This window comes from Nipponia nippon, unplaced genomic scaffold (genome assembly GCF_047370975.1).
Source record: "Nipponia nippon isolate SJK-2023a ecotype South Korea unplaced genomic scaffold, ASM4737097v1 scaffold_2, whole genome shotgun sequence".
In the NCBI taxonomy this organism is placed as follows: Eukaryota; Metazoa; Chordata; class Aves; order Pelecaniformes; family Threskiornithidae; genus Nipponia; species Nipponia nippon.
The window spans coordinates 22945828-23017916 of NW_028262336.1; the positions used below are offsets into that span (position 1 = coordinate 22945828).

At 41.2% G+C, this 72089-nt stretch overlaps 1 long non-coding RNA gene across 3 annotated transcripts; it reads right to left on the minus strand.

Moving 5' to 3' along the window:
* Window positions 1-416: 416 nt before the first annotated feature.
* Window positions 417-45860, minus strand: LOC148055690 (uncharacterized). 3 transcript variants are annotated; one of them, XR_015704843.1, is made up of 8 exons: window positions 45725-45860; window positions 13843-13882; window positions 13350-13463; window positions 12590-12704; window positions 12197-12466; window positions 2356-2479; window positions 2121-2159; window positions 417-1344 (listed from the first exon to the last, which is right to left on the minus strand). It is a non-coding gene; the product is annotated as an uncharacterized LOC148055690 (long non-coding RNA). The 3 variants fall into 3 exon arrangements; XR_015704844.1 differs by lacking the exon at window positions 2121-2159; XR_015704845.1 differs by lacking the exons at window positions 12197-12466; window positions 12590-12704.
* Between the last annotated feature and the right edge of the window lie 26229 nt (window positions 45861-72089).

Genomic DNA, 72089 nt, shown 5'->3' on the forward strand with positions numbered 1-72089 from the left:
TTTCCAAAGGGTATGTTCTTATTTTGCCTGACAAGTAAACAGTTCATCTGCCTACAAGGAAGCAAGTTTGCTTGTGAACACAGGAAATAAAAGCATGGTGACAGTATACATTCAGCATAAAAAAATAGCACAAAGTTTTGAAATATGAATAAATATATCAAAATAGTATATAGGTCTAAGTTCAATTCATGTAAATAAACAGAAATGAAGTAGTTATCGTTTAAGTTGCATTACGGAACATACCCTACACACGCAGGCACACACCTTAAAAGCTCTGAGGAATAAACTTGCTCCTTCTTTTTGATCTTCACACTGCCCACCAGCACAGCTGCTAACATACTGAAATGCACTGGTTTGCCTTCCCTCTCCCATCTCCAACAGCTATGAAAGCACAGTATACACCCAGCTGTGTCAAACTCTCATTCGGAAACAAAAGCTTTAATAGGAACTTTGTACATGTATATATCAAAAAGTCAGCACATCTCATTGTCACATACACCGCGCATTAGAAAGCTTGTTCTGTCCAAGGATTGCTGAGATACTTGGCAAGACAGAAGGCCAGTCTCTCTGTCTCCCTGATGGCGTCTGCATTGCTGCAGATTTGTCATGTAATTCATTGAGTTGAACTTAGCACATAAATTTTCAGTTATGACTAAAAAGTTAGAAAATTCTCCACAGATGAAAACTACATGTCCATACTGATAGTCAAGCAGGGAGCACTTTGGGGAACAAGAGCAGGAACAAAGGATCAATCCCAGAGTGCAAGAATGACTTACAGAAAGGAAGAATAAGCTAAAAGAAACACTGGCAAGAAATAAATTCTGTTTAACTCTTGAAAATCCTTCTACGTCCATTCATTTTCCAATCAAAATAACATTCAATATTTAGATCACTCCCACCTTAGGTTGCAGTTTGAGATTTTTTTTTTGAGAATTGAGATCCCAGTAAGCCAAAAGCTTCTACGACAGTCTGAACTCTAAAACCAGCATCTCCACAATAAACCACAGAGCTCCATCCTTAACTATGGCAAACCAGAGCCCAGATCCAGACAACAGACGAGATCATGCAGACCCTTCCTCTTAACACAGAGGCAATACAAATCTTTGTTTTCATAGGAAATCTCATGTCAGACAGAAAGACCAAAAGGAACAAGGTCCTTTCATAATAAAGATTTGAACCTTTCACCAATGTTATGCCATAATTAACCGATTGTAAGCAAATTTGATGATTTTACTCAGTTGGGTTTTTTTTTTAAACAGCAGGCATTTCCATTTTACATAGAGCATTTTACACAGAGCAGGCCGTGCTATAGGACCTGAGATTCTTGCCAGTGAAATAGTTGACCTGCATGGAAGGAAAAAAAACTCGCTGTTTGCACAACTCTTTTGAAGAAGTTTATCAAAGTCCTTACGTAGCAAATGTATGTATACCTACAAAAATAACTCCATTTTACTTCACTCTTTTCTCCTAATTTTGTAGCAACATGTGTCCACGACTTAAAGTGAAGGTGTACTAGTTTCATTATTATCAATTTATAAGGTAGTGAGCTACCCAGAGATCTTTTCTGCTCTTAATATTTACCCAGTATACATTTGTTTTATTTGAAATATGATTTTTAAAATTAAGTAATTATAGTACTAAAAGCCTTAGTGCACAGTTTTACTGGATAAATGTGGCATCAAATAATAGATGTCAATTTGCTTTACAGAACATCATAAGTATCTGCACAAGCACCTTCTTATCGATATAACACAGTCTGCATTAGGAAGCAGCAAGAGGTGGTGGAGGATTTGCCTTAACGATGCCAGCAGAATAAAGCAGTAAAACTTCAGCTGCAGACAAACCCTTTGTTCTACCACTCCAGTGTGGGCAAGACTGAATGCAGAAGACATGCAGAAAAGAAAAATTCTCAAGTGGAGAGCAAAACCAAAAAAAAAAATCAGAAACAAATAAAAAACCCCAGCCCATGGGCAGCTGTGTCAATCCTATTTTGCACTATTCTTGTTTGTTTTCTTCCAGTATTTCTGCCAAAGGAAATTCCTCTGTATTTTCTTAAGACATCTGACTTTGAAAGAGAAGAGGGAAGCTAGATTGAAGGAGGGCTTTTCTGATGGCCTTACCTGAAGGGATGAGAAAACAGGGTCTGTGGAGCATGTAAACTGAGAAGAAAACAATGCACAGGCATAGATTCTTAGTGGAAAGAGATTAGTTTCAAGATTAAAAAAAACCCTGCAAGTCATATCTGCATGCACACACCCTTTTCCTGGGATTTTTGTTCAAAGAGGGGCAGATAGCACCAGTACTTCTCTCTTCTAAGGGCCTCAGCCCCTTGAACAAACTCTGACTTTTACTTACCTGTTAGGTCTCTCAATACTAGGATCCCAGTAGATCTGCAGCTAACCAGTACTGGCACAGTCCTGCTCCAGGGTCTGGTGCTTGGTACAGGTAGGCAGCAGGTGGGATGACTGAGAACTATCTGCTGAGAAAGTAAATAAGTAATTTTAAACAAAAGCAGATACACCCAGACAAAAAAAAAAAACCAAACACAAACCAAAAACAAAACCAAAAAACCCCCTCCAAACAAACAAAAACCCAATTGAGCTGCAAGTAATTTTCCTGTTTGTTCTTGTATTTCTAACTGAAGCCAGGTGACATGGGCACAGAAGACTGTCATGAAAATGGGGGGAGGGGAAGGCAACACAGGGAGAGATAACAACATTCACCCATCTACTTCAGTGGAGCCAACAACCAGAATGGTTGCTACCTTGCAAACCTGGTCCAAGTTCCTGCTTTGCTCGATTTGGACTACATACCTGAACTTCAGCCTACCACCTTAGCCCATGCAGCTGTACTAACTACAGGGCTATAGGGACTCTTCTCCTTCCTCCCATTATACCTTCTCCTACAAATACATTATTAATAAAACGTGGTCAGTGCCAAGAGAAAAGAATGAAAGAAACCCACTCCACAGTAGGTAATAGCCTGACAGGGCCATATTTCGCATGAGGCAAGCCAAAGCTCAGATCTGTAGCTACCACCTAGCAGAGCTATACCATCTGAAGGACTTCTATCAGTGCAGTAAGCAATGTATGTGTGTTACACCTGTTAATTTCATCATCTTCTCCTCACCTTTTCTATGTTTTCAGTAGCCTACAGCACCAGGGAGAGTAGTAGCACTAGTCAGAGTTTCTTATGAAACAAAGATCTCAAGGCCAGGTATAACCAGTCTAGCAGAGATGCCAGAGACGTGACAAACAGACTCAGGCGGAACTTCAGCAGTGGGAGCAACAGAAATTGTTACTCACAGTTGCTGCTATGTCAGGGATTTGTATCAGTGCAGAACAAATTAACTAATTATGGATATACACTACTAGTCTCAGTGACTTGATCTGTTCAGTACAGTGGTTGCATGGACACAGCAGAGTAACAGAAAAAAACCTGAATACTCCCAAGTTTCCACAGTCTAGGACAGGAACGGAACATCAGTGGTGCAGTTCCTGTTATTTCTCCTCCCCACATCCTCCCAGGAAGAGCTCAGCCATTATAACACATTAATTTGGATCTTTTGACCTTGGTTGCTTTTTTTTTTTTTTTTTTTTTGAGCACTAAGTAGCTCACATGCCTATCTGAAACCTTACAACCCCTGGTCTGAAGTGTTCACTGTAGCTTCGTGGGCTCCTGTTTGGTCTCTGTTACCTTCTCAAGTATATTACTCGGAAGTGGAAGGTTAGAACTGGGGTAATAACCAAAGGATAAGACTGACTCATCAGAGGAAGGCTCCTCTGGTGTTTGATGGACTCATGAATGTTTGCAGGAAGGGAAAAATCAAGCATATCTAAACACACAAATATTTTGGTCCAGAACTCATGTTTTTGGCTTCCTTGTGTCCTGGTTTTAATTGTGGCTCTCAATGATTAAATTTACTGAACCCAGAGAAACCAAAGCTGTGATACAAACAGGGCAGACCTCTGCTGTCAGAGAAAGTTTTCTGAACATCCATGCTCCTTTCAGTGAAGTGAGATGACAGCAGTCTGCTCAGACCTGTGGCATGCTGTGGGCACTGAGTACTCACGACTTGGTTTACCACCCATGGTTTACCATCCTTTCCTTGAAAAAGGATGTGGCAGCAGATAGGAAACTTTTCTCCGTCTGTAATACAGCTACAGCATTGCCTGAAATATAAATTCCTCCGAGGGTGTTTGTACCAGCCTTTGCTCTCAGCCATCAGTCTCTCTTCTCATTCAGGGTCTGTGCTTGGGTAGAGCAGCCTTTGATATGAACACAGCTAATCAAAAAAGTCGCACAGGTGGGGTTTGCAGCCCTTCTGAATAAGAAAGTTGGGGTTAGATTGGTAAACAGCCTTTGAGGGAAGAGAAAAAGGAGGGTTTGAAAGCAGGATATCCAGACGTATTAAGTTCTCTTCACCCCCGTGGCATGGAACACGGTTATCGTGACACAAAGAAAACACATGGACTAGCTTTTTTCTTTTTTTTTCCTTAAAAAAAAAAAGTGCTCAGTTTCATCTCTTTGTATATAGAGATTTAGTTCTTTTACTTCATTTTTCCTCATTCAAATAAATCTCAGGAGGAAAGAGAACGCAAACAGGAGCTATTTCCTGCATGCATCATTTTACTAGTCTGTGTCTTCAGTGGGGTTTGGTTAGGTCGCTCTATTATACAGCACATTATTTTTAAACAGTTCAGTGACTCTTTCCAAAATTTCCCTTCTTTAATGAAATCTGACACATCAGAAAAGAGAACGGGAAGTTTTTGTTGTTTGTACTTATAATCTTAAACCAACTATTGCTTATCCCGAACGCGTCAGATAGCACGGCAGACAGAGCCAGCAAGCCTTCAGACACTGAACTCTGAACTTCGGCCAGACCTTGCCCCGGTCAGCTCTGCAACAGGAAAGCAGGCAGACTTTGAACCCGGGGCTCTGGGGTTGCTGCAGGGTTGCCAGCAGAGAAACAGCTGCACTTTGCAACACGAACTTTGTACTTGGACACATGCACATTTAATCTCTCTAACAGAGCCTTTGTTCCATTACTTATTAACATCTCCTCCTTCAGTAAAGTTCTTTGTTAATAAAGCTTTAAAGCATGGTGTGGGTTTTTTTCTACCTCCCCCTCCCCCCAAAAAATAAAACACACCATCCAACTTGATAGGATTACCGTAATTATCAAAAAGTACTAAAAAAAAAAGTTAGACTTTATGCACCTTCTGAATACTGTGGACATTTGTTGTGCGCTCTCTTATAAGAGACTCAGTTGTAATAGCCAGAGCTAATTATGGAAATCAGGCAATATTCTGGGACCTGCCTTTGCAGAGATTGCTTCTTGAGATGATACCCACAGTAATTCAGCCTGCAGCAACAGTCAACCTTATTTAACAAATCAGATAAAAAAATAAAATGGTAGGAAAGGGTCAGCCCACTCACACTGAAAAGCTGTACTTCAAGAAAGTGTCATGGGATGTTTTAAAGTTGTACACCTTCTTGCCATTGCCTTTACTTTGGAGCAGTGTCAGTGCTTGGCTTCTGTGTATTTCACCATAACATATGCTAACATGCACAGCACAGCAAATTTGTAGAGAAGATAGTCATGGCCTAGATCCATTTGTGTACCATCCATTTTTTAGCCCTCGCTGAAATAAAACTTTGATCAGGAACAGAAACCTACCTAAACAAGGACCAAATGAAAACCTGAAGAGTGGGACCAAATAAGATGCTTAAATTATTTCTGTACCAGCAGTAAAAGCTGAAGACGTACATATGCATTTACTGTAACAAAACCTAGTAACAGAAAGGTACTGGAAAATCCATATTGTATCTGTGTTGTCATAACAATATGGAGTGGCAAAGAAGATTAAGATAGTAAAGGTTTCCTGAACAATTCTTCAAATACAACTAGAATAAAACAAATACTTGAAGTATATTATCTTTGTCTTCAGATACTGCAAGTATTAGTCACAGCCTGTTTGAAAGAAATTATCCACAGAGGGATCACAGTTACACTCTTCCTATTTTCCATCACCACCATCTTTTCAACATGAATTTCTTCCCATGCCTCTATAGTCAGTTTTTTTTCCTTTTTCCCTTTTTTTTTTTTTCCCCTCTTCCATATGATGGGGAAGAACCTCCCACCCCACCCAGCTTTCCTTCCTTTTTGTGAACAGAGTGATAAAAAAAGGAAATTTTCAACTACTCTAGAAAGACGGGAGAGAAAAGAATAAACCAAGTCAAGAGATTTCAGACTGCTGCCTTGCAGGAAGCTGGGCTGGCAGGACTCAGAAGCAATCGGGTGAGGTTGGTCAGCTCCTGAGCTGCCTTGTGAAAAGCCCATGACTTTTCTTAGATCTATTTGCTTATGCACCACCTTCAGTGCAATGCTTTGAAAGCATCATCATTCATCTAATCCTAGAGTTTGATTTGCATTCTTTGCAGAGAATTTGACAGAATTACTTTTCTTGTGTTACTACTATTCTGGGTAACAGTACTGCTAGCCCTCCAATGACTGCAAAGCAGCTGGCACAACTACATGAATATTACACCTTATTCTTTTCCTTTCTATATCCAGAAAGCCATGATTTCTCCTCCTTGAGGTGCCCCCCCATGCTAAGATATGCATTATGCATGCCTTATCACCTCACCCCTGGAACACGGCCCTCCCGTCACACGGGTCTACCATGATGATCATAAGATTTAGCTGTTGCTAAGAATAGACATGATCATTTGGAATAGATCCTACTTTATTTCTGGGTACAGTTTCTGAATGGTGTTAGACAATAAAACCTTTAAGTTGGATTCTGGATAACTCCTGCCTGCTCGTTTCATCAGTTCATCGAGGGCATCAGACCTCTCTCCATGAGGGCAGGCACGAAGATCTGTACCATTTGCTGAGTTAAGGACAGCCACAGATGTGAATGAAGCCAAGCAAACCATAACACCTCTGTGAACAAAGCAGGCAACCCTCTGGGAAACTACAATGTCTTTAATTAAAATAAATAAATAAAAATAAATAAACTTGGAAAGAGTGCAGAGAAGAGCAACAGGAATGATTTAGGTCTGGAGAAAAGAAAGACTCCTTCCAATGAGACATTGAACTAAATGTGTTTTGCTTCAAAGAGAAGATTATAATCTTTAAGGGACTAGACAAGAAGAAGATATTTGAGAAGACTCTAAATTAGTGGCCAGACACACAACAGAATCCAATATTTGCAAGTTCAATCTGGAGATAAAAAGCACATTTTAAGTATAATTAGCTACTGAGTTGAATTGTCAAAAGATGCAGTAAATTCTCCATCACTAAGAAACTATTTTAATTATTGTATGCATAGCTTACACTAGAGCCCAGAAGTCTCAGTCAACATAGGCCCAATAATCTTTTATCTAGCTTCTAGCACAAGCCACCCCCTCTGTCTGAAAATTGTTCCTGTTGCTAATTCCAAATTAGATGCTTTTTTTCCTGAGTAATCCGAGGTGGGAGAATCATGACAAGTGGATGACTAGTGCATACAGCACAAGGTCACATAGACATTATTTATATAACACTAGCATTCCTCAGTCCAGTGCTTCCAGAAAAAAAAAAAAAAAAAAAAAAAGATATTCCTTAACATCTAATTCAGGTTAGAAAACAACAACAACAACAAAAAAACCCAACCAAACAAAAAGGAGTATCCCTTTATATATAAACTTAAAAATATACAATATTGTGTATAGTATTGTAATGTGCTTTTGTCAGATCCAGAATCCACCACAGAGAGGGAAGGTTTCAGACTAGCATCATCGAGCACTCTGCCAGTTTACTCCCAGAACAACTCAGTATTGTTCTATATCCTAAAAGAAAAATACAGCTAGCAGAAAATTATTTCTCTTTTTGGTCCTCTAGGAGTTTACATGGATAGCTCCCATTAACACTGATCAGAGTTAAGGGCAAAAATCCCCCATGGACAGCCATGTTGTCTGGGGATATGTCCATAATTAATATGTTCTAAGATTCTAATTCTGAAACAAAGTAATCAGGCTTAAGATGAGTTATATTAAGACCAATAAACCTCTGACTACATATTTGCCTATATATACACTGTATCCAATGTCAGACTGATGTATAGTTTACAAGACGTCTGATAAAACAAGCTATATCTTAGCTGTATTTGGAAGCATGAAATACGAATATACAAGAAGAAAAAAACACAGTGGGGTTTGTTTTCCTTTTGTTTCTTACTCTTCTTTATAGCACATCGTTATTATAAATGTTAATGCTCATCATTGTTCTTTTTCACATCGTTTTGCCCGGGCTCAGCAAAGCTAACATAATCCTAACACTTCTGATGTTACAAATTAAAATTACCATGCAGCACCATGGGAATATTTGTAATATGAAAGATGTGGAACGGGGACTTTGTGACAAGTACATGGAGGAGAGAAGAAGCAGCTAGATGGCTTGAACATGAGTGGTTTTGCAAGTAAGAGATGTTGTAATGGGACAAGGAATACAAAATAAAACGATGCCAACAGAATTTGGTTTCGGTATTATTTAAGATTTCTGTCACTGAAAGAGACATTTTCAAGTCTGTGGCTGCTGATGCTCCAGCACAATTGGTGCCCAAGTCATACATAATGTATTATACAACACAGTATATTAACTCAGCTTCAAAGTGTTAATATGTCATGAAACTTAATTCAGATATCACAGATTATGCAAAGGAGATAGAGAAGTGGAAACATGCTCTTTGTTTCTCAAAGGTGTCAGCCAGTCTTTGCTTTGTGTCCCCCGATCCAGGAGGACATAGCGGCAGCTCTCTCTAAACCTCTTTCCCAAGGTGAGGGCTGGGTGGCTCTTCATCCCAGTATTTTTGGCAAAGAGATCTGGTACTGAGCGCAAAACAATGCATTCAAAAAAAAGCAGAAGCCTTTGAATACAAGACAATAGCCCAGGTTTTGCAATGCCACAGCTGCAGATATATTTTATACTGCAGATGTGAAAATTGTATAATATAAACACAGAAGAATTTATCATTTTATCTACAATAAACCAAAGTCCTAGCTTTAATGCTGTATGGGTAAAGAATCCAGCTGTACTCTCTGAATGTCCCTGAATAGGTGGCAGCAGTACAGACAAAGTGTTTTCCTGATTGACAGCTGGGAATAAAGATAGCAAGGCTTCGGCCCCATTAGCTCAGTTGGGAATGAAGTTGCATGGAGACTCATCTAGTGCCTCTGTCAGCTGGGAACAGAGCCCGTGACAAGCCACAGTACTTAAAATGGAGGTAGAGACCTTCACCCATTTCAACACGCAGTTTTTGTGAGTCTCTCACTAACTGCTCTCTCCCTGAGACCTTCCAGACTTCATACAAGCTGCTACTAAAGGAGACCATAAACAACCTCTACCAAAATTGCATTGGAAGCAGCAGAGAAAAAGCATCCCCAGGAATATTTTTGCCTGTGATACGAAGTTTTCCAAATCCCCTTTGGAAGCACTTCAGCTGAGGGAAGAGGAGTGTGGTCCACTGTCTAAGACTAAAAGTGAAGTTTAGTTCCTGACACCACCGTATCATTCTTGCATGACCTTGGGCCCTGATGCCTTTTAAACGAGGTTTGAAGAGATAAGTCTAATTGTCTCTGTGTGTCACTTCATCTGTAGAAAAGGCAAAATAGAGGACAATTTTCTACCTATAGAGATAATATAGGTAGATAATATTAAGCATTGAAATATTAAGATATTATGGAGACATATTAAATACTTAGAATGCCCACTAACATCCATTTTCTTTTTGTGTGTTCAACTTCAGGTAAAACAGCCAAGGCTTTTAAAGAATGTAATTAGAAAATATTGTTATGCAAAATACTTAATGATTTTATCCAAAAATTCTATAGGCTTCCCATGATGTGAAGCAAGAATTCAAAATGTAAACCAAAGATGGTTAGATAAGCGCTTTGTTATTTGTGAAGAAAAATCCACCTATTTTTAATTAAAACACAACTCTGTCCCAGAAACCACACACACACACACACACAGAGAAAAACCCAAACCCACCCTAACTCTTGAAACCTGGAGGAATCTACTTTCAGTTCATGAACTGTGGGGGCTTAAGCCCTTGTGATTATCTAGGCTATGTTTTTCTTTTTATTGTTTGTACTAAACTGAGAGGGAAAAGGGATGCTTTCATTATTCGGACTTAATAAACACGCTCACAAGAACAGACTCAATTTAGACTAGCTAGGCAATCCAGTACATTTGGAGACAAAGAAAAATATACTAGGACAACAGATGAAGTCCAGGATTCCCTGGAAGGAAAACCAGCTAACAGCACCGATCACAGCCCTGTACGCTAGCTGAGGCAGGACATGTCCCTCCTCAGTGACCAGTTTGGGGAGGGTGGGAAGAAACAAAACAAAGCAAAAAGATGCTGTCTGCAGGAGACAGCTTGCAGGGGGGAGCCATGTGCAGGAGAGAGTCCCCACAAATAGTAGAGAAATCTTGCTATTATTTAAGAATACTGAGAAATAACGAGGAGTTTTATTCCATATCCTTTCATAACCTACTAAAAACGTTCCTTCTGTAAGATCAGCATCCAATGCTACCCATCACCTGAAAAAGCGTTTCCTTGAACACACACTCAAGAAAACACCATTCATGGTGGCTGACAGACAATTTGGGAGCCTGTTAAACCATCCTGTTACAAATACACACCACCGACGTAGACTTAAACATTTTTTAAAACGATAAAGCAGTAAAACACATCACCAGATCATACTTCACTGTCAGCTTCTCCCTCAGCTACTTCAGGGGGCACCCAGCTCCAGCCTGCACTCACCAACTTACTTCTTTCCCATTCCTTGGTGGCAGGAGCTCCAGGTTCTCCTCACCTCCCCTTGGCCAAGGTAGAGCGTCCTGATCTCTCTTAGGTGCTCCTAACGAGGGCTTGCTTCCTACTTTCTCCTGTAATGGTGATCTCATTCCAGAGCTTCTGCCAAATATGGCTGTGAAGGCTTAGTTTTCCCATCCCCTGTTTTCTGCAATTAAACTTAGGATATAATAGAAGATGTAGGCTATATAATTAAGGCTTAGGTTGTAATAGAAGGGACGCTCTTTTGTTTAAATTCTCTGCCCTACTGTGGCTGCTTTAAATTTGTATTTCTATCATTCTCTAATTAGTATCTCTTCTGTCTTTAGGCTGGCTTTTCCTGTTTATAAGGCCATCGTAAAACATCATAAACCATTTAACCTAGAAAAAGTGATCATACCAACAGTTTGCAAAAGCTACAATTATCAGTTTGCTCTCAATATTACATAGAGAGTAAAGATGACAATAATTCTAACAGAAAATGGGTATGAGAAAAGGGTTACTTGGATGATTTTAAACTCTTCTTCCTACACAGACAGCACAACTTCTGGGGACCTCCTCACAGTAAATAAAAATATGTCTGTGAGGCTAATTAGTTCAGGTGTGGCAGCAGGCTGATGAGTCTGGAAGGTGGTTCACCTGGAGTCAGTTCAGGTATTCACCCACTACCAAACAATATGAACATATTTTCCCCATCTCTCATGCTCTTAACCTTGTTTCAGCAAGCATCCTAGGATGCAGGAAAAGCAAAAGCACAGGAGCCAAGACAGCAGGCTCACCAGGACCAAGAGCAACCCATTAAAAATACAGAAAAGGCAGAGAGTGTTATCATGAGGAACACATAGGAGTAATTTCCCTCGAATTCCTCCAGCCCATCCATTTTCTCACATCCCTTCCCTGGTTCCTCTGTGACAAATCTTCAGGTTGTACAGTCTCTGTTCTGGTTTGCCCTATCAAGTACGTGGATTACAGCTGTCTGTCAACATGTTGCTGGGTGCTTGCACACCAAACACAAACCTAGGGAGAACCTAAGTCTGTTTCCCCAACATCAGAAACAGCGAAAGGAAGCAAAGTCCCAAAACAAGTCAACCATCAACTTTACAGCAGGGGACCACAGAACACTAATTCCTTCTTCACCTTTTGTTTCAGTCCAATAACACCATCATACTCAGTACACTCTTCAAAGAAGTAAAAAGAATTACTGTCAAACACACACAAACTCTCTTTTTCCATCTAAAAAGCACACATTTTCAAATTCTGTCTTCTTCTGCAACAAAGAAATTGTGTGAAGCTAACTACATGCTAAAATGGCCTTTCAATTCAAAATAACCCAAACATAGAATACATACCTTCAACTTTATGATAAGCCAGTCAGCTATGCATTAGGCACTGCTCAACAAAACCAGTCACAGCAGAGCTCTGACAGGCATTCAAAATAGATTACACAACAAATCAAAAAATCATCATCAACTTCTGCATCGTGGTATGACTCTCAGTTCTTTGAGGCTGGTCCATGCAGTGATGAATCTATTATGTATCTTTGATCCTGCACACCAGCCTCTGCCAGCAAATCCACTTTGAGGGTATTCCTAACGTTCCAAGTCTTGAGAAGCTTTAGTCTGTATTAATTAATTAAAAAAAAAAAAAAAAAGAAAGAAAAGAAAAAAGATATGTATGTGCCTTAGGGCAATATTCAGCCTGATCCCACTGACAGCTTTCCTCATGGCTTTGAAATCCATTACCTTCTGCAAGAATAGCAGCTTTATGGCAGCCTTCAAAAGAAGCTTCTACCTTCAACACAGGAACTGCAGTTGCTTCAGCGGCAGATCAAGGTCTCCGTGTGGTACAGAACAGCAACTACCCAGTGAATATAACAAATATGCCGGCAAGCATGTATGAAAAAGAGTATATGTAAAGACAGAAAGCTCTGATAACAGCTAGTCAAAACTCATCCCAGAAACTCTTTTCTGAGCAACAGTTCCTGGGAGAGGGGAGGGGAGAATTAAAACAAGTCTGGCTACACATCTTGCAGTTGCCGAAGTCTGAAGACATTTATACCAAACACAGTAATTTAGTCACAGAGGCTGAGTTCTTCACTTTGTTTGTACAATGGTTGCATGCAGGAGGAAAGGAAAATTCCTGCAAAGAATTCCTTCTCCTGGGTCAACTGGACCTAAAAGGATTTAAGAGAAATTGGATGCCTGCTCTAAAGAAAGACATTAGTGCAAAAGCGCTATCAAAACGTAGACTTAGGAGAGCTTTGACCCTGTTTACGGATGCTAGACCAGAACACTGGATATGGACTCCTTTGTAAACCTTCTGCTAGAAAAAGAATCACCCCTTTAGCTAGGCATAGACATCTAAACACCACACAGTCAACAAAACAGATGCCAAAATCATGCCAAACATTTCCCAGAACTCTTCATTATTCAGAGGAGGAGACGATTTAGATCAGGTCAAACCTAAGCATGTCCTCTATTTATTCAGTATGAATACACTTACCTTTTAGACTTTCTGAGTTACAGTACTGGCTGTGGGGTTTACACCTCACAGTATGTAAATGTGCGGTTAGGATGGGTGGATCGCTGTGGCAGCCTTCTCCCTCTGCCCATCATCCTTTCCAAAACAAAGAAAATGGCTGTAAGGTCAGTTCTGAAAGTTGGTTGGTAATTACACAGACTAATTATTAGTCTTTCATCTTAATAATTAGCATTTCAAAAGTATTTTATTAATCAGTTTTGTTACAGGTAGGGACCTCTGTAAGCTTTGGATTTTTTTTTAAATGCTTTTGTAATCTTTTTCATTATTAAATCACTGTTGAGGTTTCCAGAGCTGCTGTTATAGAGGTTGTAATAGCTTGACACCCCCCACCCCTCTTTCAATTCCAATTCGCTATCTAGGTGAATCACTATCTAAAATTATCAGTATACTCTCCAGATATCACTATCTAGAGTAATCAGTCTCCTAATGCTTAGCAGATACAGTAATAACATACCTCATTTTTAACTTTCATGATAGGGTCCCACTGGGATAGCCTAGAAGAAAGATTGATTTATTATTAATACTATAAATAATTAAAATGAATGAAATATACCAAAAGTGGAAAACGTGAACCAAAGGAAGAACTCGTGCACAAAACTTAATGCAAACTATTGGCTCTGTGTAAATATATTACCAGACATATACGTTCTGTATGCTTTTACGTCCCTGCAAAGCATGCATAAAAGCTTACTAAATCAAAATGATATAATTCCCCACTCATTTTCCACACATGGAAGTATCTACAGAAGGTGCAAGGCAGGGGAGAGAGTGGTCAGTCAGTCGTGTTTTAATTTATAGCTATTTTTGCCTAAGCCCTGAAAGGCCTGCCAATTATGAATAGTACCAGCTGGGCTGCCAGGAGAGCAGGCTAAGAAGGACACACAGAGGAAGAAAATAAATAAATAAATAAATAACTATAATAATAATAATAATAATAATAATAATAGTAGTAAATGTAAAAACAAAGAGTGGGAGAAAATTTTCGAGTGGGGGAGACCTGATGGGGATCCCAGCTCTGCTGTTAAAATTCCTCACTACAGATTTATCTTCCCCAACCCCCCAAATAAAAAGATGATGATGATGACCATCATTATCTGGGCATAGGCTTATAGCACAGCAGGACTACATCTTAGACTTCTTGGGGCATAATCCAGGTACCTAATAAGTATAAAAATTGGGACTTTTCTGTGCTTAAATAAGCAGCAAAAATAAGAATTGCATATGATGATAAGGACAAGAAGCTTTTGAAAGGTCGTCTTTTTATTTTCAAATAAGTAATAACAACTCACTAGTTTCTTTTCTATTTAACATAATCACTTTACATTAGTTTTATATAAAATGTCAAAAAAATAAAGATTTTCAGTAACATAGCAGCCCTACTGCTTTTAAGAAGCTCTTTCCCCAGCCCATGTCACAGAGAGAATATAGAAAATAATTATTCTAAACAAAACCTGATGAATGCCTATCAACAGAGTCATGTCTTGAGCAGCTATTGAGGGAACAAAGAATAAACACTGGCATTAAAAGACAAAGATTTTGTTCCATTGCTGTTAGGATGTCAGTGCTGGATCCACACTGGTGTATATATAGAAATGTTGCATTTGGCAAAGCAGTAACTTTGGAAACTGATCTGCTTTTCATGACTACTCTTATCTGTGAAAAAATTAAGAGATTTAGCCCATGCTTTATTGTAATCTGCTTATATGTGGGTGCAGATCAGTTTAAAAAGGAGAAGTATATTTATATACATGCATTTCACAGTGTATCAACATCATACTGATAAACTCTACAATATCCTCCTCGCCTCTCATTTTCATAGCCTTGTAGGAGAGGCAAGGCAGACAAGCCAGTATGAAAAGCCAGCAGGCCATAACTCCTCTACTACAGACAAGCGACAATTAATCACATTCACCAGCTAGGCAGGTAGCTCTTGTCCTTTAACACTGAAGAAAATATAAAGCTCCTCTTTCTGAGCACTGATTGTCCAAGTGATATTGGAGCTCTCAGAAGCAGCTGCTGAGCCATGGAGATACTTAAAAACAAGGGAAACCGAAACCTAAATATGCCAGTCTTCTGCTATTTTATTAATCCTTATTTTTCAAGAGACCATCAAAAGCACAACCAACAGCTAGAGTAGAACATTTATCACCATTTTTCCCTGCAAGACCGTAAGTTGTTCCTCCTGTGCCAGGGGTTCAAGGTCCCTGGGGCTCATTCAGGCTCTGACCACAGCACCCCTGCTCAAAGGAGAGCCAGCCCCACTCACAGCTGTGGGAGTGCAGCGCCGAGGACCGAGAGACACCCCCTCCCTTGGAACAAGAAGGAAGATGATAAGCCATAACACTTTCAAATACATCTGCTCTGGGACTAAGAAGAAAGGGAGTATTGCTTTTTTAGGTTTTGCTCTCAAGCAACTAACCTTTCTGTTTTAGCCTTCTCCGTATGCGTGTAACTCATTGATTCATTCTGACAATTACATAATGCTTTTGAAGTGCAAAGAGAGACCAAAAAGCACATCCAAAATCTGGGACACCCATAACTCATCTGTCCCTTATGGTTTCCTAGCATAGGTTTTATTTCCAACTGAGTCAGTCATGTTTCAGTGAGTTTAAAGGAGTTATTTTTGTAACCCTTCCAAAAACCCTTCGACTAAGACATGATGATGTACTGACCCCTTGGAGGGGGAAGGGATTACAGATATAATTTCATGAGACCACACAGAAATGTTAAGATTATCTGCGGAATCTCTCCTTCAGTCACTCAGCAGAACTCAAGCACTCAGAAATCCACCTTTTTGAAAAAAGATATGGCTCTTATTTTAACTGCTGAAGATTATTTAACCCAGGACTGCTAAATAAAAAAACCTCTATGTTGCAACTTGATCCCCAAGTTGAGGGAGCCCCTCATTGGCTTTGCTAACTCAACTGAAATCCCCCTGAAAGAAGAAAACTGCAACAAGGATGCATGAAATGAGAAGTCCTGTTTGTTAGAGAAGTACACTCATCTCACTTGCACACAGGCTCCAACCTCCTGTTGACCCAAAAGCTGACGAAATGAACATTTCAAGCATGTAGGCTGAAAGTGTAGGCAGAAATGGGTGATGATCAGGGCATGTCAATAATGTCACACAGCTGGAATGCTGCCCAGTCCATGGCGAACAGCTGTTCTCCCAATGACTAATCACACAGGAGGTAGAACATAAAATTCTCCATTTTCAGAGACAAGGATGCTGCTTCTCCTGATGCCACCTTTTGCAATTAGTTTCTCCTTTTCCTTCCAGTTTTATGTTGGGACAGTCCAGCCACAATGTGTAAAGCAACAACACGTTTCATACAGGTAAGCATGAACTTCAAGCATGCCAGCATTTTGTCTTCAACAAATCGTCTAACAGCAGTGCTCCACTCCAGATGTGGAAGGATTCAGTGATCAGTGAATTAACTTCTGAAATTCTTCGAAAACAAAAATGATTTATAAGAGTAAAATATCCTTCCTACTACTGTTCAGTTAGACAGAATATAAAATTGTTGTTGGGTTCCAAAAAATCCAACTCCAAAGTTTGGTGCTTAGTCTATTGAAATCATCACTTCAGTAAAGGAATCACAAAAGCCTAGAGCCAAAGAGGCCTCAAGCTGATAGATGCATTAGAAACCAAGCCATGAGGTACATCAGTTTGGATGTACCTCGCCTGTGCAGCCACAAATACTGGGAGGAAATAAAAAATTTCAGAACAAAATGCAGGAAATGCTTTTTATAAAAAACTGAGTTAGTCCATCTAAATGCAATATTATTTCCCAGATGCTGAAAGATAATAGCAGGCAGGATAACATCCATAAAGCAAAACAGAACATAGCTTTCACCATCTCAAAAGTGTTTGAAAACCCAGCCCATGCCAGGACAAAATGGCTGGTATTTGCCTCTAACCATTCCAGTCATCCTGTTTTTGAGGATCGCAGTGATAAACAATTCCCTGAAGTATACTGTAATTCTGCAGCAATGATGAGCCCAATATCAATTCCTGTGTTAAGGGCAAGTTCAAAGACTTCAGTATTTTCTTGATAAGCTTCTCAGAGAGGTCATTAACTAGGACTGTTAGTTATCCTCTTCACTCAAATTTTCTGGTTTTTTTGGGGGGTTGTTTTTTGTTCTCATCAAGATCCCCATTTTAGGGAACCTTCCCCAGCTGCCCAGGTACACATCTAGCAATAAGCTGATATGCCCATACTTTAGCCTGTGCAGCTAAAGCATGTTTGTGGTTAAGGATATTAGCACACATGAGACCAGGAAGTGTTTTTAACTGACTGAAGCATCAAGCTCTTACAGGACTGAAGAGAAGACAGAAATACAGTGGAAAACATTAGCCAGGCTTAGGTCTAGTGAGAAAATTATTCCAGGAGATGCTTTAGGTAGCTCCTGGTGATACTCATCTCCAGTACTCAAGCATTAGGAGTAAACAAAACCAGCCAGATGACAGACACAGACTATTCATCATGGCAAGTCTCAGAGAGTACCTGGGGTGTCTCTGAAGCATTGTTGGCTCTTCCCTGGGCCCATGGAGCAGAGGGAAAAGCATGATCCAGAGGTGCCATGAGTCAGAACGACCACGAGAAACAGCTACCTGAATGGCTGCTCTAAATAGGAAAGAAGAAAATTCAAAACAGAAAATTCTGGTTTCCAGTTTTGTAGCAGGAATAATTCAAGTAGGAAGAAACTGACAAAGCCAGCAGGAGAGCACTGAAGACATATGAAGAAAAAGGAGAAAGCCCAGCCCCTCCAGCCACAGCTGCCAGGCAGCTCCTCCTCCCCATCAGCAGAGGAGGCAGGGGGGCCGTGGCAGCAGGAGAAGCGGTGACCGCTCTGCAGGACCTCACCACCACATACCCATGCCTCCTGCCAGCCCCTGTGCCTCACAGGTAGAAATTTCAACTTGATGACTCCTGTCAGGATACACACAGAGCTCTGGTCCTGGAGGAAAGACCTAGTATAAATATCTTTCTTTTTGCTCTTCAACAGCTGCTTTTAGACTGCGTGCTCTTGTCCCAAGTCTAACTTCCGAGTAACCATACAGAGCAAATATAGATCTCACATATAGATGCTATTTTTCATCTCAGAAGATCCCAACTTGAGTAACGTCATCAAGTGGCTTAGGTTTTGGCATGAAAGCTTTACCCTCCTAGCACTCGTGCACAGACGAATAGGTACCCACTTGCAGTAGAGGGGATATGTGCTTCCCAGGGCTGATTGTGAGCATTGCCCTGCCAACGGCAGCAGGTACTCAGATAACACATGCCATTTCAAGAATCACATTTTCCAGCCACAAGGAAGTGAAGTACAAGGGAAAGCCATGGTAACCTTATCTTCTGGTAAGTGTCGTCGTCTTCTCCATGCATAGGCTTTTTGGGGTTTTTTAACTGATTTTTGCAGTGCCAACTCCACTTTAAAAAACTTGCTCAAGTGTATGCTTAAACCAAAATGACAGATAAAGAGCTATTTGAAACAACCTGTAGCTACTCCAGGCAATCTGTTTAGCTTAGCTGATCATTAAGTATTCTAAAAGTTTAGGTTATATGTAGATAGTAATTGTTGATACAAAAAATAATGCTGTCAGTCTCTCTGATTTATTCAAATATCCCCAATTCCTGGGAACCTCAGATTTTCCCTCCCAGGAAAAAAAAATGAAAACAAAGCAGGAAAAGGAGAGGAAGGAAAAACCGTCCAGAATACACGCTTCTTTATAGACTTCCCAACGGATGCTCCTCAGAGAGGGGCTGACAAAGCCTGAATACTGGAACAGCCAAGCATTTCTATTTATGTGTTTGTTTATAATCATAGATGCACACTTCCCCACCAGTGATTAGAAAATATGGTTCCAAAGGAACAAGACTTCTGCCCAGGAAGGCAGCATTTTGACCACATTTTAAGCTGTGGAATATTTTTAAATTCACAAAATTCCAACTGTGTGCATATTTTGACGTTTCAAAATGAAATAATACATTTCCCATTTCTAGAGTGATATTAACAACAATGAAAGTTTAACAATTTGAAAAAAATGTATAGTCAAAATTGAAACACAGCAACTCAAATTCCCTGAATTTTACTGGTGGGTGGAAGAGAAAGATTGAGAGGGGACACACTGTTGATTTTTATTCCCCCCCCCCCCCCCCCAAGCCTTTCAGCTAATGCTATCAAAGAACCATTTTTTGAAATCTCCAAGACTCTTACACTATAGGAAAGAAAAAAAGAGCACAACCAAATCAATCACCATCCAGCTGATACTATTGCAGAATAAAATCCATTCAGAGATCTCCTGGAAGTAGAACAACACTTCTGAGTTGCAGCAAATCAAATCTGGCGATAATAGGGCTGCTCTCGCTTCTTCCCTCCATGACAAACGGAGGCACAGGTTATCTACTCCAGCATACAATTGAAGGAGCTTGAATTTAGCAAGTCAGTTTTTATTATCAGTCCACCTTCCTAAGGAAGCCAGTTTATACAACTGCCTGTACAGGTGTTTCTATCCATTTGTCTATCTTGCAAAATAACTTCCAGTTTCCCAGGGCAATTTCAATGAGGTTTTGACAGAATGGTAGTGGTTATAAAAATACTGTGTCTGATCGAGTTTTGTACATGTATAGAGGGTAGGGCAGAAGAAAGATAACGCTTCTGCTGAGGAAAACTTGCCATGTTAATTTATTAGACACAAGAAAATCCACATATTAAGCACAAACCTACAGGAAATCAGACTTCATAACTTTTACTCCGTATGGCACTCCTTTTTTTCCTACACTTGTGAGACACCGAAACAGCACAAAACCCTAGGCAAACAGAAAAATGCATTTTGCAATGTATCAGCATTCTCTTTTTTATATATAAAATAGCAACTGTAAAATATAAAAGTAACCAGGCTGATACAATAATTTAACAAAACTGCAATGAAAACACACATGCCTGATGAAATTAGAGAAGGGTCCAACAACAAAATCTCTACGTGGATTTTATGGCCTCCAGTGACTCCATGTATGTTTTTATACAGGGATTTGGCTTAGAACAATCTTTGGTATACGTATAGGATATCACAGGTAATTATTATGGAATGTACATCAAAATGATGACAATAGTCACATCTCTGGCAGGTGTCACTTGTCATTTACCAACATGTTTACTTAAGCCAGTCCAAATTTTTATTCTGAGTGAAGATTTCAGTGAGTAAAATAGAAACCATGGTTTTTATCAGGTCTTTAGCCTCCAAGTTAGTGCTATTCTATTAGGTCTCTGAATACATTGTAAGTAGGGAAAAACAAGCAGAAGCAAATGCATTTTTACTTTGCATTTCAACAAAAGAATCCAATTTCTCAGCAAGATTGTGAATATTGTGCTACAAATTATTATAGAAAGTCGGATTTCATTTTATTTCCTCTGCAGGTTACTGGGTAAAGAAAAAATATTTGATTTTTGTACTCTATCAATAACTGTATTTTGTCTGCTGAAAAAACACCAAGCTATTTTAGCTAAAGGCAAGGTTATCTAACCATCCTTGATTTGGGGCAATCAGCCATCACAAAACAATTCCTGGGAGTAAATGCTATAGTTAGAGACATGCAAACAAATACTAGAATTATAAATGATAGTACCACACATGAAAGAAAAAGAAATCTAAGGGATTACTACATGAAGCAAATCTGTATTATGCCTCCTGCTGAGTCGTTATATTTTCCATGTACTCTGCTTTGAGGGGTTGATGTTTGTTTGTATGTTTTTGTTGTGTTTTGTTTTTTGTTTTTTTTTTGTTTTTTCTTAAGCAAAACCACATGTTTCAACAGAGTAAATCAGGTAAGCCCATGTTTTTATTTTCATTTTTGGAAGTGACATACACTTCTGTGTCTACCTCTCTTCCAGTATACCAGTGTAATGTCTCTCAACACAGAGCTCACAAAGACTTAATAGTATTAAAAAACCCCAACCAGCAAAACCCAGTGCCACACACAGTTTAAGCTATTGCCCAATGGTTTAAATTCAGCTAGAAGAAAAAAAAAAAAAAAAATCACATAAAGTCAAGTATAACTTTCCTTTTTATTTGTGACAAGGTTGCCTTTATGCAAACAGTCAGTCAAAGCCTTGGGCGATGGGAAGGGGCATTAATCTGCCACAGGCAATGAAGCTACACTGATCTGCACTAGTATTTGGTTTGGCTAAATATTTGGAAGAGAAAATTATTGCTTCGAAACAGGAGGTCTCTTTGCTGAAAGGAAGGGGCCCTGTTGAAATGTTACTAGCTGAGCAGCATGTCAGTTCTAAGTTTTATGCATGAATCAGCCTCAGGGAAAATTCACAAATATACCCTTAATGAAATATTTTTTCACTATTCCGCCACTCTAAAAACATAAAGAGAGGAATTAATTACATAGGGACAGACCTTGAACCCTCAGAGCTACCATTAGCTGCTAGGGATGTCCTGTGTATCAAAGATTACTCCCCAATACATAAAATAGCATTAATATCATTAAAGCTGGGAGTCATTTCAGCTACTGCTAAAAGTTTAAAAAAAATAAAATATTACTTGAGAAATGTAAATGGATTTGCTTTTCCAAAGACTGGTGTGAATCTACGTATAATCAATCAGCTCAGTTGCTACAACTGCACTGTCAGAAGCATAAGAGTAGATTTACTATAGAAAGGCACCAAGAAAAAGAGATGACAATGACATGCAGACACATCAGAAACTCTTTTCACCACATAAGGTCTCCATCAATTAAAACTGCAATTCATGAACAACATCGATAACAAAGTAACACTCCTGAAAATTCAGCAGTAAAGTGGAACACAAAGTGGATGCTGTAAAATGAAAGGCAGCAGAGTAAAAAATCCCTTTGCAGCCAGGCATGGCAGCCTCATAAAAGCTACAGAGTACCAGCGACTACACTGCTGTAATTTACTTGTCCCTCCCTTTCTTTTTATACTATCCCAGCAAAAGTGATGCTGTAAGTTGTAGAACAGACAGAGCAGAGCCACACAGTGTTTGAAGTGCAGTAGCGGTTTCTGTGCTAAGGTGATCCTGCTTTGCCTGATTTAACGTTGCAGGGCCTCATAGATGGGACCAATTTCAGAGGAGTATGTATATAAAAATAAAGGTATCATAGATGAGATCAGACCATCTCTCAGTGTACCCAAACTTGCTTCCATCCACCCAGAGTATCAGGAACTATAACCTAAATTGGTGTAAGCTACGTATCAGGCATATATGTGAGAAATGTATGTTTCCGGGTATGGGATAATCTATTTTATGATATGTTCTTATGTTCTCCAGTTTCTTCTTCCCACATCTGTTCTTTTTGGCTCTATGTGTACAACAGCTGCATATTTGGGGGGACTGATTTCAAACAAAGAAAAAGTATTCCTTGCTTTTCTAATAAATCACTCTTCAGATAGTATATAACTCCAGAAATTCAGAGAATCAGGCCAAAATATCAGCTATTTTTTCATAACAAAAAAACCCCAGCATTATTTCCCTAGTGATACTGCCCCTCTACCTAGCAAACCAAATAGATAAGTGCCCCATAGAAATCCATTTGTTTATATCTACTTCTGTCCCAAAAATTAGCATCCAGCCTTTTATACATACAACTCATACACATTTATCATGCCCTGTCATTATGCCTTTCTGGACTGGAAAGAAGCTGAACAAACAAACAATGGGTATTATGGTCTTTAAACAAAAGGAATGGAAATACGTTGTGGTCCATAGAGAAGATGGTGGGATCCAGGTTCCTTCCTTGAAGAAAGATAAAGATATTGACCCCAGAGCAATTTCAGCCAGCGTGAGGCTATTGCATCTCAAAAGGCAATTCTCAAGCACGGATAGTGAACATGGCAGGAGCACGTCACCATCAACACAGAAGAGCTGACAGAGCACCAGCTCCTCTGAATCCCAAGCCTGCGTATTCCTCAGTTGCTAAACCCTGAAGTCTTCATTCAAGCCATGTTATTGCTCAGCTTAAAAGGAGTTACCATTAAGGAGATATGTAGCAAGATTTTAATGATCAAGTGTAATAGGCAAGCACTACATCTGCCGTATCATTAATAATTCTGTAATAGAAACCCAATACTGTACACGTTTGCATTTTCTTGCTTAACCTTTTCATATTTATACAGAAAAGAAGTGACGATACTGAGAAAGTGTTACAGAAGTTTCTCCTGTCCATTATATGCACGAGACAGTTAAGAAATGAGCCAAGAATGTGAAATTAAAACCAATAAACCCTGTGCCAAATGTTATGGATTCCATAAGTTTAACACCCTTTTCATAATCTTTCATAAAAATCACAGTGCAGCTTCACACCCAATTCATTAATTGCCCCTCTTTAGTTAAGCATCAGGCAGCCTGCAGGCCTTTTGTTTGTTTGTTTTTAATTCAAAGGCTGACTAGGACATCTAAGGTGTTTCCATAACAGCCCTCTGCACTATCTAATTTTTCCAGTCTATACAGTTCGACTTTTTTTTTTTTTTGAGGGGATGAATAGTGTTCTTTGAGTTTACGTGTAATAAAATTGGGTGAGTGCTCATTAGACAAGTGCAGCAGAGCATTTGTTTTTAAAAGACACTACCGACCAGACTATTTTCTGCATAAAGTGACTCTTGCATATGGTAACAGTATAGCACCAGTACAGTATAGCTGTACATGTCTGACATGCAGATTTTCAAACTGCATGCATTAATTAGAAAGCCATGTACAATGAGCATCAGGTGAAACCTCACAATCTGCCTGAAGAATGCCATTTTAGGTAGCCCCTGTAAGCGTATGCTCAGCCTAGTGCTTTTCTAATCTTGCTGTAACTTAGAGGAGACCACACTTTACCACAGAACCTCGTGATGCAGCATCCGTGGTCTCCAACTCTGACTTCCTGAGATGCTAAAAACTGTTTGCAATCAGGTCTGCTGGCTCCGTTAAAAAACAAACAAACACCCAAACAAAACCAAACCTTCTGGTTCCATCAAAACAGACCCGTAGAAGGTCTTAACTAGTGCCAAATACCAACGGCCTTTCCACTGCACAAATCCTCAAAGGCAACACAAAAGTAACTCAATCACATTAAAAAAAAAAAAAAAAAAAAGAAAAAGAAAGAAGCCAAACCCAAAACTTTCTTGGCAATGGCACTGCAGATGGGCTAGAGAGAGCTCTGTGTGCTCTGTCATTTGCCTAACCCTCATTCCCACTTGCCAGCCTATGGCTTTGCCTTTCAGTATGCCTAGTGCAACATTTTGCAGCTGCTCAAAGAGAAATTTCCCCTCCCAAGTAGTGCACAACAGTAGCTGGGAAATTCTGGGAACCAGCAGCTGGGGAGATCAGTGTTGGCGGGCTGAGCTGAAGTGCTGAAGCATCTCTCATCCCAACTGCGCAGAGCCAGATTCCAGAGTTGTTAATCAAGCACAACTCAATGGGAGCTTTGCCCAGTTAAGTAACAGAGAGTTTGGCTCATTCTAGCAAAGGATTATACCACAACAGCAGAAGCCTTTCGGTATGCTGAGGTTAGCACCCTCTTTTACTCTGCTGGTAAACTCCCTTCTCCTACCTTCACCTCTCCTAGTCCCTCTGAATCCGAGGCTTTAAAGGCAAACTGTGAAGTGATGCTGAGAAAAGCAGGGAGGGAAGAAATTACTTATTGAAGAAATGAAAATATTAACAAAAAAAAATTATTAATTTATCTGAGTGAGTGGGTGAGGTGTTCAGAAAGCATCCCAAGGAGGATGCAGAGGCCATAATGAGAAAATAGCCTAGTCAGGGAAGCGTATACTGCAGAAAGAAGTGTTAGCCATCCCATGCTTTCTCTAATCCCACATTACCCTCTTGGATCCTTGATTACTGAAAAGATTACTTTCTCTGAAGATCCTGAAGATCTGATCCTGTAAGACAAGACAGAGTGAGGTAGTAGAATTGGATCAGGCTGAGTGAGAAAGCAAGTCACTAGTCATCACAGAAGTAAAATTTTTCTTGAGATTTCTAGCACTAGTCACTGAGGAGTTAAGACCAAGAAACCTCTATGATCAACTTTATTTTTCAGTGAAATTTATTTAAAACCAGCTCCCAATACCAGTTTTGAAATAATGTCTGACTGCAGAAGGATTTTCAAGTTCCATATTATCAAGAGAAAATGTTTCTTCTCCCCTCCCCCCTTAAATAAGAAGGCTGCATAACCACCTATACATTTCAATCTATTTTCTATTTACACCGATTTTCAGAAACAAGTGCTGCAATGACTTACATTTACACATTGCTTGTGGTCCCGCTGAAACCAGTGAGATTAGTCCCAGGGTACAGAATTAAGCATGTGCATAAATCTTTGCAGGATCTCAGCCAAAGAGACTGTTTTATTTGGAAACAATAAAGAGACATAGGCTTGTGGTAACTCTGTGAGCCAAACCCTGTCCTCAGAAACACAAGTTCACTTCTCTTTGGGAATGTGCAGTTGCAAACCCCCCCAGGAGCACCCTGAGCCACGGGAAGCAAAGCAGAGACAAGCGAAAGCCCTGCACCCCTCCACCTGCAGAGAGAGGAGTTATATTTCATGAAGGAGTTTATCAATGTGAAGACAAGGAGGCGCTTTGGTGTAATTTAGATGCATTTTTGGCTTAACACTCCAGTTAAACATAATCCTCTCCGGTCTCTCCTTCTGCCACATAACGTTTGGTCTTCCATGGTTCTCATTGCTATGGGGGTCACATAACAGGAATGTATCTAGATAGGTTTGAGAAGCACGTGCAACTTTTTATAAAGAATAATGGATAGCCTACATTATTCATAACATAACTGATTTCATTTGCATTATGCTTTACTTTCCAGATTTTTAAACAAGGACATCCTAATAGGACTGTACAGGTATATTTCTTCTGAGATTCATGCTCTACACTAAAATCAGATGTGTTCCACCAAAATCATTATTAAAATTAGCACTACACATTGTTAGATTGTGGCCTAAAGTGACATAGTTAAAATACTGTCTACAACACTTGCATCTTCTATTTCTCTAACACAGAGAACAGATATAAAACTTTAAAATAATGACAAAGACAAAAAAAATAAAATGTCAGGAAAACAAGAAGCAATACAGATCTAAAAGCTCTTGTAATGTAATGTTTGATGACTACTAAAAAAATAAAATTAAAAAAAAATATGCCTCTGAGTTACGCCAAACCATCTGTGAAACAGTAAAATGGAAGGAAAAATAACCCAAACAAACAAACAACAGAATAGCCAGGGCAATAGAGAGTGGCTTGGAGCAGATAAGAGTCGATTCTCTCCCTTAAAATTCATAACCATGTTTTTCTTCCCCAGAGATATTCTTCATGTGCAGTGGCTTCACAATATTTCCTTTAGAAAAAGAAAACCTTGCACATAAACACGCTTGCATTTGTCACTGTCTGCACTGGGACTCGACTAATTCAGGCGAGTAAATCTGTTTTAGAGACTATCATTGATAATCCACTGAGAAGAAAACACTGATCTTCATCTTGAACCAAAACCTGACATGATCTTTTGCCTCTCCTATGGGGAGGAAAAAAAAACCCCACACACAAACCCCAAACCAAACAACCCACCATGGAAATTACAGAGCCTCACACAAAAAGAAAGCAGAGCTGACTGGATTCTTCATTCTGGATACCTGAAAATCCATTTTCTTCCCTGTATTAATGTAGAATTTTCCTTGGAAGACAAAGCAGAAGGGAGTTGTCTTACTAGGCATTCTCACTCGCTCCTGTCATCTTTCAAGAACTGCTGTTTTAAAAGACTGGGAAGTTTGTTGTTGTTTTTTTTTCTTTCCTTGCATTCACAAGACAATATTAGATGTTGTTTCAACCCAGGTCAGTCAATTGGAAATGGCCCATCAACATTAGCATCACAGAATCAGGCCCTGAGACCCTGTTCTGTAGTGCTGGAGAAGAAAAAGAGGCTCCTTTAAAATCATCCAAGCAAAAAAATGAGTAAAAACAGGCATTCATGAAATGTTATTGTCCAAGATAGAATAGTAAAGGCCGAGGAGAACAAACAATATAAATAGAGAACACGTCTTTCCTTGCCTGCTTCACAATAGCTAAGATTCTTTAAAAAATGAATAAGTAGAAAGATAAGACATGCATGCCTGATACTGAAGAAAAGGCTGTTTGTACCCAGCACACTGGATAAATTGTTCAAGAACAGTTCAGCCATGTCAAAAAATGACCCTCTCATGCTGCCAAGGTCAGTCAGACCCATAGTCAGTGTTAGTCAGAAAGGTCATCACCACTATATTTAAAATTTATTCACCTGATTTCTCCTAGGACTTCTCAAACTTAGTACAGACCAGTCGGGTAGGGGATTTTAGGTGTGGTATGGTATGGTTGGTAGGTGTTTTATGGATGGATCAAGAGTTGTAGGCAATATTCAGTCCAGTGCTGAAGACTATCAGAAAGCCTGTATGCTGCTGCAGACCCCAATTACAGGCAGAAGCAGGACTGTGATAGATATGTGCTGGGTGTACATATGAGGTCCACTTGCTCACTCACACACATACACATCACTGTGTGACACTAATAATAAACTACCCAGCTGGGACCGTTGCCGTATAGCCAACACACGAGCTTTTATGTACCAACCGAACCCATTGAATCTCTGTGTATTTTTTAATACCATGAAAGAAGAGGTCTGACCCCTAAACTCCTAATTCCTGGTTAAAATTCCACTTCAGTCTTAGTGTTCAAGACAACATTTGTTTTAATCTCAGCCTGATGTCTGGAAGACCCTCTAATGTTTAACACAGCAAGGAAGAATTCATAAGCCTATTCTCATGGAAATTCATTATACAGGTGCATCTTGAGAAGTAGTTTACTCGAACAGGAAAAACAACAACAATGCATTAAGATGTAAATGAAATGCATGATGGTGTGGCATGACGGTCTTCCACTCAAGCAATTCCCATTGTTATTTTGACTTACCCATCATCAGAGGAACAGCTGGAAAGCAGCAGCTTTTAAACATCTGCTAACCAATTCTATTATTGCTCTAATTCCATAGTTTTATTTTAAAATACTGATTTCAGGAGAAATTTTAGGGTAAATTTACAGCTAAAATTGTCTGGCCCGTGCATTGAAAATGTGATGGAGCTACATTGTGGCAAAAAACAGATAAATTGCTTTATAGTCCTTATCTATGTATGTAGACAGTTAAAAAAAATAATAAAAAGGAACAGTTGAAATATCCAGTGGGAGTTACTTCATGGAATCTCCTTTCCAAATTTATAAGCTGCTCTTTTGAGACAGGTGCCTTGCAGAATATACAAGGAAGAGAAGGCTCAGCTGGAATGCCTCACACGCAATGTGAAAGTATCAGCATTCAGCTATACCATGATCCCCAACATTATTTCATAACAACTCTGGCAAAGACTCTCCCAATTCTTATAGAATTGTTGCCTTCAGACAATAAGGTTTCCATTTCTGTGATTGTCTTATTTTTCTAAAGGAGACCTATGTGTAATTACACCCGCACACCCACTGTATACACTAACTACGCAGGATCCCTGTCCAGCACAGAGGAAAACTCAGGGCAGGCAGCAGAACTATGCTATTTTAAACTAGCCATAGCTTTGTCCCATGATGTCTAGTCAACAGATACGCATCATTGCTAATTGGCTGTCTTGTCTCATCTGTCCACGGTTGAAAGATAAAAGTGTGAAACAAACTCGTGTAGGTTTTAGGGCCAGAATAGACTAAAGTTCAATTCATTTTTTCGTGGGCTTTCTTCCAGTGTTTTCAGAACCTGAATGCCAAGCAGATTTCCCCAGAACCCTTTTAAGAAACTTCCATAGGAAGTTTTTTTTCTTTTTTCCCCCAAATGAACTCACTGCCCCCTTCTTAAAAAATAAAATAAATTAAAAAAAAACCAGCACCCTGGAAATCACAGACCAAGATTTTCTCTTGTGTTCTGCAGTATGCCAGCAGTTAATGACATTACAGTGGCTTAGGTGAGAAGGTAACAGCATGTCCAGTACTCAATACAGAAACAAAGGGAATGGAGAGGGAGGGAGAAGCACCTTTTCTTCAGTGAACAGCAGCAACAACAGAAATCAAAGTGAAATGAAATCAAAATGTGCTGGGAACCTCTAATATCTGCAACTATTGAAGAACCCAAGTACTCCTCTGCTGAAGCCAGGACTTTTGATTTTCCAGATTTTCTATTAATTGTACCTGCCAATGATTACTCACTAAGAAAGTTTTTGTATATATACTGGAACTAAAGTGATTGTACAGTGCAATCACTGTGCTGCCTCAAGAGTGGTCTGGTAGAGTTCAAGATGCAAACAAGCAGTGCCGAGACTCACTCTGCCTTTTCCATGGCCCTTTCATCAGATACATGCTGAAAGCACCTTCCCGTGCTGTTAGAGCATAGCGATGCAGAGGGTGCTTAACATCCCGCACTTGTATTCCTATGCTGCATGCACACAGTTCTTGTTTACTTTGAACAATGATTTCTAACTTAAAGCTTTAGAGCCAGCCCATGCCACTTTCTGCACCCAAGCTAGGACACCCAGTTCTCTCCAGCACTGAGCTGCAGAAGCTGTCTCAGCTACCACAGGTATTATCCCATTTCAGAAGTCCTTTTTGTGCTACCCTTCCAACCTCATCTCCTCCCAACATCTGTGGGCACACAGCTGTGAGCGACTCTCACCAAAGACACACTAAGGCAGGAAAGGCAAAAAAAGGCCTTTTTCAGCTGATGCATAACTGAGGGAACTGAGGGGAGGCTGAGGGGGTGGGGTTTGCTCAGCCTGGGGAAGAGATGGAGGTGGGAGGACCTAACAGCCACTCGCCTGTACCAACAGGGCAGCGATCAAGGAGATGGAGCCACACTCTTGTATCGGTGTATGGCAGGATGAGATGCAATGGCTGAAAGTTGAAACAAGAGGGGTTCAGGCTGGATATATGGAGCAACCTTTTCCCCACAAGGGCAGACAGGCAGTGGAGGGGGTTGTCCAGAGAGGCTGTCAAGTTTCTGTTGCTGGAGGCTTTCAAGAGCTGCCTGGACAAAGACTTGAGCAACCTGGTCTGATCTCACAGGTGACCCTGCTTTGAGCTGGAAGTTGGACTAGAGACCTCTCAACATCCCTTCCAACCTAAATCCCTCTATGGTCCTTTAAAAAGAAGTGAGTAATTCAACAGTTTGGTTTATATGAACACCTGCCTTCTCTCTGGTGCATCAGAGCTGTGATCTCAGGACAAAGCAGATATTTGCTTCTTCAAAGTACTCTCACTCATGCATGCTTTGTAAAGGCGAAGGCCTAGGTGCCCCCCAGCCCCATTGCACAGGGAGCACACTGGGACTTTTCAGAAGACCCCATCGTGCCATTTTGAAACATGAGGAAACTCAGGCTGCCATCAGATGCATGCTGACCTCTCTGTAGCTCAATACAAGATCTTCTTGTAACTGGCAGGCAGTTATGTCATTTGTTGCTGACAAAACAGAACCTATACCAGTTACAGGCAAAAGCCTTAGAGGCCTAATTGTTTAATGGAGAGATTCTCAACAAACGCTTACCTTATAACACAATAAAAATGCATTTTTAAGACACCTTTGCAATACCAATATTTAATAATGGCCTTCATACAAAAGGTACTTGCAGATGCCTACATACCGTTTCAATTAAGATATAAACAGACATAAAACTATTTAAGCAGAAAATACAATGTATTTTTGAACAGCTCATAATTTAAGATCATAAAACTGAGAGTGACTGTAGGGCTTACAGCCTGTCATTGGTTTGAATTCAAATAAATGTTAACAAAGTTGACTGTCTCCATTCAGTAAGTCTCATGCTATTCCTCATCAGAGACCACCACTGCACTTCATATCCTTTCCATGATTCTCCACATAAAACCTAGAAACCAAAAAGCCAGAGGCTCTAAAAGGCAAAGTGGTTTCAGGACCAGATCAAGGCTAAAACAAAATCAAAATATTGTCAAGGGAGACTTGAGTTAATTTTTCTGTCCACTTTATTTATTTGGTGGATGAACACAAGTCTTCATTTTCCAGAGATGGACGCCGAACACAAACATGTTCTTTGGTAAACCTCAAAATAAGTGAAGGGGCTTTCCACAACTCAGACCAGAAAAATATAATCTTTTATACTTCAGACTTTGAAAGCTCTCTTTAGAAAGCATCTTCTTTTTAAAGCCTCAGATCAATGTCATTAGTGGTTAATAACAACTATTAATGTTTGTGACTCTTCATTCTTACATATATATATAGTGAGGAAGGGGAAGCAATCCCATACAAGTACATAACATAATCACCAGTTATCTTCGGGGGATGTATTAGAAATTTCTCAAAAAACAAACAAAAAGCCCCAGTACCATTACCTCCCTTGCATTAAGGACAGTTGCAGGTAGGTACATTGCCTACCAGTTGCCTATCACCCAGTGCGTGGTCAAAAGCACTTGCCATCTGACCTTCCCCCGGCAGTGCGGAGGGGCACTGGGGGTGCAGCTGGCCTTAGCCTCCCTGGTTGGAGGTGGTGGGTGCTGGAGGCTGGTGGGGGCTGCCTGTCTGTACACGCACGCTGACTGCTGGGCTCTGAGCCCGCTCTATAAAACTCAATCAGATGAAAACCAAGCTTTTCAAATATACACCTGAGGATCATACAGAGCAGCACAACTATGTAACTGAGTTAGGTAAGGAAGCCTAATACCTTTGAGGATGAGAAAACTACTGCTCATTATGCTAAGTAATGCCTTATATCAGCATGTAAATAACTTTTCTTTGTAAGCAATCACCAAAGCATTCTCAACAGAAAATTAATATATAAGATTTGTTTATGTATTCATCTAATTTAGGGCAGAAAGATTTTAAACTGAAACTAGATGTGCAAGTATGTCACTAAAATTTTTCTGAGTTATGTGTTAGGATCCATATGTATTCACACTTCTACAAACACACACACACAGAGTGTTACATGCTCTCTGTGATGGGCTGAATGAGATAAGATGTTAAATATACAGTCCTGTGCTGTATGTTACAAGAGATTTCTCTCATCTCCCTATTTCTGATAGCCATAGTTTTGGGTGGGAAATTAAAAGTTAATTTTGTTTTTTTGTCTTTTTGTATTTTTCCTTATCAGTAGTGCCTCTGAAGCATGCTAAAGTATGCTGAAAGTAACCTTCAGTTTACTCATATCATCCTGACACAAGTGATTTAGCCTCCATACTTGTAGGAGTAAACATAAGAAACACCCACTGACTGACAAATATTTCATCAGAATTCAGCCACACATTCACTCCCGGGCATAGAGGGGAGGGTGTGTTAGATGATTACCTCATTTAGTAAGGCATCATCATTGAAGTTCACCACCATTATACGTACACTACTATTACCTTTTGCACTCTCAACCCGTATCTTCTCGTCTTCCTTTAAAGGTTGCTATATTTTGTGGCCTATTCCACATGCAGCTGCCATGCACTACCATTGCAGTGCTGTGATTTCAAAGATGGACACAGAACTTTAACCAAACCTGATCAGGACAAGAATTTTCCCATTTCTCAAAACGACTCCCAGAGCAAGCAGACAAGCAAATTTTGAGTGTTTAAATGTACAGAAGTTAGACAAATGATGTAGGAAAGAGCACAGCCCCACAAACACCACCCTGCAGAGAACATGCTGATGCACACCACGCATCCAGCTTCGCTGGGGCTCGTATTTTCTAGGCCAGTAGTGGTACCACTGCTTGCAATGGTCAAAACCTCTGGGCCATTAAATGCAGTGGAGTGATCTGTGCACTCACAGCTATTCTCATGTGGCAGTCCTCTGCTGGACTAGAGCTTGGAGGGCAATTGAAACAATTTTTAATATTTATGTTAGTTGTGACCTGCAGATTTCAAGGCCTGTACAGTCAGGCAATGGTGGTAGCCTAATAGATACAATGCAAATGTGAAAAGCAACACTGGTGAAAAAAATTGGTGGAATTAAGGGCTTTAGTCATTGACTGGGAAAAAAAAAATCTTAAAAAAAGGAAACAAAAACCTGGGATGTAGCAATAAGCTAAGTCAAACAGGCTCTTGAAGATATAGGACAACTTTTTCTGAGAGAGTTTAATACTCAGAGCATCAGAGAGTATATTCTGGGTTTTACAAGACAGAAGTCACAGGATTATTAAGAAAGGTGATTTCAGCAATACCGTATCACCCAGACCTGGGCTGGAAAACCATGTTAAAAACCGAAAGACTGTTGTTGCAGACACAGCAAAGGCCATGAGGGTACAGATACAGAAGGAAGAACAGATGCACTGGGGAGGCTTTATGAGTGCTTTAGTATAGTATGGAAAAAATAAAGTGTATATAAAAAAATAATAAAAGAGACAACCTCAGAGCCACCACATCCAGGAGAAGCTCAAGACAGCTCTCAAACAGCAACCAAATGAAAATTCAGCTTTGACTGCAGATGACACCCCCACAAACCTTTATCTGGCAATGGCCGTTTAATGTAAGCACGCACCCACACATGCACTCCTGGGCAGAGTGCTGCTGCAGCAGTCATCTGTGTGGCACCAAAATGACCAGATTTTTTAAAGGACTTTATTGTGCCCACCAGAGAATGGGCAATAGCTAATTCTTCCATTTGGTTTGGTGATTTAGTATGCTGCTTACAGCTGCCCGTGATGTTTCAGTGTTGTGCCATATTTCCGTGCATTACCTCCCCTGCTGACTCTGCCGCAGGTAAGGAACTAAACCAGCTGGAAGTGCCTGTTTGCCTCTAGCTTAGCAAGAGTGCCCCTGATGACTCCCTGGACATGGAGTCCAAGCAAGAAGCTTACAGATTTGACCTACGGTCTGTTTAAGACTAGCTCCTCTTTGCTACGAGTATCTCTCATCTTCTGGTATAAGCTTTGGTAGAGGGCACAGAGTTTGTGTGTGTTTCAAAAATACCTTGTAATGTAGCACCTTTCTATCACACACAATGGAAAAGAAGTTCACGTGAACCTCTCTTTCTGACTCACATTTACCCACTCCCAAGCCTTTGCATGCTGTTGTAAATCTTGACAAGCTATTTTCGTTTTCATATCAGATCCATGTTTTGACTCAACACTAACAGAAGAAAAGGCCACAGAAACATGACCTGGCTACTCAACCTTTTAAAGAAGAGTTCTCATTGAATTTTAGGGGAAAAAAATGTTAGGATCAGGCATTGGCCATTAAAAGAAAAAAAAAAATCCTCCAAACAGCAGGTAGCTATTGGTGACCAGTTACAACAAAACTGATACAAGAATCAGATGACACTGATTTACGCTTAGTTTAGCACACTTTGAATAAAGATCTGCCATACAAGGGAGAACTTTTCACTGCAAAATGCAATGACAATGTTAACATTCAACAATATTACATGTGTTTTTTTTCCCTTATTATCAAGGAAAAAGACAAGCTTGTGAAAAAGATATTTTGAAGAGGTTACACCTACCAGAGCCATCTCATCTAGCATGGTGAGAATGGCATTCAAGACCTGGCCGTGTATATACAGCAATTAGGAACAGGAGGCAACTTCATGAACTTAAAGATCCCACTTCAATGAGACTGCACAACTCCTTAAAGTATTTGAAGGACCCAAGGCTAAATCATCTAATCCCTAGAAAACCTGAACTCTTTGGCCACAAAGCCTCTCTGTTACTATTTTGACATCGATATTTAGAAAGAAAGAAAAAGTCCTAGTAACAAAAACAATAGTCATGTAAGATGCCAATTCAGATAGTGTAAGAACATACTTCAATCCTGCTGCAAGTGTTTCAGGCCCACCAGCGTATCAGAAAGCAAGGAGAACCTCAGGCTGTGAAAGTACCTTCCTGAATCAGGGCACGGAACGCGCACCCTGTCATCGTGTGTGCGCTCCCCATCAACACAGAAAGGTCTTCAACAGTAACAGGACCTTTCAGGGAAAGAAAAGAAGTTGGAGTTTGGGGATTTTGTTTGTTTGTTTTTTAAAACTGAAACCTAGTCTAGACTTAGGTACTTGAACCAGAATCCATTTTATATTAATCCAGTCAGGAATCAAAAACACAGCCTGTAACTAATCTGTATAATTTAACTTGTAGCTTTACTTTTGAATATTATATTCCTACAACAAATAATTGCAGAAACTGTTTCGCAAATCATGCTATGTAGCACATAAATCAAACAGAAGTGGAAGCAAAACTAATGAAGGACTAATAGCCAGCAAATTAGTCACTGAGCTCTACCCAATGCCCTCTCTCCAACACAACAGGGTGCTACATCTGAATAATGCTGATACTTTCCCCCCTTCCCTTGTTTTTTTTTTCCTTTTAAGGGAGGGGTTTGCTTGACATACCATCATCTCACTAGTAAAAACATCTTTAATTGCATTTTATATACACTTTATGTGTACACATATATAAAATATAAGCACATACAAACACACGCTCTGTATTTCCACCTCCATTTTGAAGACACCATCTACAAGTTCTCATTTTGTGAACACTTCAATTTCTGAATGCTTTCTTCTCCCTTTCTATGACAACTACCACTCTCCCTACAGGGTTTATGCTCTGTAAAGGGCCAATACAACAGCAAAAGCTATAGTTTGGAATATTTTGTCAGATACGTAACAGTCAAATCCAACTGAATTGCATCAAAAAAAAAATCATATTGACTCCCTTAGGAATTACTTTAAAAAATTTAGATTCAAATGTGAAAGAGCAGAATAAATTATATTTAAGAGCTCATCTAATACACTGAAAAAATCAGCTATCCTTATTGAAAAATGATATTTAACAGCTCATGTAATAGATTAAAAATTCCAACCATCCTTATTAATGCTTTTATTCCACCAACCCAGTTTTTCCTCTTCCTTCTGTATTTCTTCCACTTGCTTTATCCATTGCCTCTCTGCTTCTTTTCCCCCTTGCAGACCTACGCTACATACCTCCATACATTAAATATTTGCCTTCTTAAAAGCCTTCTCTTCTTGCTTCCCTCTTTCTTTCGAACTATTTTCAGCCCATTTTCCTAGGCTCCATCTTGCCTTGTCTCTCACAGTTTGGGGACTACACTGCATGGGGCGGTTTTCAGACTCCTACTCCTCTACCAGCCACGGGGCACCACAGGGCAGGTGGTCTCTGCAGGGTGCCCTGGCCATGCTGCTGTCAGCACACCTGGCTGGCTTTTGGGTCAGGAGCACCACCTGTACACGCCAGTTTCCTTCGGCACACGGGCAGGGAAGGAGCCCTTCTACTTGACCCAAACAAGCAGAGGAACACCACAAGGGATGATGCTGTGGGCTACCCCGGCCCTGCAGAAACGAGTGTTGAGTCTCAGGCTCCAATTGCAAGACTTACTGTTCTAGTCCTTGCCCTGCCCTAGCTCTGGTTTAATTTTGCCTTCACAGAGGTGTTGTTCTGCACCTCATGGATCATCTCACAAAAAGGCACAGGCGCTAGCAGCAGCTTTAAGCTGCAAGCCCTCTATTACATGACCCTGCAGGGACACGGGGAGCATCCTTCCTTGGTGCCTTGGACAGGCACTTGTGTCTCCCATAGTCTGGCACGTATCTCATACACAGGGATTTCAGTAACTTGTTAATGGGGCATGCTCGGAACAGGGGGGGTCTGTGGTCATGACCGCATCTGAGCTTCAGGACCACAACCACCGGCATTAAGGCACCATCTCTGCTTTGCAGGGCTACAGACACCCCAAAGCTGGCACTTGCCTACCAAGCTGAATCCTTGTGGAGCCTTGCTAGTTTGCAAAATGTTGCCTGGAACCAGGCAGAGGAGGTAAACCCCTCTGCTTCAGGTTGACCAGAATTAAGTATACTGTTTCTTATATCCAGCCCTCCCAGTGAAAGCTCCTGTACACTTGTGAATGCAAGCACAAATCTATTTGCTGCACTGCCTTTGTAGGCAACAGCCTCAAGTGGCAGTTTGCACAAACATATGCATAAACTCGAATGCACTGAGCCAAAGGACTGTCCTCCTGATCAGACTCAGTGAAAGCTCTGCTAGTTTGTCTATTTATGGTATGTCCAAGTCACCTATCACCATGGCAGCTAAGCAGAGAGGAGAAAATGCTGCAGACCAGAGCAGATCAGACAGCAGCACCTGTAAGACATAACCACAAGACTGCATGTCACATCCTCCCCTGGCTGCTGCCATAACCCATTTATGACTTCTACCTGAAAGCTGTACAAAATGAAAAAGTTTTATTAACATACCCAAACTAGTCTTCAAAGATCTTACACTAGCAGTAATGGAAAACAAGAACAGGCCAGAAAAAAAGCAGAAAAAAAAAGCAGGCCAGAAAATGGCAGAAAAATATTTAAACTAAAATAGAAAAACAAATGTCATTGAAATTAACGTTGTAAAATACACTGCAGTGAGCCAATCTAAGAGGAACGCACTCAGCTCACAGAGTGCCTCAAGCAACTTCAAAGGGGAAGAAATAATACATTTCAAGTATGTACAGAAGCAGCTCAAGGTTTGTCATCAGCACAGAAGACTGAAGGGTAGGAAAAGACAGGACGGATGGCAGCAGTGGTCAGTCTGTCCTGGGCAGGTGTAGGTCACCACTGCGTTTTGTGACCTGGGGCTGTGGCTCTCAGCCTTCTCTTTCCCTCCTGTGTCTTACCAAACCTCGTAAATCCACCCCGACTCCCCACAGCAAGTGTGCTTCCCTCACCCCACTGGCTGCCCGTGCTGTATTTTAAAGCAGGCAGCACTGCTGCAGGTGGCTTTTTGGGGGGTGGTTGTGCTGCTGCAACGGTCGGCTGCCTTAAGCAGGGTGCATCAGTTTTAGTGTTTTAATTCAGGTTAACAAATTTCCCAACCGCCCACAGTTAGTGTATGTTATTTCACATTATGGGGCAGTCTCAGAGTAAGAGAGGTGGCCTGCTTTTAGGCAAAGTTTAACTGGAGAGTGCCTTCCAGAGGCTCAGCCGGTGTGCTCCAACTGCTAGCAGGAGTCCAGTCTGCTAGAGCTCGTCCAAAGCAAAAACCCTCACAGCGCACGCAGTAGGACACTGGCTCCTCAGCACTACTTGTTTTCTACAGTTCCACTCCTATTGCACTGCACCGCTTGCCTGAGCCCAAAGTTTGGGGTCCCCAGCATATATAGATCTTAAGAGAAATAGTGTCATCGACGCTGCTTGTGCTTCACCCCAAGGCAGTTAGAGGAGAATCCACTCTCTTCTTGCATACAACAGTGCCATTACTGTAGGAATTTGATCTAAAATCAAAACCAGAGGTCAGAAGGCAGGTGCATCTCAGGAGGGAAAGAAATACCCTAGACCTTCCAGGTTCTCCCCTGCTTATTAACTTAAGTTGCACTTCCTCCTCTTATATGTATCAAGAGTCTCATCAACAGAACATTGAACATGCTACTATTATTTAAAATTTTCTTTGACCATTCCCCACAGGGAATGCGTGATCTGACATCCAGATGCTTCCCTAAAGTACAGAACTGTAGCGACCTGTTTCTGTAAGAATTGGCACCAGTGACCAAAGAGGTCAATGTGAACATTTGTGAACAAACAAGTGAGAAAATGCTCTGATTTGCCTTCTTAGAGATCTCCTGGAAACAACCAAAGTCTAAAATTATGGTGAGGCTTTCTTTTTCTGCAGGACTGACTTTTTCACCATGAAGCAGCTGAAGAAACTGATCTCTATTGATCACATATAAAATTTGAGAAAGAAACAGCACATGGAGTCTGGGGTGCCAAAGGTCCTGGGCTGTGCCTACAGCCAGCGGTACTCCAGTTTCCTAAGCAGATCCATCGGACCGCCCCTCTCCGCCCCAAGTAGCTACGGGCCTTCAGACACGAACACAAGATATCCTAACCCCGATCAACCCCTGTTTCTGCCTCTCTTACTAGGAAAAGGGATTAACTGGTGGGATAATCAGACATTGTTTACTCTTCTGTAGCCCATGAAGAAAAAGATTAAGGCCAAGATTTTAGTAAGTGGGAACCTAAAGTTAGTAAGCCCATATGAAGCACTTAAATAAATGTCCTGATTCTTTTTTTTCTTTTTTTTTAGATCACTGACCTCCCCGTTGCTCCCAGAGACTTGACTGTTGCTCTGTGAATGCATACCCTCTGATAATCCAACCTTTATGTCTTGAGCCAAGATTAAAAGTGTTATTGGAGTAAGAAAATTATCCTAAGGAAGAATTAAAAGTTCGGAAGGAGTTAAGACTAGACAAAGGCACTCCTATAACACCAACTGAGTCAAAACTCGAAGCAAAGCAAAAGAGCAAGGAGAAGGAACAGTGAAATATTAAATGCAGATGCTTCTTCTATTTGCAGTTTAATAATTCAAGACCTATATTTATTTATTCATACTAATTGACCGACAAAGTTATGCTGTGGAATAGCTGAAGAGAAACTAATTGCTGTCTCATTTTATTTTAATAGTATATTAAAACACAGGCTAGACTGGAGACCTCTTCTCGACTTGTGCTGATGTTATCTGCCCTGAGACGCTGGCAACTGTCCAGGGACTTGCCTACACTGATATTTAGGACTAACCTTAGGAGTCAGATTAGGTGATTGTGCCTCTGGCTATAATGGACCACAAATGTGAAGCTCATTTCTTTGAGATCAATCTTTCCTCCTTTCCATTTTTTCCACTTAGGTTCTGTTATCATTTGCTCAGCCTGTGCAAAGGGGCCTTGAAGTGGATGTAAATGAATTTTGCAAAACCCACACTGGACCCTTTAATACCATTGGAGTAATTGGGGCTTAACTGCAGTGAATCCTGAAGCACACTATCTAAATACAGGCATTCCCAAGCATTTTTACAGTCTCATAATTAACACTCCCACAAGCAAAATGAGACAAAAACAGTGCAATACATGTTCTGCTGTAGAGTCCTCCATCAGTTCTTGATCCTTCAGTATTTTCCCTACACAGTTTCCATGCTCTCCTGATAATTGAATTGATGGCACTGTCCTCGGTGCAGAGAGCCCTTTTTCCTCTCCCTCACCGTCCTTGAATCTGGGACCCCTCAACGCACCCCTCCTTCTCTCCCACCCCAACCCAATTCCCGCACACACCCAGCCTCTTTCTTTACCATCAGCAGAGTAGCAAACAAGCCAAACCAAAAATTTGTCAGTATTCCAATATCTCATCTCACATACATTTGTAGACACGGTATTATGGATACACCATCCAAAGCACTAGAGAAGATTCGACCCCCGTACCAGAACAGCACGCACACGGCACCATCACCGGCACGTGGTAGGATATGAGAGTCCCCACATATTTGGAGCCCAGCATATAGGCTTGGTTCATCCTAAATAGCTAGACAACAAGCCACTGAACCAGAGCAATTTACATACCCTTTGCATAAATACAAATAAGCTCAGAAGGTGAAAGGCAACAGAAAAGCAGGTCCTTTGAGCGCAGATCCTTTCATCTTCCGCTTTGCTAAGGACAGATGTAAAGGCAGCTTACAATCCAAGTTGTGCACATTCCTCCTTTGAAGCTCTGTCTTTCTCCCAGCCCAAATTTTGCCATTTAGCACTCTTATTACCTTGTAAGGTCTGCTCCTCCCTTCAGCATTTCGTCCCTCTGTGGAGCTGCAAGCAGCTTCCCTCCCTCCCCAGGAATCTTAATTAATTTTTTTCTGTTCCCCCTCACCACCCCTTCACACATACCAATACCTTCAGTTAGGTTTGTTTCAATGCTTTCAAAGTTCTCTTTAATTGCATTTTTATTTTGTATAGGTCACCAGCTGACCTTCATACATAACATAGTGCATATCAGAATTTGAGCATTCCTATTGTCTGCGCAGCATAACATGCAGAGCTACACCTGTACTGTTATTTTTGACAGAAATGGCACATGCTGTTTTGAACTACGTCAATTCTATACTTGCAAAAATCTAGCAATGACTTCTGTCCCTCTATATGTATTTGCAAAATACATGACAAATCTTCATATAATCTTTCCAGCCCTAATACTTCACCGGCTGGGCCAAAAAGGCTTCCCTGGTTCTTCATCGTTGTTTGGTTTCCCTGAAGCCAACTGATTCACATCAATCAAAAAGATCACTTCACTAGGACTGCATCTCATAATTTAAAGATGTGGGCACCTCTTCCTGTTTGAGGTCCAGATAGGACTTGGGGGAGGATGGGTGTACGTGGGCTAAGCATGGCCCACAGCTCTGAATTTGAGCTTGCTCACTCAGCAGCAGCTCAGAGAGCAGGCAGAACAAGTGCAGGACAGGCTGTACTCCTTCATGTAAACTTGCTTTTACACATACCTTACCACTCTTTTGTTTTTATGCATATCTTCTTGCTTTTCTCCTTTGACCTCAGGGAACCTTAGCAATCTTCCCCAGGACTTGCTCTGACAGGAGAGGAGAGTTGCCACCTCTGCCTCCGGGCCCCGTGATATCACCCCTCTGATACAAACGATGGGGTGGAGAGCCTGGAAACTCATCCAGGAGGCAAATAAATAACCTAAAATCCCTCCTACCTGCACCTTCTGCTAGAAGTCTTAGCAACAGCTCTCTTGGGGACCCCAAAGACCCTTGAGTGTGGCTGGGGGCTATGGATCAGCTCTGCACCCTCCCTCTGGGTTGTGCCCAGTCCTCCCACGCTGCAGCGGACAAACGAGGCCTCGACTCCCAAGTCCCTGTAAAATCAGCCAACAAGAAGTAATTAGGGGTATATTTGCTCACAGAAAGCAGATTACAGGTTACCCACATTCAGTACTTGGAAACAAGATTATTTGTGACATAACAGATTACCACCATTGTAATCCAGAGCCTGTAAACACTTGTTAGTTGTCCATCGGCAAATGCAAATCTGTGTCAGTGTGGCTGTTTTTAGGTAGAGGTGATCACAAATTATCAGATGCTAACATCTGAACCCTTTTCTGTGCCACTAATGCTGTTTCCTGAATACTTTCCCTACTAACCTTAATCCGAATGTTGCCTGCATCATCAATGGCCCTAGGACTGGGTCTTTGAGGAATTCTTTCATAAACCAAAATTAGGTGTTATAACAGTAAGATGGAATTTTATGGGAAAAAAATTAATTCTAAAATAAAATGAAGTAGCAGACCTGATTAACCTAGCCTTTGTTCCAAGAACCTGTTGACTGTATTATTAAATGATTTAAAAAAAAAAAATCAAAGTTAGAAATCACCATTTTATAACTCAGTGACATCGGGCATCTTCAAACAGCTCTTCCAGCATCTCATTCCCAAATCAGGAAACTTCAAGGGCCAACTGGTTCCAGGGCGGCATCTCAGGATTGTGATAAGTTGCAAAATCGCTCATCAAGACCAAATCTCTACAGAGCAGCTAACTTTCCAAGTCATCATGTGAAGCTGAATGTGAAGCCAGAAGTCCCTGCAGGTGAAGTCTGGGTGCACTGACACCGTGCCACCAGGATCTAAGCAACGGTTTCACCGTGATGGTTTTGGATGGGCAGCTGTGCAAATGTATACATTTTCCTTTAAAGATTGTCAAGAGCCAAGGCAACGAAGGATTCTGTGAGGCAATGTGACAAAAACATGAAGGGGATAATTGTATTTTTTTAGTAAAATAGATATTGCTAGTTTACGAAAATAATGAAGTATGAATCAAAAGCTTCTTAGCCAAGGCTTCGGTACTCATTAGGAAAATAGCACAGCGACAACACCGTTGAAGGCATTTTCTAGCACTCCGTGCCTTCACCCATACACTGCCCATCTCTTGAGAACAGCAGATTCCAACAAGCTAATAAATGAAGAGCCAGTTCCTGCTCATTTTACAGAGCCACACTAGGGCCCACTGTTGTAAGTCTGAGAATGGTAGTGCTCACTTAGGTTTTCATTATTCAGGCTTTGTGGAAAATTTTCCACAACACCCAGAGGATGTAGGAGCATGAGAATTATGTTTTAAGTCATGATTTAATCACAGTGAAACACTCATGTGCCATATGCATTTGCAGAAGTAATGGGCCATGAGAAAATGTCTCCTGTATAAGTCCCTAAAAGGCTGGATAAATTCCTTCAGTGTCGGAGGTTCTGACACAGAGTTATCTCCAAAAATGGTGTGAGCAGAGTGACGGGCAGGAGGGTCACAGACAAAATGAGAATAAAGGTCATGTTCTGCTGTAACAAGTGCTACCCAGCAAGACAATGCAATACACTTACCCTCTTAAAAGAAATTTCTCATTTACTTGATACAAGTTCTAATATGTTTGTAAACCGGAAGAAGCTGAAGTAACCCATTCTAGAGAACATTAAAAGAATTTCATTGTTTACAAGATTTTTGGATAATGCACATTATATCAGTGAATACTTTGGGTCTCATATCAACATCAGCTCAAGAACAGTTCAAAACTGATAAATGTGTATTTCTTATTTTTCAGAGCATGCAACACAACTGATCCCACCTGGAAGCATCTCAGCAAGGAATACATTTTTCAGCTACCTGAAGGTTTTCCTAACCCCGAGCTCATTCTTTCTTGGCCTTATCCCTGGCATAGCAGATGCCAGGACCCTCACGGGGCCGGTGCAGTGTCGGAGGGGTGCTGTGACACACAACTGCCCCTCTCCACAGTGGTGGCCGGGTCACCGTATTGGTGCAGGTGAACCAGGGCAGGACCTTTCTGCTGCTGCCCAAGGATTCCCCTCTGCTGGGAGGTTTCTCCCAGGGCCAGGCTGGCTGGCAGAAGCAAGAAACAGTCCCAACGTGCTGTGAAACTAGGGCTGTAATATGTTAATGTGAAGACTTTTTCCAAGTAATCTTTACCATCTGTTGTCTCACACTGATGTTTGTATTAATAATTTATAGGTCTTCTCTTAAGGCTGAGGAGGAAGCAGAATGCTAAGCTCTAACACAGAGACAGCATCAACTTTTTTTTTTTTTTAATGAGATTGATGTTGCTCTATATGATAGCCTTGCACAGGGAATATATGGTGCTATTCAGTTTTCTGTTGCTGTTGCTTTTGTAAGTCTTTTGCTGAAAATAGCAGTGGCAAGATATTTATTTTAGTCCAGTTCCTCTGTTGCTTCTTTCTTTCTAAAATAAGGCACGCAGCCTATCTGGTACATCAGCAAAGTGCATGTAAAGGTCAGAGGCAAAGCATAAGCTAACAATATAAGTAGTATTAAAGGATGCAGTTACTGCCAGGCAAGAACAGACAGGGTTCCTTCTTCTGCTATCTGAGGCACTGTTAGGCTGAAAGAGCATAGTTGTGCTACCAGTTTAAGCCAGCAGAATCTCCTTGCTATATTTAACCTTGATTTCCTCAGAGACCAAATATGCAAATCACAAAATGTGATGCACGGCAAACACTGCTTTCATAAGGGAGAGCTAAGTTATAGTCCCAAACAATCAAATCAGCCTTTCCTACTCACAGGGCTTCGCTGTAATCCCTTATTAACGGGATTAATAGCAGATTTACAGTTCATACCATCTTACTCCCCTTTTACATAAACCAATCTAGCCGCTTTCACAGAGGGACAGGTGGATTAATAGTCTTAGTCAAAAACTACGGTGATAATGCAGAAAATCAGCCAAAGGGAGGGATTCCAGGGTGAAAATGGACAGCTGGAAGATTGCTATCAGAACCATCCAGTGACTTCACCCGCAGATAGAAATGTGAAATGCGTGGGAGACCCTTCTGCTTCTAAATTGAAAAACAAAACCAAGCCCCTGAAAGATAAACAAGTACAGTAAAGGAATAAGTCTCTCTATTAATAAACGCTTACCAGAGGATAAACAAGTAAAGGAATAAAGAACCTGTGAAGCTCAGAAATGCGGAGGCATTTGATGAAACGTAACTCTGCTAAGAAACGCAAAGCTCTGACAGGCTGTTATACAATCTTTGATTTCTTTTAATAACAGTTGAAGGTCAGATGCCACAGCTCTTCCTGGAAATCCTAAAAAGACTGGGTGGCTCCCCAAGTTAGAAGGGAACTGCCACATCGTATATTGTGCAACATATAGCTATTGACTAAGGTATATTATGTTACCTCCAGCAGCTGACTCAGCCCCAGCTGTTACAAAAGGCTTTCGCGCTCGGGCAGGCGGCACGTAGCAGCCAGCCGCCAACAGGCTTTTGGGGCGGCAGGACCCCGAGCGGGCCGGGGGGGTCAAGCCGATTACCCCCGCCAGCCCCCCGCCTCCTCGCAGGGCTCAGCTGGGTTACCCGAGTTCACACCGAGCTATTGACATTCAGCGGCATTGCTTACTCATTACCCGATCAGCAGGGGACTGTCTGGGTCTAAAAAATTAACCCTTCCCATGCCCTGGTTATTAGTCTGTGGGTTTTTTTTTTTGTTTTTTTTGTTTGTTTTTTTTTTTTTAAAAGGGGTACGAACCTCGGAGTGACGGGCTGAGCCGAGCCGACCGGTCCCAGCACCCCGGGCGCTGCTGGCCGCCGGCGAGCGGGGCGGGAGGCGAGGTACCGCTGCTCGGCCGCTCTGCTCCCCGGGGAGCGGGGCGAAGAGAGGCAGGAGGAAGGAAAGGGCTGTGCCCCAGGTGAGAATTCCCTCTAAAAAGGCAGGAGAAATGGCACCCGCGGCCAATTTTCACTCCATCAATTATTCACTTATTTCTTACCCCTGTGTTAAGGTAAGCAGGGGTATGGGATGCACCTGGTAAGGTAAAGCACGGCTCTCACCATGACCGAACCCAGGTGTCACTCAGGATGCCTTGTGCCCGTGCTAGCTTTCACTCTCAGTTTTGCAAATATTTGTGGAATTGTTGCAAATCTTGTACTGGCATTTTTTTCTTAATGATTCAGACCTTGAGTATGTGAAAACCTCAGTAATTATCCTTTGTAGGATAATTTCCAGTGCTCGTGGCTTCACCTTTTAGGGCCTGTAATCCAGATGAAATATACAAAGACTCCAAAAGGTGGGGATTATTGGGGGTGCCTTGTGGTCCTCTTAAGGCCCTGCTATGATTTCCTGGTAATGGCATACTAATTTGGCATACTCCTGAAGTCAGAAGTCCTCTAATATATCATCACAGCCCGCTACCATATATTAAGTTTATTTGTTTTATTTGCTTCTTGAAAACAAAATAAAAATATTTGTGTAGTATGTAATAAAAAATGCTATTCTCCCTTTTCCATCAAGTCAAAGGCCCCTCTGTAAAGAGAAACTGTATCATTCTGTCACAGAGAAGAACAGATGGTGAATAGCAGGTATGCGAAATGTATACTACTCTTCTTTATTTCACCTTTCACTGTAATTATATTGTGTGCCAGGCTCCAAATGAAGCATTGAATTCAGACACCAGAATTTGGTGGAGATGAATTTTGCAAGGCTTTAAACGTTAGTTCAATTTCATGACATTTGGTGTGTAATTTATACACATCTCGAAACGTGCCAGGTACTTAGAGATGCATCAGAAGAGGCAAAGGTCTTATCACAGCTTATAATGACAAATGAAATTTTCACACAAACAATGAAATATAAGTAAACAAGCGGTGAAGTTTGCTTCCATCTGGCTAATGCCTCTGTTAATCTTTATTAGTAATTTCTAAAATTGAGAGCGGGGAAGGTAGGATTTATAGCTCTTTTCAAAGAAGAGCCAAGAAAAATTAGATGGATTGGGCCAGTGGATCAGTTCCAAGAGTAGGGAAAGAAAAGACAGGACGGGATCTTTGAAAGTGGTGAAGTGTTTCTGCAGATGAAGTGTATTAGAAGATATAGAAAGACATTATGTGTTAGAGATATAGAAAGACACTAAGATGTGCATGTCCAGGAAGGCAAGAGAGAAAGAACTTAAATTTAATAGGAAGGTCAGCAAAAGAACTTGAAGAAGAATGGGACATGATCCAAGTGAAAGGTAAGATAGAAATGGGCTTTGGTAAAATGTCAGGAGCCAAAAAAGAATGTATCACTTACTTATCTATAACTGAAGAAGTGCTGGCACATTTGTTTGTGGGAGATAGTGGAGAAAATGCTATTGTGTGAATTTTAAGACTGAGCAACAGTGGAAAGAGTTGGATAAGAAACAGTAAGTCAAAAATAGAGGATGAATTTTCAAGTTTAAAACAAGCATCAAGGAAGAGAAGGAACTTAATGAAAGTGCTTGAGTTTCGCAGTTTGTTGGCATGTGGTTGTCTTTCTGCAGAGGGATATTGAGGAAGTTCAGCTGGTGAGGTACAGGCAAGCTGTTAGCAAAGCAGAGTGGAAATGAAGAAGTTAAATTGCTGAGTTTGTAAAGGGTAGTTGAAGATGTGGAAGTGTGTCATGGCATGGGAATGGAGGAAAACAAGAAGCGTATGGCGTTTCTGAAAGCTGGAGAACAGGTGGTTTTCAGGAAGGGAGGGTGTGCAGTCACCCTAAAACAGAAGGGAGGAAGAGCTCGCTGGTGACTTTGCTGGTAATGCCGTAAGCCATTCCCATGGATGAGAAGGAACAGAAAGCAGATATTACAGGGGGAGAAAATTGGCTGAGTAGGGCCAGAAGAAGTGGGATTTTTTTTTTTTTTTTTTTTACATGTTTAAGACATATGGAGGCAAAGAAAGGAAGCATATGGAGTGGCACTTGAAAATGGGGCTGGGGTCAAAAGAGATGGTAGGGGAAACAATAACATGTTTCAGAAGCAGAGAAGAGTGGTTGAAGATGTCTCATTGTTTCTTCATGCTCCTCCATCTGTCAATATCCATCTGTTGTTTTTTTGTTGTACACTCAAATGTCAACTCCAGTAACTGTTTAATGTAAAACGGATAATCATGTCTCCCTTTCTCACCCATTTTTGGAAGGATACAAAAAAACGTATCTTCCACACAGCATTGGAAGGGTGGGGAGGACCCATTTGTTCCCTGTAGCCTAGAGCTTGCTGATTAAAGGATGCTGTTCTGGGAAGCGGGAAAGGTCAGATGTGAATCCATAAACCTGAGAAGGCCCCTGAACTTGTGAAGGGGGGACCATGAAGCCCATCAAAGTGCTTAACTACAGGCCTGTTCTATAAAAGGCACTGATATCATCACCAAATCCTAAAGGAAAGGTGTAACAGGAGAATGCACACTGGGGAAAATATTCACTACCTCCCTGCAGCCTGGTGCTTGGTGCTAAGGACGCCCAAGAGGTGAGGTGTTGAAGATACCTGCTCTTGGTGGGTCTCTGCAGTCTGCTCTCTCCTTGGTGCCCTGATTGCTTTGAACCAAACCCTGAGGCATCAAAGCACTCTGGTAGATGGAGGCTGATGAATCCAGCTGGGGAAACAGTATCACCACTGGCTGTCTATCTCCTGCCTTTGCTGCAGGTCACCTTTTGCATTGCAGAGGTGGCTGATGAAAGTGTGTGCTGGCTTTGCAGCCACGTGCTAGCTCAGGGGAAGGTGCAACTTTTTGTGATGCTGGAGAGGTAGGGGAGCAGAGCATGCTGGAGGTTGGTGATGTGTAGCGTAACCCCAGCGTGATGCACTGGAACCACTTGCGTCTCCCACGCATTGCGGGAGGAACAAAAGTACCCTGTTGCCGGTACCTTGGCTTTTGCTGTGGGAGGCAGGCACTTGCCCACCTTCAGGGATCACTCCACCACGGTAAAGTAAAAGATGTTCCCCTGTGTCACCATCAGCTGGCAACGACCCACAAGGAATATCCACTCCACCAGTCATTTTCCCTCTTGGCCAAATGCAGTGATTGTAGCCCGGTTGCTTCGCCGAGCAGGAGCGTGGAGCTGAGTCAGTCCCTCCCAGGTCACCGGGAATCGGTCCATGCCTGCTACATCCCCGATCTGCAGTGACGTATCTGTAATCATGATTTTCACTGTTATGTTTGTGATATTAGAATTTGTCTCGCTCTAGCCAAGACTCCTACTCTCCGTTCATGCACGAGCCTGTCATGCTATACAATTACAGTGGAGTCAGGGCCTGATCTGCACTATAATTATAACTGAGTCAGTTACAACAGACTTGTCTCCTGACCTGGTTCCAAAATAGCACTACATTTTTTAAAGCAAAAGGGATTTTAGGTGTATTCTTCAGCCATGCTAATGCATTACACTCGTCTTGGATTTAAACTGGGTTCATTTCTGATAAAGCAACCCTTTTATTAGCATAAGCAGGAAACGGTCCAAACTGGCTGTTCATTAACATTCACTAAGTCAGCTTCAAGCACCCTCTCTGAATGTCAGATATTTCCCGCCTGCATTCCCTCCCCACTTTGTGTGTTTGCTGCTTCCTGGCATCCTTATCATATAGTAATGAATCACGCCGGAGTTACGATGTCGCATTTAGATACAAAGTGGGACTAGTTTGGCCAGTCCTGGGTAATCAGGCCTCTTAACAGGGAAATGCATTTAAATAGGTCAATGAATCTTGCAAGTCTGTGCATCAAGAATTATCAGCGCTGCAGAACTTGCAGTCGGGGAGAAATTCTCTTTCAAGCAAAAGTTCATGGAGGCCTCTAGAGCAACGAATAACATTTCAGTTACATTTAAAATGTTGTTTTACCTTCATGGCTTGTTGGGGGTCTCTTAAACTGGAATAAAAGATTCTTTATATTTTACTTTTTTCTTCATATACAAAATAATATATTTGAAATTAACTGTACAATCCTGTTAGAGCTAAAAGGGTGCTTATCTAATCTCCCATCTGAACTGCAGCTGTAGTTCTTAGTCCTTATTTTTGCCTCATGCCTCTTTCAGTGATGGAAATACTGTGAGATGTTGCATTACAAAGCTAATCAAATTACCAATGGAAAGCTATTTCCTTTGCTCTATCCTTTTAGGTTTCCTGTAGGTTATGTCTGTTAAGGCAATTTCTGGAAGCCTCCGAAGAAGCCAGAAAGATCCATCAGGAGAATCTCAACCCTGGAGGTTAACAGTCTGTGTCTATAGATACAGGAGTGAAGGGAAGGGACAACTTGGGGCATGAGGGGTAGAGAGGCACAGTGAAGCGTGATGGCAGAGGACCTGCCCGCAGTAGCAGAGCGTCCCTCTGCGCTGCTGGGATGGATGCCTCAGCAGCACCTCCGCGTGGGGACGCGTCCCATGCCGGTGAAAGGAGACCTCCTGGTGGCACAGCCACACCATCTCCCTCTGTGACATTAGCGAAGGGACAAATACACCCTTCTGTTGCCATCACTGTGCCCCTGCCATGGGGTTTGTGAGCGTAGCTGGGGCGAGCGGTTTCTGGTTTCTTGTCGTTCTCAGCTGACAGGGCCATGGCAGAGTGTGGCAGCCAATGCCTGCCTTTTTGCTCTGAAGTTCAGAAAATGAATCAGTGGCAGTTACAAAGATATATTTCTGACTTTCAGCCCAGTTTCCCAGCTGTTGGTCCAGGATGCCATTATATGAGCGTATTTAAAATACTATGGTCTCTTTCGGATTGCTAGGCACTTAAGCATGATCAGGAATGCACAAGTGTGGTGCACTTCCATCAGTTATACTTTTTGTCAACTCCGCTTCTTCCTGTATATTTCTTTTTGGGCAAGAGCTCTGAAATTGCCGACATCTGAAGGATAAAGTCAGGCTTTTTGTTGACGGTCCTTATTTTGCATTCAGTTTGATACAATTTTTGCAGAAGAGATTCAGGATAAGCCTTCAGGATAAGTCTACCTAAAGTCCAGTCCTGTATTCAAATTCTAATGGTCGAGTTTGCTGTAAAACATGTGCCACTTATCATATCTCTCTGACATTAGTTAAATGGACCTCTCTCAGATAACATCTGTTTGAGGCTCTGTATATCTAAAAAAAAAGTGGTTTCCTGGAATAAGTGTTTAAAAAATGGACTAAGATAAGACTACTTTTATGAGTTCACCAGTATAAGCAGAAGAGCTGTAATCTGTTCATGAAACTAGGTATGCATATGTTCAAATGTTTATAATATACAAGTTATCAGAATTTAGATTATTTTCCATAGTGCTATATTCCATTCTTTAACATGCATGAGTGTATAAAACAGTAGTTTTTAACTTGTGCTCCATTAACTGCTCTTAAATGGTGTGTGAAAATGAACTCAAAAAGCAAGCCTATTGTCATTAGGCTCAAATCTGTTATACTTTGTTTGCACCTCTCTCAGGAAATGTTTAAAGGCTCTGAAAACCAGAAAGGGCTGAAAACCTTCGGTTCATTATGGTACTTCTGTTGAATCAAAAATAAGGTGACAGACTCTGACCTTGGAAAGATTATTGCTGTCTGTTGGCCAGTCTTACATCCTTCATTTACAGGATGCTCAAGTTCCAAATAAGCATGTTAAAGCTTTGCGCCCTGGGGCCCCTCACACCTGATGCAGCAGGGTGCAGCTGCAGTCCTCTCCTCCAACCCGCCTTTAAGACTTCTGGTGAAAACTGGCTGTGGGTACACAGAGGTGTCTGCTCATCCTCTGAATCTGTTGTTTTCTTATAGTCCTCCCTCTGCCTGCCCAGGCATCTTGTGTCTCTGCTGGGTAATTGAATAGTATTCGCTTGTCCTTCCCGTGTATACAACATTTTGCATAATGGGATCCTGATCCATAAAAGTGACTGCAGTAAAGCAAATAACAACAACACACACACAAAAAAATCCTTTAATGGTGAGTAGGCTCGTTGAAGTCAATATGTAAGAGAAACACATGCGTTAGTGTCTACAGAGCGCCTCGGCATAGTGTGGAGCTACATGATGCCGTGGGCTAACACTGTGAGCTTGCCATCTCCGTAAAGGTGATTTCTTCCCTCCTTAGCTCTGATCTAGCGTATTTCAAAACAATGCAGCCCCCAAATCTAAGCTGGACAAAAACCTTTCCCCCCCCCCAGGTGCTGTGGTTCATGAGAGGCGCTTCCTCTGGCAGCCCTTTGGAAACCGTGTAGTTGATGCTGACGTGTTTCCTTCCCCCCAGCTGGTCATGTCAGGACCACAGTAATGTTTCTTAGGCTCACCCAGGGTACCTATTTAAATTATAGATCTGGAATACTGCTGGCTCCCCTCCAAATCTCTGATCTAGTAGCTGTTTTTAATGATAAATTACATATGTTTAATAGCTCAGCTATTTTGTTTGGTTCCTTCAGAACTTTGAGATGAATAGGCTCCAGTCTGAGTGATTTATTGCAATTTAATTTGTCAAGTTGTTTCAGCACTTTTTCTTACGTTCCTCTGACAGCAGTTCACCTTCACGAACCAAAGATAGGTATTTCCCCGTTCTCCTCCGAGTGAAGACCCACACAGAAACTATTTGGTAACCTCTGTGAGTTCTTTCTCCTCTTTGACCTCTTTTTCTTCTGCCCAGCTGATTAAATTTAGGGATTTTCCTGTGAGCATCCTATGCTCAAATCCTTTATCACCACAATTGTATAGTACAATCCTTTTCATAAGCTGGCTGATCACCACTTTAATAGTAGGTACAACTTTTGCCTGTATTTTTCTAGAATCTCTCTGCTCTACATTTAATTTTTTTCTTTTGATTGCCAGTCTGCTCGTGACTGTTCTCTTTCCCCGATCGTTGGCCGCATCTGTTTCGTCTGAAATAATCTTTCCTGAAGATTTCCTGTCAGATGCCCAGAATTCCAAGTGAGGTTTTATATTCCTTTCTTTCTGGCTGCCCAGTCCAGTCTAGGATTGCATTTCTGTCTTTCATGATTATGTTATACAAGGGCTTTGTATTTATGCAGAAAGAATAATTGTATCAAAGTCTGTAGGATACTCAGCTGGTTTCCACTTGAAAGTTCCCAGTTTATAAGAGATTTCTGCTACTTGTCCCTGAGCATGTGACCTTGCAGTTGGTATAATTGGATTTAATCCAATTTCTATTACTCCATTTGTCATTTATTTCTTTCCATGTGATATCCTCAACATTAACATTGTGATCAGCAAATTTCATTTGTGCATTCCTACCTGTGTGCCAAGATCCTTAAAGAAAGATAGGTAGGTTTCAAGACCTTTCCTTGCACCACTCTCCTGCATCCTCATATTTTCTGTGTCGACACTCTTTAGAAAGGTCCTTAACTGTATCTACAATATTGCTACTAACATGGGCTTTATTTAGATTAACTACTTATGTGGTAACATATGCAATTCATTGTTAAAATCTAGATACATGAGTTCTACTGTATTTTCCCTGTTGTCGTCGTTTAAACCCAGCCGGCAACTAAGCAGCACCCAGCTGCTTGCTCACTCCCCCCTGTGGGATGGGGGAGAGAATCGGAAGAGTAAAAATGAGAAAACTGTAGGTTGAGATAAGGACAGTTTAATAGGGAAAGCAAAAGCCGCGTATGCAAACAAAGGAGAACAAGGAATTCATTCCCTGCTTCCCATCGACAGGCAGGTATTCAGCCATCTCCAGGAAAGCAGGGCTCCATCACGCGTAACGGTTACTTGGGAAGACAAACACCATCTCTACGAACGTCCCCCCTTCCTTCTTCTTCCCCCAGCTTTATATGCTGAGCATGATGTTATATGGTGTGGAATAGCCCTTTGGCCAGTCTGGGTCAGCTGTCCTGGCTGTGCTCCCTCCCAACTTCTTGTGTACCCCCAGCCTCCTCGCTGGTGGGGTGGGATGAGCAGTGGAAAAGGCCTTGACTCTGTGTAAGCACTGCTCAGTAATAACAAAAACACCTCTGTATTATCAACACTGTTTCCAGCACAAATCCAAAACATAGCCCCATACTAGCTACTATGAAGAAAATTAACTCTATCCCAGCCAAAACCAGTACACTTGCCTAAAATATATACTTAATTTATCAAAGAGAGATGTCAGAATTGCTTCTTGTGGTCCACGCTTGGGATATCAGTTTTCCTCCTCTATTTGTAATTACTCTTATGTGCCTCTACTACCCAGCAAAAACCCCTTACAAATTATGGAGGTAATAGTAATGCATCTAATTCTACAGTACCATCAGCAACTCAGATTTATTTTTAAGAAGTCTTAAAGTAGATGAGTTGCTCCATGTGCTTGATTTTTCTATAGTGTATGGGCTTTTTCAGAATTATATATGTTTTTAAGGTAGCGTCTCAGTCTCTGCAGGGCTGTCCTGGCCAAAGGGAATGCTGTGAGAGCTTTGTGTCACTTCGCAAAGAGCAAATGTCTATCCTGTTGTTCTAGGCTGTAGCTGTTTTCCCCTCCGTTTCCTAATTCTTCTGTTTTATTGGTCTGGGACATGCTGGCTTTGGTGTGACTGTAATTAAGTTATCTATCTTAAGCATCCCCCAGGGTTAATTCCCCTGTATGTTGATTCCTAAATTTCCCTGAAGAAAAAATTCCTAGTTTAAAAGCCCCCAAGTGTACTGTCGTTTTTGGGAACACTTTCCCCAGAAGGACATTAGGCTTGCAGACCACTCTCATTGGAAAGTCTCTAGGGGCCCTGCAGGAGAAATCGCACCTAGAGTATAAACAAAAGACACTCCTAACCCCCTGCAAGGTTGGCAGACTTTTAATTACAGCATTGAAGAGATGAATCAGTTGGGTGTCACTTGACTGGGGAATCTTCTGGGTGACTAAATCTATGTCAGATGAGGTGACAACAGGTAATAGGTGTGAAATGCCCTGGCAGCTGGGAGACATTTCCTAAAGGAGTAGATTAGCAACTGAACAGCTAAATGGGTCACTGAATGAAGGGTGATGGACTGAAGGGGAAGCAGAGGTCAAGGGATGGTCTACAGACCTTTTCCTAAGAATGAAAGATGAACGTGACAACTACATCATTGGTGCCTTGAAGTGTGATGCTCACTGCCTCAATAAGCTTCCTGTATAACTTGTTCGCTTTTAACTGGAGATCGTAGAGATTTCTTAGCAAATGGTCTTCAAAAATTTTTCTTAGGAAGCCACCCCCATCTCTTTCATATTAAAGATTCTATTCTTTGCAACCTTTTTGGAAATATGTCTTTAAATCTTACTGTACATTCAAAGATTGTGGGGTGGGGATTTTTGTTTTGTTTTTACTGAATAGAACCACAAGTTAGGTAATAGCAATTGGGAAACTTGAGGAGAAATGCAAAAAGTTGTCCTTTTGGTTAAAAAGCATTTATTAAAACAGTATAGAAAACTACCAATTGGGTCAACTTTGAACACTATGCTGTGCAAATAACTCTCTGACGTCAAAGTATTTCGCAAAATCATTCCCCTCCCTTCATGTAATGATCATGATCACAGTGCAAATGCCTGTCTTAGGTCTAGAAAAACATCATGCTTTCAGACATGCATCACTGCATGTCCTGCCTGTGTGATGTGGGACTGGAATTATGTTTTAATTTTCACGTCTGAAGCCTTCAAGGGAAGCTTCAGAAGGTACAAAAGTACCTTCGGAGAAGACGAGGTGAACACTGTGTTTTTCCCATCTATCGGGAACCAGGAGGCATCGCAGATGATCAAGACTGAGATCCGTTGCAAGTCAGGAGGTCCTTGTCCTTTCTTTTCCAGTTCTCTCCTACTTGTGACACCTCAGAGCAGCCTGTCAATGTCCAGACTTCTTTATTCCTTTCCCACGCTATGGCCCTTGTGAGCACGTATATCCTATCCTGGCCTGAGATGTGGATTTTTCCTATTGCCCTGCTGGATTCTGAACTGAAACGGCAACCAGTGAGAAACAGGTGAGAACACATTTTGTTCATCTACGTATAATGGGTAGGTATACCACAATATACCAGAGACATGCCACAAAATGTCACATTCCTTGTCCTTCCACTGTGGCATAGCCTCTACACACTCCCTGACTGTCAGGCGTGTGAATAGATCTGGCCAGAAAGTCCAAATATCTGAAGAACAGCCTCTGGCTCGTGAGGACCTGAAGCAATAAAGGTGTCATGGTGCTGTGCCATGGGAATGCATCAAACGCCCTTGGCTCACAGAAGGATGGAGCCAGTTGTGTGAGTCCTGTTGAAAGCCCAGGATGGGGCAGAAGATCGTCTGCTCCAGGGGCTGGTGTGCTGATGGCTCAGGGTGGCTGCAGTGGCTGCTCTGGGATGGGCAAGGGGGATCACTTGGGGTGCTGCCCCTCGTTTGTCTCCTCAGGGCACCGAGCCAGCCAGGAAAGGGACAGGCAGAACGTGGCATGTGCTTTGCAACACGGGAGGTGCTTCCCTGGCTCCTATTGGGTATGTGTCTTTATTTCGTGTATTAAAGCATGTGTGCTCTCACTGACCTCCAAACAGGGGATGGCTTACTTCAGATGGAGAGTTGCTCTTCCTTGCATCTAGGCAGAATGTGGGAAGGGAAAATCTCTGTTGCATAAGTGGTTATCCAAATACCACAAGGGAGTTTTTCTAACTGGGAAAAGGAGAAAGGAGACATGAGCCACCACCGACACCATAATATAGACATCCAAGGCCATCTCTTACATAAACCTCTCCATGACAAACCCTTTCTTACAACATTGCTGGACGGTGTTTATATTCCAGCCTTGGAAAATAAATCTTGTGCCACGAAATAGGAAATAGTTTAACACTTTACCAGTGCTATCATAAGGAATTAATTTGATATTCATGGGAATACCACATGTGCTTTCCTAGGTGTTCTACTACCATTTCAGCTTCACTAATGGGCACTTAAGTCGTACTGATTTTTCCCCAAAGCCACATAATGATCTATAATATTCTTGAATAATTGCACTTTAAGTGGAAGCTAACAGGGTTGACTACTCCCAGAAATATGTCAAAATATTTTTACTATTTTAAGTAGGAATTTGAATATTAACAGGACCTGCCAATACATTTAAATATGCAGAAAAGTTTTACAAAAGAAAGTTCTGGAATATTTTTTTAAGGTTAAAAAGTCCTCAAATGTTTTTTCCTGAATAATTTTTATAGCCATCTGCAGAGTAGCAAAATTGCTAAATTGTGTTACAGACAAAAAAGGAAAGAGAAAACCAAGTACAAGCTTATGTGGTACAAAAAAAGTAATTATTTAATAGTAGCTAAAATAACTTCACGGTCTCATGTATGCCATTGCTTGAAAATAAATCTTGGTTGCAGGTATTCTAAAAACAACATGGTATACACAGTTTGTGGGGAAAATAATTAAAAATTGGTCTCCTTTCTGAATGGATAAATTTTGCTGCCTTTCTCATTAATACGTATGCTACATAGCTTTGTATCTACAGGTTAGTCCTATTTAAAGGCTTGAATGAGTGCCTTTTGCAAGGAGGTGTTATTGCCCAGGATGACTCCAGCTCGCTCTGCAAAGCCTGTGGGGAGGGAGGTTGGTAACGTGGTGCAGTGCTCGGTGGGAGCCGAGCTTCCTGGGCGGCTGGGGCCGGACCTCGGCACAGGTCGGGGCAGGCTCCCTCCCCACAGCAGCCAGCAGGAGCTTGAATCTCATCTCAGGACCACGTATGAAGTGCCAGCTGTGCAGACATCCACTGCATCAGCTCTGCCCAGGATCTCATTAAAAACCCTGTTTGTTTGCACCTTTGCCTTGGCCGTACGTGAAAGCGGGCATACCTGGCATGTGCAAGATGGCCTCCATGGGCCATGTCTGATGTGTTACACTTGCTTTTGGGAGCAGTAAAAGCAGGGAGCAGGAGCAAGAGGCGGATGGAAATAATCTGCTGTGAGGCAAATCACAGCAGGCACAACAAACCCTCAGGGGCAGGAGCTCCACTTCATCTACGCAGCTTTTGCATACTGGCCACCATGGTGTCACCAGGGAGAGCAAAGAGAAGTTTCTGCAGCTGTGTCCTTGAGTGATCCCCAATTGTCAGGTCAGACCCTGAATGCGAATGAGCCAAGAGCCACCCTGTCATGCTCACGTTAATGAAAAGGGGGAGGTCCAGGAACAGAACTAGGTAGAAGAAGTGGAGCAGGACATCTGTGTCCTCAGGAGGATCCCGTAGTTCCAGAAGGAACCACTGAAGTACGTAAGACTCCTTTAATTAAAGGATTTACCTGTCATCTCAGAATGGAAATTACATGCTTTGTTGTGCCTAATTGGGTGGCTGCTCTCCAGAGTCACAGCACCTACTCCTAAATGTACAGTGAAATTTCTACATGGAAAACTCAACACAAACCAAACTGTTGTGGCAGTCCCATAGCAGAATACACAGCAGCGCCCAAGAAACATCTAGTTTTTATCTGATTAAGAACTGTAAAAAATGAGGGCATAAGCCTTGCTCATGCATTATTGAAAGGACTGCAGTGGAGCTGACGGGATGGCAAAGCATGCCTGCTGATGCCGGAGGAACGGAGGCTCGTAGGGAGAGACACGGGAAGCCCAGGACGCTGGCGGGTGCAGCGACCAGGAGGGGTGAGGAGGCTCTGCATGCCGCTGAGCTTGCTCGCAGGTGGAGGACGTGGAATAGACAGCATCATCACAAAATGCGCCGCATCCTGCAAGGGTTCGGCCTGATCAAAGGGAAACGCTGCCGGAGACTGACAGTTATTCTCGTGTTTCCCTCTGCTTTGGGTTAATGTTGAATTTGGGTGAGCAGCAGCTCTCCTCTGCTACAAGATCCCTCATGATACAAAATGTTGCCTCCCTTCTGAATCACAGCAATTAAAAATGTATGCATCCAATCCACCCCATTTGACAAATTCACATCTCCTTCCTCTCCTTGAGCCCTCTCCACTTCAAAACACATTTACTCTTCAGAAGACTAATTAACCCTTTCCTGCTTATAGCTCTGTTTTGGAGGAATCTCCAAATTTGAAGCATCAGTAGTTATGAGTGAAAAACTTTTTCAGGTAGAAGTTCCCTACCAGCTCTAATTAAAAGCCAATGCTAGTAACAAGCCTTTGCAGATGCATTCAGAGGGAGCCCCATAAATAACTGGTGTAATGGTACAGTATAACAAACATGTCCCTGCAAAATTGGAAAGCTAAGACTCTGAGTCAGGATCCATGTTGGATTTTGCTGGGGTCTCAGCTGGGTGCCCCCCTCTCCCACTAGAGGCCATGGGTGGGCTGGACGCACCATGGCTCCTGCTGTGCAAATTACAGTCTGGCAAATTAAAGTGACATAAGTGGCAATTTAAGTTAATATGCTGTGTTATGAACTCTGGCGGCGGAGGTGCAGCCGTGACGCCTGTCCTGTGCTAGCTCGCGATGGTGGCCGTAGCCTCTGGGACAGGCATAGGGCGGGCAGCTGGCAGTGACAACCTCTTCAGCCATCCCTGTTATGTCTGATGGGCATTGAGAGTCCCAATCTTTTTTGCATGGCTCAGTGCAATAAAACAAAATTGTTAACAAAGCAACTGCCCTTTTGCAGTACCTCTACAAAATATTCTTGAGTGATGGTCCTCCTTGAAGGGAAGTCCTGTTAAACCAAGTAAGTGAAATTCAACTCATGGCAATTAAAGAATCTCTTCTGGCATTTCTAAGGTTTCAGAAAATTTGTTCATGTTTTAGGCTGCACCTAGGATGGTAAATTCTGTTCTTCTGCATACTGCTTGCACCTCCTAAGCAAAGTGTCACTGAAGGCTCTGTCTCTCTGGATCTGAAATACAAGTGGAAGATAAATTTTGTCTTTACAGGCTTACTATATGAAGCACTGCTGTATTTAAGCAGCTTTTTAAAGCCCTATTTTTCCCCTCATTGATCTTTGGCACTACAGGACTGCAGTTCTACAACTGGGCAAACTAGTTTTTAACTGTAAGCTGGAGCCTTATTCTTTGAAGTAACGTGCAGTCCTTGGTGAAGCTATTTCGGTGAGGAGCTACTCTTCTTTTCTCATCTTGTGTTTTGCTGTTGTAACGTAGTTGTAGTGATTGGGAGTAGACTACTGATCCTGCACTGTTAAGAGCTGAATTGAGGAGCCTGGGAGCAATCCCCAGTGTATCTGGTTGCATGTTCAGATTAGGTCTGGGAACTTGCTCCCTGGTTTCCGTAAGAAGGAAAATCCAGTTGTACAGGTTGCATGGGAGCTGATGTACCGCACAGGCTCGCAGTTTGGGCAGCCGGGAGACAGGAGCCCTGTGTGGAAATCAGAGTGACCCTATGTACTGGTGTCTTCCGTCCCAGACCTATTTTTTATTGTAAACCCCTCAAAATGGCCTTAACTCAATAGGTCGAAGCAATGCACTGCAGATCTATATTGCCCTATTCCTGTGTGCATCAATTTAAATACTGAGTTTAAGCTGGAGACATTAATGCTGTATAATCAGGGTTCTTAAAAACAAAAGAGCTCAAGACACATTGCAGATTTTGATTTTTCCACATAATCAGTGCACTTCTTTCAGTTTTACAAACAAGCATATTTCACCACTACTACTTTAAATGACCCTCCCCAATATTATTCTTTTATCAGTCAACTCTAAACATAGGACAAGATGCATTCAATTATATAGAGAGAATATTAAGCAAATTTAAATGCAAGTCCAAGTAGAACACATGTAATTTCTATTTTAAATTAATAATAATGTGATACATTTTCCTATTAAGCTACATTTGCAAAGTTAGCCTGAAGAAACAGTAATAAGTATCTCACCAGAGCAATTCAGTGCTCAACCGACAAAACAAATGTAGTACTTTCCATTTAACAGCATCCATAAAAGAAATTATTAAATTCTTTGCCACTATGAATCAACAGTTTTATTTAATGAAAATGTTCCAGTTTACACCAGTGCCTTGATAATAATAGTTAAGGTAAAGAGAAATACCTGAAGTATGTCAACAATCAGAATTAACAATTGGGGTGGAGATGCGTGGTTGTATTTGCTTGTGTTTTTTTGAAGTCAGTAACTGAGAAATACTCGATGTGAGTTTGGAAAGAGGCACAGATGTCAGTGGGAGCTCTGAAACCTGGGTTTTCTGGTCTCTGATCCAGCCCCTGGCACTTGTCACAAAACCCAAAGCGTTGCTTTATGTTATGTTCTCTTTAAATCAAGGAAATGCACCTCAGTCACAACCCTTTTTCTGCCTCATGCTCCCCTCCTTGCCTGCAGATGTCTGAGCGGCAGCTGGGAATCCCCAAAGACAGGAGCATTCACGGGAGTCTGATTCTTTGACATTTAGGGTAGACAAACAGCTCCAAGGATCTGGGACAAATAGATCCAAAAGCTGGGGCTGGGCAAAATACTGAAAAATTGCTTCACTTTGGGCTATTCTCCCTATTTTTACATGTAGCATGGAAGTGAGAACTAGATTAGGAGGCCTGAGGGGTTGAATGGATTACAAACAAAAAGCATTTAGCTAATCATAGGAGTGATTTTCCTTAAGGGCAAGGATGAACTAATGGCTGGATGTTCCTTCGTCCCTGTATTACAACTGTGAAACGGTGAAACAGTCAAAACAGTAGGTGCTTCCAAGCCAGGTCTGCTACGTTATTCATTTCTATAAGCTTTATAAATATAGGAGTTGCTTAACATGGATTGCTTGCACAATCTTTAGATATACTCATAGGAAGGGAATTCAAGGTCAGCAGTCCCTGAAGGCTGTCAAACTATTTACAGGTTTACTATTTATAAGGACTAGTCTGGGAGTCCTAGAAGCAATAAGTTCTTAGGCAGGCGGTTTAATTTCTGCATGACACAGAAGAGGTGCTGTTTCTGTATCGGTGCTTAGATGCCATTGCAGTTCTCTTAAAATATATTTTGCTATCTAGATTCTAGTGGTTTCAGGCTCACCCCTAACCACTCCATATAACCTGAAGAATGAACAGAGCAACAAATATCAGTACAGCAACCGTTCTGTGCAAGTTCTATAATGTTTTCAGGGATGACAAGAGTTAATCACAATTTTAACGATTAATATAGAATATTAATCAATTGACCTTGGGAGTACAGCATGCTATAAAATAGCAGGCTGGAGGATTCATTGCATTGCCACAGAACACGCTCTGAAGAAAAAAAATTATTTTCTAAGGAAAGCGAAAAGTAGGGCATACTGGTTTCTGCAGACCAGAAAAAGCACACTGCTTGCTCTCGTATTAGGCTTTGGAACACCCAAGTGAGGTGGAAAATGTAGAAAAAAATTTGTGACTGAACTGTAAACATCACAAACTCAACAGAACTGGTGTACTGAATTCAGATAAGCCTCCCATGAAGAGAGAGACTAGTTGTTCCTTCCTCAGTAATGTTACCCATGAATATGTACATACTGTACCTTTTGTTCTTTTTGGTAAGTGGATGGTACATTCTAGAAAGGCATCACTCATTCTAGGAAGCAAATCTTTAAAAGTCATCTCATCTGGCTGTAGTACGCGAATGAAAGCAGCGTTCAGTGCTCTTGATCTAAGAGCATCTATTTTCTAGATCCAGTGTGCTCTTCCCATATTTGTAAAACAAAAACAAACCCGTAAGCCCCACAATTCCCCCCTCAAAAAAAAAAAAAAAGCTTGAAGAGGCATTGGGACTTGCAGATGACTTAATCTGTCTGTTAGACATTTCAGGAAGGGATATTTTCCTAAAGCGCTTCTGCAACGCCCTGTGCTTCTTTCAAGACAACAGTTTGCATCGTGCTAAGGCAGCAGGGAGACAGTAAACAGAAAGGGGAATGTGATACAAACGCTGGCAAAAATCAGGGAAAGCAAGGTGGGAGCAATATCGCTCAAGCTGTCAGATCTGTGAGCAAGCCTCGTGAACAACCTGAGTTATGGCAAACTCCTGCTATGAGGGAATTGCAGTAACTGAGCCTTGTACTCAAACATTTATAAGGGTGTCCTGGGATAAATAAAGGCGCAGCCTCTGTAAACTCTGCAGTGAAAACAAACACCTTTGAACCAAACCGGTTACAAGGCTCTATAAAGCATGGGCATAGCTGATGTTAATTATAAGATTTGTGTCTTGGTTTTCTATCTTGAGGGCAACTGTTGGAGTCCTCTTGGCTGGCAAGGAGTTAAATGCAAGGCCCTGGCCTGAGCTACTGCATAAGGCAGGGCTGGTGTTACTGCAGTATCCGCGTTGGCATACAGAGTGCTCTCAGTTCAGGGTCTCCACCAGAGTATACAATAAAACAGTAAAACCTCTTTGATTCCTAGGCAAAGCCCCAGCCATCTGGGGCCAGGCCTTCTTAAAACGGTTGTTGTATTTCGTCAGATAAAAGACATTCAGCTTATTTTAAGATCATACCTCATGCACTCAGACACAGCTATGTGTCACACTGAGCTTTGTTTAGAAGCCTGGTCTGGATTATAAAGGCATTTCGGAAATCATGTGCTTATCAGAAGTTTGAATCAGACTTGCTGTCTATAACCAAACTCAATAATCGGACTCTTGAACCATGTAATGGGTTAGCAAAAGAGCAGGGGACATGCAGGGAGACAATGATTTAGCAGAATTTCGCTCGGCATTCAAGCATGCTAGCATGCCTGAAAATAAGGGATACATTATTAATTAGTTAATGTTTGCAAAGTATTTTGACTCTGGAAAGTGCCAAGTGTTCTTCATTAATTTTCAGTAAATATATGACTAAGCAGTATATGTAATAAGAACACAAAATGTGGTAAGTAGACAAAAGACCTGAAAATACACAAAACATTTAAAAAAGAGAGATGCTATTAACAGGAAGAAAAAAGTGTTCAAACCGGTGGAGTAAATATTGTGATGATGCAGCTAGTTATCTATTAACTCAGCACTAATGTAGGGACATGCCCGATGGCAACAACGATCAGTTGAGACAGCCAACGTCCTACAAGACCTGTAAAGCTGACCTCTATCACCTTTTCCCTTCCAGCTCTAAATTTGGCACAGCCCATACTCAGCAGACCTTCTCTTACCGTCTGGGGCTGCCTAATGCCTGCTTGAAGAGTTACATGTGCTTCTGCAGCTTTAATAATGTCTGGAAAACCACTTCTAGATGGCGGTCACAACCCCTGACTAGCTGCAGGGAGGTGCGCTGACACCGGGGCCCAGCAGCACAAGCTGCTGCACGCTCTTCCCCTCCCTGGTCGTTCTCACATCCCCATCTGTTCCTTTCCAGTCTCTCAAGTGGGAAATAAACTGAGTTAGAGTCAAACTGTCAAACTCATAATATTCGAGTGGGTTGAATGTCACACCAGCAGAATTCATGCAATCCATATTTCATTCAGCGCAATAAATATGCAGTCTTGCACAGATCTTAGAAATCAATTATGTTTTTTCGGGAAGGCTTGGAGAAACAGTAGGGGCACTTCAGCAAAATGATTTCTTGCCTTCTTTTCCAGTGAAGTAACTTTTTAGTATTATGATTGCAAGGTCTCGCTTCCTGAAAACAAGATCATAAGTGCCCAAGCCATCTGCTCCTGCCCTTAAGTCAAAGTCATGGTCCTCAGTTTACAACATCATACTTGGAAGTTTATGACGTTACAAATACAGGATTGTCACTTTTGTTGACAGCTAGCCAATAGGATCAAATGAATTAAGCAACAAGCCGTGTCCTTGAAATCTTTGGCTGTCAAAACAGACCAAGTGGAAGCCTTTCTAACTGAAGGGAGTTAGCATTGCCTTCACAGGTGGTTAGTGTATCAAAAATTTGCCATAAGCTCTGTAAAAATAACTAGGAACAGCCTTGTGGCCTTCTAAACATACTTGTAATGTTTTTTTAAAACACATTTTCTCTTTACGTGTCAACAGTTCTGCACATGCAATTATGTACATGCATGACAGTTTTTGACCTAGGCTAAGGGACCAAACAATAAATCAACTGCTAGGGCCAGATATACAGCTGATGCAAATTGACTTTACATTAATGCAGTCAGGGGAGCTATGCCAAATTCCTACCAGCTAAGGCTATGGCCCACACAATGTACTCCATGTGCTGTAGGATTTTCTGTGGCTGCAAGTTTTATCATATGTGGAAGTATTGAAATTGGTGGGAAAAGACCTATTGATCCCATTGTGCAGAGTGTAGCCCTAGTGTGTATCAGTGGAAAACAGTGTGACAGGTCTTTAACAAGAGTCGTTTGAGGCCCTTCAAAAATGTACCGAAAGTTCCTCAGCTGCAAGAAATCAGCAAAGCCTTGTTCATTTTCACTGGTTAAAGGTCTAGATATGGGTCTGGCTCCCAGTGGTCTTACTCCATCCAAGTAAAATCATGCCCCTGAAACTGTCCCCATTGATATTTAAAAAGTACAGAATTTTTCACTGCATTTTAATGAACCAGTAGACAATTTGGAAAAACATAGCATGCAGCAACTCGAGGGTGTTATACAGATGCCAGGAATCTCCCTGGACAGCATCACCTACAGAACAGGGGGGCACCATACGGCAGCGAGTGCAAACCCAGCATCAGCTGGAGGCCAATTTCAGGAACAGACCTTGAAAGGTTACAGGCTGGGAGGTAAGAGATTTTTATGAGGGATTTCAAGCAAGGATGCTGGATCATTCACTCTTTGAAACTGCTTTTAAGCCACTGTCAACGTTTTCCTTTAAAGAGCTAGATGTGAGTATTAACAGGAAGTATTATCCTAATTTGACCTATAGGTCAAAAGCAAAAAATTGGAAGGAAGGCAGTGGCAATTTTCTTTATCTTTCTAGAACTATTTAATCCAGTCTGTTATTATTATTTTAAGGGACACAATTATTAGTTTTATAGAAGAAAAAAATCTTTTCAGAATAGATTTAATTGCCCAAATAACTTCATAGAAAAAGGAAATAACAGCCTTTAATTATGATCCCTGCTTTAAAAGACAGAAAGTCTGCTTTGTTTTAGGAAGGAGCTTTAATCAATATTTTTATGGGTAACTTAGAAATAACATTTTATTTTGATCAGAAAAAAATAGTCATTCAAACAAAAATTTAATGAGTCAAATGCCTATAGCTATTTCTAGCACAAACAAGTTTGCTTTTATGGAAAAAATGTAAAATGATGCTAAATGATAGGTCACTGGTCCTATGCCATTTTGAAGTTTTATTTGATGGCTTTGATGTAAAGTCAAGCTACAATGCTAGAGCTAGGGACTAGAGGAGGACAGGATTCTGGTTTTAAGTTTAACTTTGGCTGCAGTAAAATTTAATTGTGATTCACTTACCAGAAAAGGAAAAAGGTCCTGTTGCAGCAGCATAAGAGAGATTTTTCTTCTCTCCAGCCCTGACATAGCTATTGTTAGTGGGCAGACACTGAACTGGGCTAACAAGCACAGAATTATTGCTGTTCTCTCTCTGTTCTGGAAGTGACAGTAGTGGGTCTCTATGTGGCAGTGTGTTTTTTAAACAGAAGGGGTAATATTTTGAAAAGTGAAGTGGGAACTTAGTCCTCTATGCAAAAATGTCATAAGTTCTTTGTTCCTTGAAATTCAGTTCCAATTCCCTTTTAAAACTAAGGCTGTGAGTTCCTAAATGACTGGGAGACTTTTAAATATTTGACCTAAGAAGTCCTGCTCCACTTGCATGTTCCTCTGTTTCCTTCAAAGCTGAATTCACATGGGTCTCCTGTGGCAAACACCAGCTTTAAGCCTTTTTTAAAAATGGTTGCATTTGCATGATGTATTTAGCAACCAATAGGCATTTCTGCAAAACCCCTAATGTCTCAGCCAATGTCATTGTCTCTATGATCTGCATGCGCAGCAGATGTGTTGAATGCATCAACATTTACAATGTTAGTCTCCCGTGGCCATGGGAGGTGGAGTGTGGGATGGGCTGTCCTCAGAGCCGGGGCTGACTTTGTTCTGTCTGCACAATATCTAGCTCAGTGGGCGTCCTGAGCTGTGACTGGGCTCCAAGATGCTGCAAAATGGTAGAGCATTAAAATAACATTAGTGTTTCATGCACGTGCTACAAAGAAGCATCTATTGCAAGCGTAGGAAAAAAAAAAAAGACTAGGAAGGAGGTAAAGGAATCAGCAGAAGGCTCTTTTTCTCCATCACAAGCCACCCAGAGAATATCTCTGTGTGTTTCCCTTGGTTATTTATTTTGCATTATGATATCTGACATATAAGAAAACATGAAAGGCATTTGTGAGCCTAAGACAAAATGTAAAATGGTGCTTGAAAATGATTCTTTGTGAAGGCTTATTTTTATTTTGTTACACATGAGACTAGTCAAGACGACAGGTTTATTTTAACTCTGTAACAAAATTTAGTGACTGGGGACAAACAATTGTCTGCTATTATCATTCCTGCCGCCAAAATTCATTAGGTTCAGGAACATCAACTAAATCATGTGCTAGAAGAGGATACACAGCTACCTCCGCTATTGCTGGAGAAATGACCCTATAGTCACCATAGTACCCACATGCATCCAAGAGACTACATGGCCTATTAAAAAGCAGAATATCTCCAACTGTAGTCTTCCTACAATAGATTGTAGGCAGTCTCTTTCTGTGGCTGCACGTTTCTCTCTGCAGTGAAAGACCTTGCTGTCTGTCATGAACCTTGTATCCGGCTTAGCTTTTTAAGGTCTGCACTTCATCAAAAAGTAAATGCATTCGCTAATACGCTGGCGGTTGGTTGCCAGCCTGAGAGAAGCAGAAGGCTGTCTGGGAATGGTACTGAGAGTTAAAGGTGCCCTTTTAATGTGAGTTAAACTAATTTTTTTCTTCTGAGATCTCAGCTGTGGAGAGAGGAAGCTAGCTGGAAAAGTCAGGCTGGCCTCAGCCAAATAACCTGCTTTAGAAACGTAGGCCCAGATCCCTGGGATGTGTCTGAATCCTGAAATGGATTTGAGTAAAAGAAAGTTGCTTAACACCTTTGTCTTCTTCTGTTCTCCAAAGTAGTCAAGGTCTAGTTTGGCTAATGACAACTGAAAAATGCAAATAGCTCTGGACGGCATTGATTCCTTATGTGGCTGGGTTTTTTCCAGACATTCAGCTACAGCAGCTTTCCATCATCTTTGCATCAGAGAGATGCAAAGCAACAGTGGCATAATTTGTATCACAGAGTATGTCACAGATTAAAAAAACACGGAGAATAGGGGTGTGGGCATGTTTGTGGTGTCTGTGACTTCTGGGAAGCTGGTGGACTTGCTGAGCTGGAATCTACTGGAGTCAGGTATTTTGAAATCCACTGAACCCTTTTTAATCCATGTAAAGTGAATATATAAAAGTTAAAAGGAGCTCTGTTTGTATGGTGACTAAAGAAGATAAAGGAGAAATGTAATCTGGCATTAGCTTAGTGGTTCTGGAGGAAACCTTAAGAGTTGGGTGATGTTAGCTCCTGCAAGCCCAGAGAGGAATCAAAAAGGTGTGCCCAAAGGGTGATTCAGACTCCTTAAGGAATTGGGCCAAGTTGTGGATCCACCAGCTGCCTACAGAGATGTGCTGAAACCCCAGCTTGCCAATAAGAGTGACAGTAATGCCTGCTGGAGCAAGCAATGAGCTGACGTCGCAGGTTATGATGGCGATGGTTGCAGACTGGGGTGATATCCATGAGGCAACTGGAGACACTCATCAAGCTGGCACTGCACAGGGCAGTGTCTGACACTGAGCCCCATGCAAGATAACCTCCCGCTTGTATCCAAGCAGCTGTGTGGAGGTCAAATGGACACACAGAAAGGGAACCAGCAGCTGGGGTAAACAGAGAGATGGAACATACTAAAGCTATCTATGGGTTGGTCTCTGAAGCTAGGGTCCTAAGGAGTAATAAAAATTAAGAAATCAAAGGTCAGCTTCTAGGTCAAGAGATGTTGGCCAAAAAGCTGGTTTACCCTAACAAAGCAAAATAATAACCTCCATAACAATATCATGTCATGGTTGCATTTATTCCTTCACAGAGTCTTCAGTTTTGGTTATCTCTCTCTCTATATATATATATCTATGTCTATATCTATATCTACATATCTATGTGTATGCATACATACATGTAAAAGTATATATTTGTATTTAAGTTTGAATTGCACATGGGCCAAAGAGACATTAAAATAATCAATCAATCAATTAATCAATCAATAAATAAACTTTAAAAAAGGGCTTTCAGACTGTCACCAGTAATCTTGCAGCCTTAAAGAATATACAGGACACTGGACTTTATGAACTGCCTCTAGGAATACATCTACACTGTGTGACTGATGCTTCATACTTAGGACTAAGAATAGTTTTAAAAAATTAGTGTGAAAATTAAACACCCATTTCCATCACTCTATAGATTACAACAAATACTCTGTATTTGCCAGCAACCAAGGCTCTGGAACAGCTATTAGCAGATGCTGACTATATAATGATGACCACTGTAAGTGGATGCTTATTTAAGGGACGTTTTCAGGAAACGGCTTGCTCTTAGGAGCAGTCTGTAAGTGAAAATGCACTTTGCAAGATTTTTACATCTTACTGGCTTGCCTTTTGCCATTTTACAGCAAAGGAAATGTTAATGTGTAATAGAATTAGCATTTAGGAGAAGCCTAGAATACTGTTCTTTATAATATAGCCCAGTACTTTATTATTCAAGGCTGGTCTTCCCATAGCACGATTTAAACCCCCCAAAATTACCCGTCATTACACAGACAGTCCATTTAACATTCTGAAGCTAATCACACAACAACCTACTCTTTCAGAGGAGATACAAAACCTCACTTGGGTTTTAAGTTCTGATTACAAGATGAGGTTCCAATTGAGAATTTCAGCTATAAGCCAAATGACCTTCAATGACCATAGACTGGAAAACCTGGTGACTAATCTAAATAGATTTCCAGGCAGGGGGAAAAAAACACCACCCAGCTCTTGTTTCTAGTCCTCTGCATTATTAGGGGAATGACAAAGACAAGCAGAATGTGAAAAAAGTCATGACTCCAGTGACCTTCATGTCTTTGTCCCAGAAAGGTCAAGAGTAATCAGCAAAACTTTAACTAGAGTTCAAATTCAGCTTTGTTGTCCTTAGAGGCTGGTAAAATTAAATATTCTGTTCTTGTGCTCTGTAAACAGCCACAGTAATTGGTGATGCTTTCCAGCATTGGCTATGAAGATGTATTGACATGAGCTGAAATTCATAGAAAGACAGTATTTTACATGGTATGCAGCAGTCTGCAATCAAATCCTGATTTCAGTTTATAATGCTGGAAAGTCACAATCACATTGCTTAAAATGAGATCATTCCAGGGTATGAGCACATACCAGAATATCTAGTATGCGACTTTACAGTTTGTCATGCTTGCCATCTAAGGCAAAACACCTATTGTCAATATCTGAAAAAATTCCTATGAGACTGAAAGGCATCAGACAATCAAAGTCTGCAAGAATAAGCCATGTGAAAAAAAAGACAGCAGATAATCAAGAATAGATCTTGTAGGGGCTTTCTGACCTTGGCCTGGAGTGCTTTGTCCCTTTCCTCCTTTTGCATGTCACAAGGAATTTTATTTATTTATTGAATATCCATTCTCAGTAGAGCTGTAAGAATCACCATGTTGGACCAGACCCCAGTAGTCCATGTTTTCCATCATCATACCATCAGTAAGCAGAGGCTTAGAGAAAGTGCAAGGAACTAAGGAAGGAATAAACATATATTCTCATGAAAAATTTCCTCTTTGCTCTTGATGATCAGGAACCACCTTATGCCTTACAACATAGGAAGATATATCCTCTCCGACAGGACTTTAAGAAAACTTGTTTTGTACCTTGGGAGTTTGCTGTTGTCCACAGCAATATTTAGACAGTTTTTGAATCCTGCTGAACGGCTGACGTATATTATGGCCTCAGGAAACAAGGTCAACAGACTAATTTTGAGTGCAGTGAGCACGTGCATATTTTTCTACATATTTTTATTTTGTTTAGCATTTTGTATACTTACTTACACCCCCCCCACCCCCCCCTGATTCAAAGGCTTCTATACAGCATCCTGTATTTTGATTTTGGATGCTGTCTTCTCTTCAGTCTGTCTCCATGAGAAGGGTTCCAGTCTCTGGCAGTTCTGCATTTCCCATTTGTGAACTTCCTCTAACTACTGTGGGCTTTTGGGGAGGGGGAAGCCAGAAGTGTATAAGTATGAAAGTCTGTAATTGATTTACATATCAGCATGTACTGTTTTCCACAGTCTTCTTGAATTTTGTAGGAAACATTAAAAATGAAAAGCAAGTTTTAAAATTAAGTACTTTAAATTAAGTAAAGGAGCATTAAATGCTCTCTCCTCCTCCAACAACCTAAAAATAATGGCCCTTACCCTGAACTTTGAAAGGCTCCTTCCTTCTTATGCATTCAGATACTGAGTTGCATTTCCTATGTCTTGAAATGTAATAAGACTGGACATCCTGTGCTGCATAGCACCAGTAAAATTGCAGCTGTCAATACGGGACACCTGCAACATCCAGTTTTAGACCTGTTAAAACAGTGACCAGCATTTCTGAAAAACATAAAATTTGGGAGCAGTAGGGGATTCTGGTCCAGGATTCAAAATCAATATCTGCATAGTCTGCTTCAAGTCCTGCTGACTTCAGTGAGTATATATGAAGTAAAATGCTATTTATCGTGAATAAAGGTGACAAAATCAATCTTGTGGGCATGCTCTAATGCTGTTAGTGTCTGCACAGGCTGCAGGCACATTTTATAATGGGGACTTCCCAAGCAGAATATTTCTATGTTTGAAAATGGGAAAAGAGTTTCAGCTTTTCCTTGCCTGTATCTCCCTCAAAGGAGACGGGGTGAGAACTTCTCAAATACAGCAGGGTAAAAGTGTGAGTAACCAGCAAGCGGCAGGGACAAAAATACCTCTCTTAGTCTTCCCATTGTCACTCCATCTTTGCTCCCTGTAGGTGATGCAAGCAGTATTGGATCAATGGTGTATTGGCCATGTTGGTTCAGAGGCAGCCACCATGGTACAAATACAACATCGCTCCAACACATTTTCCAAAATGACTTTGGAAAAGTGATTGGGCTTTAACTAGCACATAATGTGATATAAAGATAATAAGCTCTGTGCAACTTCACTGCAGTTATGAGTATCAATATAGTATAAACTGTAAAAAAAATAAAATGAGATACGCAGTTTCATTAACACTTCTTACAGTGCCACATGTGAACAAATCATAAGGAAAATAAAAATTACAGT